Source organism: Pleurodeles waltl, chromosome 5, assembly GCF_031143425.1.
Source record: "Pleurodeles waltl isolate 20211129_DDA chromosome 5, aPleWal1.hap1.20221129, whole genome shotgun sequence".
Classification (NCBI taxonomy): Eukaryota; Metazoa; Chordata; class Amphibia; order Caudata; family Salamandridae; genus Pleurodeles; species Pleurodeles waltl.
Window position 1 is genome coordinate 1,058,204,161 of NC_090444.1, and position 72,089 is coordinate 1,058,276,249.

The window sequence follows — 72,089 nt, forward strand, 5'->3', positions numbered from 1 at the left end:
GCGACGCAAATGCGTCGTATTTATACTCCCGGGCAAAAATCAAGCCCGGGAGTGGTCGGGTCAAAAAACCCCGCATTTGCGCCACTTTTTAACGCCTGGGTCAGGGTAGGCGTTAAGGGGCCTGTGGGCTCAAAATGAGCCCACAGGTGCCCTCCCCTGCCCCCAGGGACCCCCACTGCCACCCTTGCCCACCCCAGGAGGACCCCCAAGGATGGAGGGACCCACCCCAGGGACATTCAGGTAAGTTCAGGTAAGTATAATAAAAAAAAAAAAAAAAAAAATTTGGGTGGCATAGGGGGGCCTTATTTGTGCCCCCCTACATGCCACTATGCCCAATGACCATGCCCAGGGGACATAAGTCCCCTGGGCATGGCCATTGGGCAAGGGGGCATGACTCCTGTCTTTACTAAGACAGGAGTCATTTAAATGGCGTCTGGGCGTCGAAAAAAATGGCGCAAATCGGGTTGAGGTGATTTTTTTGCCTCAACCTGACTTGCCCCATTTTAAGACGCCCTAACGCCATTTTTCCCCTACGCCGGCGCTGCCTGGTCTACGTGGTTTTTTTCCACGCACACCAGGCAGCGCCGGTCTGCTAGCGCCGGCTAACGCCATTCCATAAATACGGCGCCCGCATGGCGCTTCAGAATGGCGTTAGACGGCGCTAAATTTTTTGACGCTAAACTGCGTTAGCGCAGTTTAGCGTCAAAAAGTATAAATATGGGCCTTAGTGTGAATTGTGTGGGGTGGGTGTGTGGATGGTGGGAAAGGGGTGGTGTGGCATGCAGAGTAGGAAGGTGGGGTGATAGTGTGGGGGCGGTCTTGTGGTTTGTGATAGTATGGGGAGTGGTGGGTGCTTGGGAGGCATGCAGGACTGGAGAGGTTAGTGCTTGTGGGGGTGTTGCTTCCTTACCAGAGTCAATCCCTCCGATGAGTTCAGTCAGGCCCTCAGGATGCATGATGTCCAAGACCTTCTCCTCCCTAGATGTCAAGTCAAGAGGAGGAGGTAAGGGTGCACCACCAGTCTTGTTGAGGGCAATGTTGGACCCGCAACTCATTGTCAGTGAAGCGTGGGACTTGTGGCGTGACATGTTGTGGGAGTGTGTTCACCGTGTAAAATAAATGCTCAATGTACAGTGGTTCGTGGGTATTCTATCTCTGGGTCGCGGTAGTATTTGCAAGGGCTTAAGGGATTGTGAGGGTGTGTGTCTTATGGTGCAGTGAACAGGTGTGTGCAGTGTGCGTATGTGCTTCAGGTGTGGGGTATTCGACCGGTCCAATCTGGTGTTGCCTTGTATTGGCGGTGATTTTCTATACCACCGTGGTGTGCACCACCAATGGTTTCCCACTGTGCATTGTCCACTGTGCTGAAATGTGACTCATAATATGGCAGCCGGAATGGTGTCAACGTGGTGGCTCCAGCGGCGGACAGTCACTCTTTCGCCGTCAGTGGCACAGGCGGTGTTGGATTTCTGGCTGTGTTTTATCAGCTTGGTGATTGTGACTCGTAATACTGCGGCCACCGTACCGCCAACACTGGCAGGATGGTGGCGGCATTTTCCATGGCGGTTTTAACCAAAGACCGCCAAACTCGTAATGAGGGCCTCAGAGGCCACTCTCACATTCTGCAGGGGCTGGCATAATTTTATGTAACACCACTAGTCTGCAAGATATATTGTTACAAAATCTTTAAAATGCCATGCTATTAACTTTTTTATATGTATCCACCTTCCAAGGAATGTTTCCATTGGAATGCAGGAGGGACTATCTTACATCTAAAACAGTAAAATCAATCGTTACTCTGTTTGCCACATTCTACTTTTCATTTCCTGTATGTATTTTGTAAGCAACCCTATCCTTTTTCAACCTTTTTCATAAAAATGGGCAAAGCCAATAAGACAGATTCATGTAAACCACTTTTTTGAATGCCTTTGTTGTGCAATATCTATAGATTGTACCTAAGGGTTTCAAATACTGGTCTTTGGATATTAGACATAAAAAGATAGACTGCTCCAAAAGACAGAAAGGACCATACATCTTCCCGCACACTTTGAATCCATTGCAGGATCTCTGGCCAAGGAGACAGGATTAAGAACTATTTTTAAACAGGAAGCCAGTAATGCACACAGGATATAATTCACAACATCTCCTCCTTTTATGAGTCACTATTAGCAAAAGGTTTTAGGGAAACGGGCATTGAAAGGCCACTAATGAAATACATTTATTTTCAGACTTGAGCTGTGAATTTTGAGATGCCTTTTATACTTTGTGCAATATATTATCCGCGGTTTGGAAAACACACCTTCGTCATGCTTTCTACTCAGTTGTGTAATGCTAGCTTTACTCTGCCTTCAGATATTATTGTTCCACTTCGGTAATGCATTGTAAAACTAGTCTGCACATTTGCAAAAAGATATATACATATATACATATACCTTTAGGGTATATGAATGTAGAGTTCAGTAAAATGAATCTATACTCCACTATATATATATATATATATATATATATATATATATATATATATATATATATATATATGTAGTTATTTTCAAGATACAATGATGATCGATATTTCAGTTGTGATTTATTTACAGATTGACATTATTTTCAATAGTTCCCCATCCCCTCCAGTTTGCCATTCTGTGGAAATCTATCATGTCTAGTGCTCTCTCTACATGTTATATCACATGCACTTTGCCAACTGTTAAGCCAATGTTTCTATCAAGCCATAAAACTAGAAACATGGGGGTGGGGCAGGAGGTAGATCCACAAACTTTCTGCAGCAGTCTGCAACTGAATGGGTGGGTTTGGGCAGATTGGTGCCCAAACCTGGCCATGGAGAAGGCCTTACTTCCCCTCTGCGAAGTGTACCTGTTGTCTGCCGCCCTCTCCATCTTGCCTGTTGGGGGGTGGCACTCCCTAATCGGTGCACCTTATTGAAGAAAAATGCTTTTGTATGAACATGTTCTGCTTTATTCTATTTCTTTCCATGTTGAGTGATTTTTGGAGGCGAGTGGGATGGTTTTTTTTCCTGACTGACAACCTTCCAGTGACTATTACCGCCCCCACAACAATGCACACACCACTCGCATGGTGCAATGCTACAGATTGTCTCACTCAATGTGCAGGGTTTGAACTCCCTGATCAAACTAGGAGCTCTTAGGCATGCTCTGGGGAGCTGCACACCCAATGATATTTGCCTACAGAAACCTCACCTAATACATCCAGACTAGGGTAAACTGAAGCACAGTTCATACCCCACAAGCTACAATTCCTCAGCTGCCACCAAACAAAGGGGTGTAGTAATATACCTAAAACGCAACCTTCTCAGAGATGGAAGGTATGTCATCCTGGTTGCGATGTTAGTGAGACGACCTCTCAAGGTAGCCACTGTTTACGTACCTAGACTTATACCTTGTAAACATCTTGAAAACATTGGGGGGTAGTCCCGTGAGACATTATATTGACGGGAGATTTATGTGCGGTCTGGGATCCAGGCTAGGAGGGATGCCAAGCCACCCATTTAGACGCTTCCTCTAAGCGCCTCAAGGGGCTACTTGGAAAGCTGGGTATGCAAACCATACTGCGAGAGCTACACCCCCACCTTGACAGCTTTACGTTCTACTCGTATGTTCACCGTACACATTCATGGATTGATTATGTACTGTGAAGTAACGCCTTGGGAGGACTGACTGATGAGGCCGAAACAGGGCCAATATCTGTCTCAGACCATTGCCTAGTCACCACGCAACTCAATCTTGGTCAGCAAAAGCTGAGGCCACTGGGCCACTAGAGACTACACCCCTCTTTTTTTGAGAGACCGTGGCCCTCATTACAACATTGGCGGTAAAAGCCGCTTAACGCCGTGCAGAAGACCGCCAACACACCGCCGCGGCCGTGGAATTCCGCCACAGCTATTACGACCCACATCTCAAAATCCGACAAAATCCAGACACCCACACAAGTCAGCCACACCAAAGGTCAGTAATAAACTGGCGAAAACAAAACCGACACTGTCACGCCAACAGAAATACGCCCATGCTCTCACGACCCACTAATCCACGTGGCGGTCTTTCAACCGCGGTATTCCATTGGCGGTACACACCGCTGCGCTCAAAATACACACACATCTCCAAAACACCACCACATTGGACAATTTGAAGTACACACACCTGATACACATACACACACCACTCCCACACATCCAATACAATATAAAACACACTCCCACATCACCCACAAACCCCTACAACCAATATTACAGAGAGAAGGCCAGAGAGAGACACTAGCATCCACAAACTAGCATTCACAGGCACTCAACACCATCACCCACATAACATCCACGCACCTCACACAAGACACACCTAAATATCACCCCACACAGCACAACACACACCAACCCACAAATCACCCACACCACCTCATGGCACGGCAAAGACACACCAGGGTATCGGAGGAGGAGCTCAGGGTCATGGTGGAGGAAATCGTCCGGGTAGAACCACAGCTATTTGGAGCACAGGTGCAGCACACCTCCATAGCTAGGAAGATGGAGCTATGGCGAAGAATAGTCGACAGGGTCAACGCAGTGGGACAGCACCCAAGAAATCGGGACGACATCAGGAAGAGGTGGATGACCTATGGGGGAAGGTGCGTTCCGTGGTCTCAAGACACCACCTGACGGTATAGCGGACTGGCGGCGGACCCCCACCTCCTCACCCACAACTAACAACATGGGAGGAGCAGGTCTTGGCTATTCTGCATCCTGAGGGCCTCGCAGGAGTCGGTGGAGGAATGGACTCTGGCAAGTCAAACCTTTAACTACCATATCCCCCACCCTACCTGCATACTATCACAGACCCCCACCCTCACCCCCTCCCCTATCACTGCAACTCCTCACAAATGTACTAATAACACAAACCACACATCCCAACACCAAGCCCTGCATGACACAACAAAGCATGGACACCCATCACTAAAGCATGCCCACTGCACATACCCATAACACCCCGCTCAACCATCATCACACAAGCCCCCACACAGGAATGCTAGAACTGGGGTACACGGTCACCCACCCATTGCACATCATGACACACACAGATGCAATAATCATGCCATTACACCCCTGCAGGACCACTACCCAACGTCACCAGACAGTAGGGTCCAGACATCTCCACCCCACCAACAGAAGAGGCCCACAGAGATGACAGCAGCTCTGTCCAACTGGAACCTGATGACCAGCCCAGACCATTGTGGGCCTCGGGACAGTCGGTTCCCCTCACACAGGCACAGCCCACCACAGACCTTCCACCCTCTGGTAACACCAGCACAACACCCACCCAGCGGGCCCATACCTCCGTCCCCAGGACACGTCAATCAGCTGTGTGTCCACCACTACAGGGAACCCAGGATAACCCACCACCCCAACAACAACAGGGACCTGGGGGCAGTGGCAGTGGGCACACGGTCCAGGGGATGGAGGCACAGGAACACACAGGAACTGGGAGGGCTGCCGTGCGACAGGGGGCGGACAGGCCAAGGGAACCCACTCTCCACGAGGCCCTCTCCTCCATCACGGGAGCATACCACCACTCCCAGGAGACGATGGCAACGGTCCTGGCCAAGTTTCAGGAGACCCAGCGCATGCAGGAGGAACAGTATTTGGGGTTCAGGGAGGAACTCAGAACCATCAGCTCCGCCCTGGGCACCATCGTAGGGGTGCTGAAGGAAATACTTAACACCAGGAGGGACACTGTGGCACTCCAAGGGGCCCCTGACACTAGCATGGACGATGAACTGCTCACCACCTCCGCCGGCGCTAGTGGACAGGAGGCACCGCCAGAGGACCACCACACCAGCACCCCACCCCCTGCAGACGGAGAACCACCCTGCAAGCGGTCCCTGAGATCCAGGAACAAGACAGAGCACGATGCCAAGACCCCCGCCAAGAAATGAGACCACTCTGATTGTCATCCTACTGTCTCACTTTGTCACTCTGTCCATACTTAAACTGCCCCAGCTCCACTTCCTATGCCCATATGGGTAATGCACCTGTGAGACTAATAGACTGGACTCTGCCATGGACATTCCTCCACCATCACCCCTCACCATTTTTCAACCCCCCTCCAATATTGAGCACTTCAATAAACACCCTTGAAGCACAAAACAATCTGGAGTCAGTCTGTGATTTCGAAAATGTGTATTAGCAATGACAGTGACAAAATGTGTTTTCAAATGTAATGTCAACATACCTATGTCACACATCTCAAGTCCATGAGGAATCTAAGCAGATGACACACGTTGGAAACCACACCTGTGAAACCGTAAGGGAAATGTACAACTCAGTGACCATATACTGGTTCAAAATCGACAGACAGGATAGAGGTAGCAGTGATAAAGTACTTGTAGTAGGCAGGAATGTTTTCTCACCTGTGTGTCACTGGAAATATTGCTGGATGAATGAGTCCCTGTTGTCAATGTCTTCTTCCTCTGCTTCCTCCTCATCACTGTCCACAGGCTCCACAGCTACCACAACACCGTCATCTGGACCATCCTCCTCCAGAAAAGGCACCTGTCGTCGCAAAGCCAAGTTGTGAAGCATACAGCAGGCCTCAATGATCTGGCACACCTTCTTTGGGGAGTAGAATAGGGAACCACCTGTCATATGGAGGCACCTGAACCTGGCCTTCAGGAGCCCGAAGGTGCGTTCGATCACCCTCCTAGTCCGCCCATAGGCCTCATTGTAGCGTTCCTCTGCCCTGGTCCTGGGATTCCTCACTGGGGTCAGTAGCCATGAAAGGGTGGGGTAACCAGAGTCCCCTAATAGCCACACCCGGTGCCTCTGGAGTTGACCCATCACATAAGGGATGCTGCTATTCCGCAGGATGTAGGCGTCATGCATAGAGCCAGGGAACATAGCATTTACCTGGGAGATGTACTGGTCTGCCAAACATACCATCTGTACATTCATGGAATGATAACTCTTCCGGTTCCTGTACACCTGTTAACTCCTGGGGGGGGGGGACCAGAGCTACATGGGTCCCATCAATGGCACCTATGATGTTGGGGATATGTCCAAGGGCATAGAAGTCACCTTTCACTGTAGGCAAATCCTCACCTGAGGGAAAACGATATAGCTCCACATGTGTTTCAGCAGGGCAGACAACACTCTGGACAACACGTTGGAAAACATAGGCTGGAACATCCCTGATGTCATGGCCACTGTTGTTTGAAATGACCCACTTGCCAGGAAATGGAGCACTGATAGCACCTGCACTTGAGGGGGGATTCCTGTGGGATGGCTGATTGCTGACATCAGGTCAGGCTTCAACTGGGCACACAGTTCCTGGATTGTGGCACGGTCAAACCTGTAGGTGATGATCAAACTTCTTTCCTCCATTGTCGACAGGTCCACCAGCGGTCGGTACACCAGAGGATTCCGCCATCTCCTCACATGTCCCAGCGGACGGTGCCTAGGAAGGACAACAGCGACCACAGAGTCAAACTACTCAGAGGTATGTACCCACAGTCTACACAGAACATCATTCATACACAAAATGTGGCCTGTATTTGTGTTGTGAGACAAGGCCTAGGTATGTGTGACGCAGCTGGTAATTAGGCCATGTGGGCCCCTGAAATGCCTGACCTATAAACTGGGACAATGGGATGTGAGGTAACTCCGCTGGCGTTGTACACCGTCGTGGTAGGCGGTCGAAGACCGCGGCGCAATGCTGCATTGGTTAACATTGGCCCCTATGGGTCCCAGGAGCCAATGACGATGTACGCCGGCGGTGATGGTACGCACCGCCGCGGACATGACCACCGCGGACGTGACCGCCATTTTCTATCTGTTCAATCACTCGATACCTGATCTTCGACAGGAGAGGACCTACACTGCAAGTGCTGCTGTGACCTCAGTCTGGAAGAGACAATGGCTCGTGCGTCTGGGGAAAGGGCCCCTGCCTTCACTGCAGAGGAGTTGGAGAAGCTCGTCGACGGGGTCCTCCCCCAGTACACGCTACTCTACGGTCCTCCAGACCAACAGGTAAGTACACAGGGAGCACGTTGTATGGGCTATGCCTGTGTGGAGAGGGCTGGTTGTAAGAATGAAGGGGCACAGTTCTGCATGCATGAAGGACTGTGTATGCATGTGCCACATGGCAAGGGTAGAGATGTGGGCCACTCACTTAGACGGTGCAGTTGGTAATGACTTCTCTTCTTCCCCTGTACATGTCATGTAGGTCAGCGCCCACCAGAAGAAGGATATTTGGCAGACGGATCACCCACTGCCAGAAAAAATGGGAGGACATTCGCCGCTGGAGGAAGAAGACGGCGGAGGCTCAGCTGGGGATGGCCTCCCAACGTGGGAGGGGTGCCCGTCGAACCATGACCCCCCTGATGTTCCGGATCCTGGCGGTGGCCTACCCTGACTTGGATGGGCGCTTGAGGGAATCACACCAGACACCAGGGGGTGAGTACAACATCATTCAGCGGACTTAGCGCGCAGTGAAGGTGTCTGGGTGGGGGAGGAGGGCTGTGGGTTTCCCTAGGCCAGGGCGAGTTCCATAGGCTAGGCCCCTCCATAATGCATGCCATGTGGCACCCCACCCCAACTCTGTAGAGTGGCAAGTACAGGTATTAATGCCCTTGTGTCATCTATGTGTGCAGATGTTGTCCATAGCCATGTAGGCCATATCCCAGGAATTGCATCTGTAGAGCCCAACAGCGCGACGTAGTGCAGGGGGCTGCTGTGTCTGTATTGTCCGCCAACGGTAGCGGTAAGCCATGCACTCAACCTGTCTTTCTTCTGTCGTCCCCCCACTTTTTGTGGTCTCCCTGTTCTTGTGTGCATCAGCATCATCAGGCGGAGGTACAGTGGCACCGGAGCACGAGGGAGCTGCATCCCACATGGCCATGGAGGGCCACACCACGGACTCAGAATACATCAGTGGGACGGAGGGCGAGGGGAGCACCACGGCGGTCACAGGATCTGCAACCAGCGACACAGACTCGTCCTCCGATGGGAGCTCCCTTGTGGTGGTGGCAAAATCTGTGCCCCCCACTTCTACAGGTAGAGCCGCCACCCCCCATACCAGCACCACCCTCCCAGCAGCCCCTCAGCCTTCGCCCCGTGCCTGCTCACCCAGGAGGGTGGGCATCACCTTCGCCCCAGGCACCTCAGCCCCTGCCCCTGTAATCTCTGCTGCCACCAGTGAGGAGGCCATTGACCTCCTCAGGTCACTCACTGTTGGGCAGTCTACCATTTTGAATGCCATCCAGGGTGTAGAAAGGGAATTGCAACACACAAATGCATTCCTGGAGGGTATTCATTCTGGTCAGGCTGCCCTTCATCGAACCCTGCAAACTCTGGCCTCAGCACTGATGGCAGGCATTGTCCCTGTATCTAGCCTCCCCCCTCCAACTTCCACCACCCAGACCCAATCCCCTGTACCCCAGCCTATCCCAAGCACACCATCAGACCAGCCTGCACACACCTCACCACACAAGGGAAGCTCAGGCAAACATAAGCACCACACATCCCACAGGCACTCACGCAAGCATCACACACATACAGACACACCAACATCCTCTGCCTCCACAGTGTCCCCCTCCTCCTCATCTCCCTCCTCCCTCTCAGTCTCGTCTACACTCACACCTGCATGCACTACACTACGTCCCGCACCAGCACACCCACCACCACACCCCGCTCACGTGCAGTCACCACCCCCACTACCATTTCCACGTCCCCTGTGTCCTCTCCCAGTGTGTCTGTGACGCCCCCTCCGAAGATACACAAACGCAGGCACACACCCACCCAACAGCCATCCACCTCACGACAGCCTCCAGCCAAAGCACCTGCACCCAAATCCACAAAAGTTACACCTCCTACAACCACCACCTCTTCCTCCACTCCCAAACCCCCTCCAGCTACCCGTCCCAGTGTCTCCCAAAAACTTTTCCTGTCCACCTTTAACCTATTTCCCACCACCCCCCTTCCAACTCATAGGTCCCGTACTAGCACCTCAGCCAAAAAATCTCCGGGACCAGTGGTGCCTGTTGTTACAGGTATGTGGAGTGCACCGGCCACCAGGCCAGCCAGTGTGGCACAGAGCCACAGCACAGCCAGCCCCCCCATGTGAAGCACCAGAAGTTAGACAGTGCCCGGCGGGAGAGGGGGAAGACTCCAGCCAGCAAAGCTGCTCACAAGGGTCCTGGGGGGAGTGTCGACTCAGCTGTGACTCCTTTCAGGGTGGGGAAGGGGCAGAAGAAATCTCCAAAGTCTGGGAGGAGCAGCACGGCGGAGAAGACTGCCATCATCCCCGCTGCCCAGGAGGCCACCGCCAGCCCCATCGTCACTGCCCAGGAGGCCAGCTCCATTGTCACTGGCCAGGAGGCCAACACCAGAGTCACTGCCCAGGAGGCCAGCCCCATTGTCACTGGCCAGGAGGCCACCGCCAGAGTCACTGCCCAGGAGGCCAGCCCCATCGTCACTGGCCAGGAGGCCACCGCCAGCCACAGCCCAGCTGGCCAGGAGGGCCCCGCAAGCCACAGCCCAGCTGACCCATGAAGGACCACCAGCCACAGCCCTGCTGGGCAATGGAGGACCACCTTGGCAAGGACCGCTGAACAGGCCAGGGACCGCTGAACAAGGCAAAGATCGCCATGGAATGCACCGATGAACAGGTCTGACACTGGCTACTCAAGCATAGCTGAACGGGCCAGGGACCGCTGAACAGGGCAAAGACCGTCATGGAATGCACCGCTGAACAGGTCTGACACTGGCATCTCAAGCACCGCTGAACGGGCCAGGGACCGCTGAACAGGGTAAAGACCGCCATGGAATGCACCGCTGAACAGATCTGACACTTGCAACTCAAGCACCGCTGAACAGGCCAGGGACCGCTGAACAGGGCAAAGACCGCCATCGAATGCACAGCTGAACAGGTCTGACACTGGCAACTCAAGCACCGCTGAACAGTGTTACAGTTATGTGGAGTGCACCGGCCACCAGGCCAGCCAGTGTGGCACGGAGTCACAGCACAGCCAGCCCCCCGTGAAGCACCAGAAGTTGGACAGTGCTCGGCGGGAGAGGGGAAAGACTCCAGCCAGCAAAGCTGCTCACAAGGGTCCCGGGGGGAGTGTCGACTCAGCTGTGACTCCTCCCAGGGTGGGGAAGGGGCAGAAGAGATCTCCAAAGTCTGGGAGGAGCAGCACGACAGAGAAGACGCCATCATCCCGCTGCCCAGGAGCCCACTGCCAGCCCCATCGTCACTGCCCAGGAGGCCAGCCCCATCGTCACTGGCCAGGAGGCCAACGCCAGAGTCACTGCCCAGGAGGCCAGCCCCATCGTCACTGGCCATTTGGCCACCGCCAGAGTCACTGCCCAGGAGGCCAGCCCCATCGTCACTGGCCAGGAGGCCACCGCCAGCCACAGCCCAGCTGGCCAGGAGGGCCCCGAAAGCCACAGCCCAGCTGACCCATGAAGGACCGCCAGCCACAGCCCTGCTGGGCAATGAAGAACCGCCTTGGCAAGGACCGCTAAACAGGCCAGGGACCGCTGAACAGGGCAAAGACCGCCATGGAATGCACCTCTGAACAGGTCTGACACTGGCAACTCAAGCACCGCTGAACGGGCCAGGGACCACTGAACAGGGCAAAGACCGCCATGGAATGCACCGCTGAACAGGTCTGACACTGGCAACTCAAGCACCGCTGAACGGGCCAGGGACCGCTGAACAGGGCAAAGACCGCCATGGAATGCACCTCTGAACAGGTCTGACACTGGCAACTCAAGCACCGCTGAACTGGCCAGGGACCGCTGAACAGGGCAAAGACTGCCATGGAATGCACCGCTGAACTGGTCTGACATTGGCATCTCAAGCACCGCTGAACAGGCCATGGACCGCTGAACAGGACAAAGACCGCCATGGAATGCACCGCTGAACAGGTCTGACACTGGCAACTCAAGCACCGCTGAACAGGCCAGGGACCGCTGAACAGGGCAAAGACTGCCATGGAATGCACTGCTAGCCCATTTGCGGCAGGGGCAGTGACGCAACTGGGACCGTCACGAGGTGTGTGCTGAACTCTGGGCACCAGTCCCCCTCCAGAACCAGTGGAGACCTGCATCCACTCAGTCTGTCCTGCACAGGATGAAGCACTATGGGCACAAAGCCCCCTCCAGAACCAGTGGAGACATGCATCCACTCTGTCTGTCCTGCACAGGATGAAGCACTCTGGGCACAAAGCCCCCTCCAGAACCAGTGGAGACATGCATCCACTCCATCTGTCCTGCACAGGATGAAGCACTCTGGGCACAAAGCCCCCTCCAGAACCAGTGGAGACATGCATCCACTCCGTCTGTCCTGCACAGGATGAAGCCACCGCCAGAGTCACTGCCCAGGAGGCCAGCCCCATCGTCACTGGCCAGGAGGCCACCGCCAGAGTCACTGCCCAGGAGGCCAGCCCCATCGTCACTGGCCAGGAGGCCACCGCCAGCCAAAGCCCAGCTGGCCAGGAGGGCCCCGAAAGCCACAGCCCAGCTGACCCATGAAGGACCGCCAGCCACAGCCCTGCTGGGCAATGAAGAACCGCCTTGGCAAGGACCGTTAAACAGGCCAGGGACCGCTGAACAGGGCAAAGACCGCCATGGAATGCACCTCTGAACAGGTCTGACACTGGCAACTCAAGCACCGCTGAACGGGCCAGGGACCACTGAACAGGGCTAAGACCGCCATGGAATGCACCGCTGAACAGGTCTGACACTGGCAACTCAAGCACCGCTGAACGGGCCAGGGACCGCTGAACAGGGCAAAGACCGCCATGGAATGCACCTCTGAACAGGTCTGACACTGGCAACTCAAGCACCGCTGAACTGGCCAGGGACCGCTGAACAGGGCAAAGACTGCCATGGAATGCACCGCTGAACAGGTCTGACATTGGCATCTCAAGCACCGCTGAACAGGCCAGGGACCGCTGAACAGGACAAAGACCGCCATGGAATGCACCTCTGAACAGGTCTGACACTGGCAACTCAAGCACCGCTGAACAGTGTTACAGGTATGTGGAGTGCACCGGCCACCAGGCCAGCCAGTGTGGCACGGAGTCACAGCACAGCCAGCCCCCCGTGAAGCACCAGAAGTTGGACAGTGCTCGGCGGGAGAGGGGGAAGACTCCAGCCAGCAAAGCCGCTCACAAGGGTCCCGGGGGGAGTGTCGACTCAGCTGTGACTCCTCCCAGGGTGGGGAAGGGGCAGAAGAAATCTCCAAAGTCTGGGAGGAGCAGCACGGCAGAGAAGACCGCCATCATCCCGCTGCCCAGGAGGCCACTGCCAGCCCCATCGTCACTGCCCAGGAGGCCAGCCCCATCGTCACTGGCCAGGAGGCCAACGCCAGAGTCACTGCCCAGGAGGCCAGCCCCATCGTCACTGGCCATTTGGCCACCACCAGAGTCACTGCCCAGGAGGCCAGCCCCATCGTCACTGGCCAGGAGGCCACCGCCAGCCACAGCCCAGCTGGCCAGGAGGGCCCCGAAAGCCACAGCCCAGCTGACCCATGAAGGACCGCCAGCCACAGCCCTGCTGGGCAATGAAGAACCGCCTTGGCAAGGACCGCTAAACAGGCCAGGGACTGCTGAACAGGGCAAAGACCGCCATGGAATGCACCTCTGAACAGGTCTGACACTGGCAACTCAAGCACCGCTGAACGGGCCAGGGACCGCTGAACAGGGCTAAGACCGCCATGGAATGCACCGCTGAACAGGTCTGACACTGGCAACTCAAGCACCGCTGAACGGGCCAGGGACCGCTGAACAGGGCAAAGACCGCCATGGAATGCACCTCTGAACAGGTCTGACACTGGCAACTCAAGCACCGCTGAACTGGCCAGGGACCGCTGAACAGGGCAAAGACTGCCATGGAATGCACCGCTGAACAGGTCTGACATTGGCATCTCAAGCACCGCTGAACAGGCCAGGGACCGCTGAACAGGACAAAGACCGCCATGGAATGCACCACTGAACAGGTCTGACACTGGCAACTCAAGCACCGCTGAACAGGCCAGGGACCGCTGAACAGGGCAAAGACCGCCATGGAATGCACTGCTAGCCCATTTGCGGCAGGGGCAGTGACGCAACTGGGACCGTCACGAGGTGTGTGCTAAACTCTGGGCACCAGTCCCCCTCCAGAACCAGTGGATACCTGCATCCACTCCATCTGTCCTGCACAGGATGAAGCACTCTGGGCACAAAGCCCCCTCCAGAACCAGTGGAGACATGCATCCACTCCATCTGTCCTGCACAGGATGAAGCACTCTGGGCACAAAGCCCCCTCCAGAACCAGTGGAGACATGCATCCACTCTGTCTGTCCTGCACAGGATGAAGCACTCTGGGCACAAAGCCCCCTCCAGAACCAGTGGAGACATGCATCCACTCCGTCTGTCCTGCACAGGATGAAGCACTCTGGGCACAAAGCCCTCTCCAGAACCAGTGGAGACTGTTATCCACTTGAGAGACTGTAGCTTTGCACTCCCCAGGATGGTATAGTGGGCAAACCACTCCACTGTAGAGACTTGAGAGACTGTGGCTTTGCACTCCCCAGGATGGTACAGTGGGCAAATCACCCACTACAGAGACTTGAGAGACTGTGGCTTTGCACTCCCCAGGATGGTACAGTGGGCAAACCACCCACTGTAGAGACTTGAGAGACTGTGGCTTTGCACTCCCCCGGATACATCAAAGGGCATGGAGGCCCCTCATGGATCTGGCGTCGGGCACTCATCCGGCTGAGGTGCCCCTCTTCCCTTCCCCCTGAGGTGCCTGTTGTATTTCTATCTGATGCCCCTGCAGTGTTCTCTCCGTTTTGATCGGGTATCTTGTGTGGGCCTTGCCCATGCATTTTGGGCACAGTGGTCCAGGGACTATGAATGATGCAAAACCTGGACAAATAATCGTGGTGTATATTTTGATTATAGTGTGTATATATATATATGTATATTTTTGCTTACTGAATTTTGATATATTACAATAGTTACACTCATTTCCTTTTGTCTTTGCATTCTTCCGGGGGGGTTTGGGGGGTGTTACTGTAATGTATAGATATGCATTGGTGTGTGTGTTATAGTGCGTGAGGGTAGGGTGGGGTTTGGGATGTTGGTTGTGTGTGTCCCTGTGTTTTTGCCTCCCCCGTCTCCTGTGTCGTAGGTGCAGTACTCACTGTGGTCTTCGCCGCCGGCGTTGATGATCTTCGTATAGGAGCAGGAAGACTATCGCAGGGAGAATATGGAGTTCTGGCTCCATGGTGCCCTCCTTTCTTGTGGAGTGTGTAGATATGAGCGTTTTCCCTTTGAAATGGCTGTTTCCGCCGTGTTTTTATCCGCTGTGAATCCGCCCCGGAAAAGGTGGCGGATTGGTACGTTGTGATACTGTGGGCGGTACATTGTCCTCCGGCTGTCTGTTGGCGGTGACCGCCGCGCTGTTTGTCTGTACTGCCGTGGCGGTCGGAGTGTTAAAGTGGCTGTCTTTGTTGGCGGTTTCCGCCACGGTCATAATTCCAGATTTTTTACCGCCGGCCTGTTGGCGGTCTTACCGCCGCTTTAACACCGTCCGCCAGGGTTGTAATGACCACCCATGTCATTAAAACAGAAATTGGAGAACACATTGATGAATACTTTGAATATAATGATGGGGGAGGTCTCAACTCCCAGGGTCTGTTTCATTGGGGGTCACCTTATAGCAGCAGCATCATAGGACAGGCGCCTAAGGACCTTGGAGGTCTAGAAACTGGAGAGCGACATCTGAGATTTGAAGGGCAAGTATCATCGGTGCCTGTTGCGCTGCCTCACCTGGGCACTCACAACGGCAGTGGACAACTTTACATGCACTACATCAGCAAAGCATAACACTCTTTACTCTACTTTGAAAATCACTCTTATATTTTGTGTGACAAAGTAGAAACACCTCAAGCCTGGCTTCTTCGAGAACGGGAATGCGTTAGAGAAAATCTAGACTCTACCAGTGCCCCTTTCCAAGAAAATATGGCTAAGACTGGCAAGTTCAGCTCCTTCTCTGAGCACCTCTAGATTCAGGAGGCTCATTCGAAGGACAATGAGGATTCTTTCTTGGATAGCATACGCCACTCCACTCACAGATGCTCAGCATAAATCTCTGGCGGTCCTGATCCTTCTTGAAGGAGTCAAGGTGGGATTAAAACCCTGAAACCAAACAAAACTCTGGGGCCAGACAGGCTCACTCTGCAATTCTATAAAACCTTGCCCCTCAGTTGATTCTTAAACTTATGCATTTTTTCAATAACTCTGCTGTCAGAGGAGCAATCCCTCTAATAATGGGAAAGGCTGTGATTGTGGTGACCTCCAAACCCCCTTCGGGCCACAGTAGTTGTGTATCTTCTGAACGTGGATGCCTAGCTCTACCCAAGATATTAGTGACTCATTTAAATGAGGTCCTCCCCATGCTAATAAATCTGGATTAGAGTGCTTTCATTCCTAAGCAGGTAGGCTCCTGGTAGTGTACATATGGATATCCACCTGGTGGAGAAGGCTACCCTTAAACAGATCTCAGCAACATTTTTATTCCTCAATGCTGGGAAGCCTTTCATTTTGGTGGACTGGACTTTCCGGCATCTTATGCTTCAAAAAGTGGGCATGAGTCCGCTTTTCCTTTGTTTGATATCCTCTAAATGCTGCCACCCCACCACGCGCATCACTCTCAGTAGACATTTCTCATTCCCACTTCACCTCTCCAGAGGCACCAGACAAGGGTGCCCCTTGTCATCTCTTCTCTTTTCTCTCTTTATAGAACAGCCGACATGAGCAGTCCGACATGCGGGTGAGGTGACAGGGATTCATTTTGGACTGAGAGAATTTGAGATCACCCTCTATGCAGATGACATGCTATTAACACTGGGTGTCCTGATTGCCTCACTTTTGCGGTGATAACATTACCTCAGACCTCCCGAAAAGTCTTGGATTATAAGATCAACCTTAACGAATCAGTTTCTTACTCTGACGCTGGATGCTGGTGAGGTGCTGACCTATCTTCCCTTCACGGTAGGTCAGCGTGCCGCTCTGATACATCAGAGTCTATCTCACTCCTCTGACAATTTCAGGCTAACTACTATCCTCTCCTTACAGTTATCACTAAAGGCCTCCAGCTATGAGGCCGGCTCATGCTCTTGTGGTTTGACAGAATCAATGCTCTTGAAATGAACATACTTAGGGGCATTTTCTGCTTATTTCAGGCTCTCCTGATCTGGGTGGATCTCCTGCACCTTCAGCATATCCAACACAAACCTATGTTATTTATATAAAAAAGGAGGGACCTGCAACTGTTTCACACACTTATGACTCAACCTAGACAGGCAGGCCAGCTGGCAGCCCCCAGTCTCCCTCACTATTACGCAGCTGCGCAACTGGGGCCGCTGGTGGAGTGGACCACCATGTTCTCTGAGAAGCCATGGCAGCAAATGAATTACGCTATTGTCTGCAGACCGCTATGGGATTTGGTCCGGCCAGACTAGTGACATAGACCTGCTAGTGCCTGCCTTACCCCCCCGGTAACTACCACTCTGAGGACATGGGGTAGGTTCAAGGGTGCTATGGGAGTGCTATCCTACCCCTCACTATACACTCCAATCCAATTTAAACTGGCGTCTCCTCCTCACTAGACAAGTAGGCATTCCTCCACTGTTGGAAGGGAGGGTGCAAAATCACAGCTGACTTCTATGAGGCAACTATCCCCACAACCTTCTCTCACTGCCAGCACCCTAATGACCTCCTGGACATGGAGCAGCTTTACTATATGCAACTTATTTGGAGTCTCATCCCTTTTGACACATACTCCCTGCTTGGATATAAATGACAAAACGTGTTAGTGAAGGTCCATTACAGAGTGGTTTACTGCTGCTCATTTTTTTCAGTTTAAAACAAAGCCCTGTTATCAGCATAATACTTCTCTTGGCCAGAGCCTGGCACCACCCCAGGATCATTTGAGGGCCCCCCTAATGGGGCAGCCCCCCAGTTTGAAGACCTCTGATCCAAACTCCTACTGACACATGAAGCTCATAGACATGACAGCGCAGAGATGGAAGGAGTTGTCATTGCTCTTATTGACTCTAAGAGGTGGGATAGACTGTGCAGAAACATACAATCCTTTACTTATCTACCTGTAGTCAGGAGATTCATTAAAAGGTATGGGTTGGTTGGCATTACACTCCTCATTGTTTACACCACTTATATCGTAATGCATGACCTCAATTGTGGAGAGGATGTGGCTCGATAGGCGAAGCATTACACCTATGGTGGGACTTACCAAAGATAGAGCCTTTCTTGGGGGAGATGGCCCTGCAGCTCCAATGGATTCTGACCTTCCCTGTCAACCAAGAACCGATTCTTATAGGACTGAAACCCCCACACCAGGTGCACCTCATGAAGTTAGAGTGGAATATGTGTTTACAGTGTTTAGGGGCAGCAAAACTTACAATTGCACATAATTAGAAAAAACTGACACTCCTCCCTCCCACTTATTCCGTGGCGCTGACAACTATGAACAATGCTAGACATGGAGAGCTTGATGAGCAACGTACAGGGTTCTCACATGACATTCAAGCATAGATGAAAACCCCTGGTCACATATTTGAGTGAATGCAAATCCGGGCTGTTGCTCCCACCATGATGGGAGGTGCTTGACCTTTTCAACTGACAGGCTGACAGGGTGTGGTAGTGCCCATCCTGGCGCTGCATGGTTGTAACTATTTTCCCCACTGCAGTGTGATGGCAAACACTACTTCAAGCCTACATTGCCTTGTGGGATGGGGACTGGAGGACTCGATACCCTTCTATAGTTGGGACAGACAGAAGGGAGGGGAGGGGGAGAAGGAGTAGGGATTTAACCACGTGGCTTCTCTTAGCAATGTGGCCTTTATTATGGAATTTGCTAGACTCTCCTTACATCCTGACTTTTTGCGCCTGCTGGGACTCACTCTAGGTCATGGCGCTGCCTATGTTAATTGCATTACACTAGCTGGGCCACAGCCACGGTGTTGTACTTGTTTTTCTTGAAGAATGTCAATAAACATATTTTAAAATGACAGAACCATAAAAAACATGGCTGTAAGTCACTATATTGAGGTTAACAATAACAACCTACGAAAATATTGTGTCAAGCTCCCCACACCTCACTTATACCAATACTCATCAAGACAACAGTCAGCTTGCAGAATGTTTATGTGTGGGTGGTAAAATACTGCCACTGAATAACCTCAATTACTGAGGGGCAGTTGTATTATTTTTTCCATGCAACGCAGCAAGTAAAGTTGATGTGCTGCGTTGCAAGAAAGGGAGATGGCACAAATGTGCCATATCAACTTAGGAATAGCACATTTCTTCTCTCTCCTTGCACTAGCACACTGTATGCTGCCAATTACCAATGCAAACACCTTTCCACCAATGTGCAAGGGTGCCTCCATTGCAGGAAGCATTGTTTTGTGCAGGAAGGGCCGCCTTCCTGTACAAAAACAATCCTTAAAGGCATCTTCCACTTTCTACATGTGCTGCAAAATGTAAAGAAATTAAGATATTTTTTCTTGTGGTGCTTTACCAGGGAAGGCGTAGCATTTTGAAGCATTCCTAGGTTTACAAGTCTTTGTAAATCTGGGAATGCGCCAAAATCCATGGATGGATGCATGGGAATGCCCATGTTCCAGCCATCGAATGCCTTCCCAATGCAAGGTAACACAATGCAGAGCTATGCACTGCCTGTCCTTACTTTGTATTTACTAAACCATGCAAAGCTACACAAAGTGGATTAGTAATTAACCAAAATGATTTTGCTTTGGGGCTGCGCCTCAAAAGTGACATAGCCAGGGCGCAAAATCTTGGTAAATCTGCCCCTGAACTTGCAAACTTAAAATAAAGCTCCACATCAAGGACTACAGCCCCCATGTTGCGTGACCACCTCTACCTTAGTATCAAGCACAGGACCCCTAGTCATCTTTAACTTACAAACCACATTCCACAATAAACATTGATTCACCAAAACGCACGTGTTGGCAGAAGTGCTATCATATTCGGTTCGCCATGTTGCACTACAGCAGTGGTTCCCAACCTGTGGTCCGGGGACCCCTGGGGTTCCGCTAAATCTCCTCAGGGGTTGCGCGACTGCTTAGAAAGTTAAATGATATTAATAGATTAGGTCCCCAGCTTTCACCAATGACTCAGTAGGGAGCCCCCCGATTCCAATAATGATTCAGTGGGGGTCCCTGGGTTCCAGTGATGATAAAGTGGGGGTCCACAGATGTCAAAAGGTTGGGAGCTAGTGCACTACAGGGTTGGCACTGTCTCCATCCCTTCGCCCTGCAAGAGTGCCTATTTTCTACTAGGGGTCTAGCGGAATGACAATGAGTAGAAACTACCAAAACAGAAACAGGGTCTTTTGGACATTCTGTTCTTGACACACACTTCATGACCCCTGATGCGAGGTTAGCAAGTCTATTTCCAGTTGTAGCAAAGGACAGGCATGGGGTAGCAACAGAAACCCGAACAACTATTTTGTTTGAAGCGGTAATGAAGGCTACTGTGGTAAAGACGATGAAGAGGACGATACATCAGGCTCCCGTCTTGGTCAGTTCACTCGGTCATTAACCTCTCATTCACTGTATTTTCAAACATTTTGATAATATCATAGACTTATAAGAAAAGTTTGAAAACCTATGGCAGCCTCTTCCGTGATCTATTGGCCATATGGATTAAACGCTGAAAGCATGCGACCTATACAACGTAATCTAGACTACATTCACTGCCACAATTCCATAGGGGCAAAATCAAAAGAAAAATATCAGTGTTACCTCTTGTGTTTCATGTTCGATGCAGACGGTACAGGACACAGATGTTTTGTTTGTGGCCTGAACACAATACCAATCTCTGAAATATGAGCCCCTGTCTGTTTGTTTGGTGGGAAGTCTAATGGATTTAATGGGTATTGTTGCTAACCCCGATTCTAAACCCATCCCCCACCACAGTCCTGTGTATTCCCTAACAGTTTGTGGGTAGCTCGTTTCAGGCATTGTCTCAGAGCGTGTCTGAATTTTCTTTCTGACAGACCAGACATCATAAACCACCACACAAATGAAGGCGAGAATCGATGCAGGTAAAGGGACAGTAAGTAATTGAGTAAAACATAATTGAATATTAATGGCAACAAGTTCCAGAGTCCGACAATTTTAATTAAAGTAATACAGCTTCACAATGGCTGAGAACTGGATAAAACGTATACGAGGATTAATAAATAACACAACTATTGTAGGGGAAGCCTGAGGCGGTTCTTCTTTAAGGAGGCCTGTGTATTAGTGGGACTGATGAAGCAGAAAATGAAGGTTTTGATTTATTAACGCTTAAACGTAGTGCTGAAATAATCAAGTGTGACATTAACCGAATTAATAAAGATTGTACGGGGACAAAATGTGACATTAACCGAATTAATAAAGATTGTACGGGGACAAAATGTGCCCTCAGAGTAGTTTGCCATCATTTATACGCGTGCTTTATATAACGTGGTGAATTAGAATTGCACTAATCTGACATAATCATAAACGTGTGCTACGATTTGCTTGTTTGAAATGTTTTAGCTTAGCATTACTTTAGCAGAGGCTTTGGCCTAGTTGCCTGGTCTCACGGTTTAGATGCTCGTATTTTTCCACCGTGCTAATAAACGTGTATTCTTGCTTGAAGCTGTACTTTTCCACAGAAACCGTTCACATGCTTATCTTAAAGTTAGTGCCAGCCTGGCATATTTTCTCTTTAATTCAAGGTCGACTTGCAGGTGCGGACAATGGAGGCTCTGAGAGTAAGCTAATTGGGAAACAATGTTGCGGGTTGCGTACCCATCTCCAAGGATAATGTATGCTTAAGTAAAAGCTTGAGAACTGTCGTTTTTGATTGGTCAATTTGAAGCTAACCTATGAACCCTCCAATGGAGACCCTACTGGACTTGAACTGTTGTCTATAAAACCCAGGTGCACGAGAGGACTCTCTCTCTATCATCGGACACTACGCCATTTTGACTTCGTAGCTATTATGGCCCACTTTGCTGCGACGCCATTTTGAGAGACTTTGATGCTTTCTCTAATCGAGAGAAAGAGACTTTAAACGATTCTTGCCCTAGAGACTATAACTTTGATTTGATCCCTTTGCATGAAGAAATAGTTTTACCTTGCCGCCGTGAGGCAATTGCCCCATCCACCCCTGCCCCTTTTGTCCCGTCCTATGCTGATCGAAACGGTACCCATGCTGACCGAAGAACGGTACCTGTGAGACGAAGACTTCCTTGTATGCTGATCGTAATTGGTAAATATGAAAGGAAATTGTAAAATTGCATTGTGTTCCTTTTAGGTAACCAACTGCTTTGGTAAGAGCCCTAGTTAGGAGTTTTTCTAAATTAATGTTGCTAAATTGTTTTTGCATGAAGACCCACATGCCGATGCTAATCTGAGGTTAGACGAGGATTCCACATGTCGCACGATGCAATTTGAGATCTTGTTATGCTGACTAAATGTACGCAATTAGTTCATTACAGATTATCGTCTTAGTGCTTTGCATTGCCATTATCGAATGCCTTGTGATTCAAATGCTTCATAGATTGCACTTGTTTCGACGTTATGGACAGCTATTAATGTTCATATATGTTTATCATTTGGTGTTGAGACACATTTATATTGTGCTAGCTTTGTTAATATAGGGAAATAAATTCACTAACTTTGCATTAAACTGGTGTGGTTATTCCTGGCTGAAAGGTCAGGGTTCGCCGAAATGTATTCTGGATTAATTGTAAAGTGTTATGTTGTTCAAGGTGTTGTTTATGTCCGTTATTGATTATTGATTTGATGCGACTGATCGATATGAGAGTACAGAGAGTTCCCACTAAGTCAAAAGATTCATCGGCCTAAAGAGCGTCCGAACGCAGGTAAATTTGTTACCCCGTTCCGCTCTATCAGTAGATGGTAGCAGAGGATGGTTTCGTCTTTTGGGACCCTGTACCATTGAAGTACATGGTGTTGGATTAACGGTTACGCATTTTTGAGACCCCACTTGGGAAGTTGAATTAGATTTTCTTGGATAGAACGGATTGACAAGATGACGATGGGCTAGGTCCACCGCGACTTTCCCGGGATCTCGGAGCTTGCGAATGGAGAGAACGGAGGTGTGGAATCAGCGCTGGCGGTACTAGTGATGGTATGAGTGAAGTTAGGGTTTTGCGCTTGCACAGCTTATTGCCGCAGGGTGTGTGAAAAGGTTGCGAGGGTTTTCTTTTTAAGGATAGCGGAGGTGCGACTCCGAGTGTAGAAGTAGAGAAGTCGTCGAACTTCATAGAGTTAGCGGAGGTGCGGCTCCGAGTGTGAGAGTAGGGAAGTCGTCGAACTTCATGTGCGTGTGGCGCTTTGTGTATAAAAAGGTCCACGTGGTTGTTGTTGTTGAGACGGGCCCTGCGAGGTCAAGAGACTCCGGAGTATGTTGATCCATGTTGTGGTCTGGGCGGTTTAGTAGGTTGATCGGGCGTGGTCAACAAGTCGGGTACGTGTGTTAGGGAGTGAAAGAAACTTCGACTTCGGGCTTTGACAATATTCTAAGTGCACTAGAACAGATCATTGACAAGTTGAGAGTAGGTCTGCGGGTCAGATTTGCTTGCGAATGTGGGGACTGAGAAAGACCGAATAGCGGCCGAGGCTGGTGAAAGAGATCGAATAGTGGCCAAGGTTGGTGAAAAGTCCCTAAGGTCCTGAAGCGATTGTGTTACCCTTCCTGTAGTAAACCGACAGATCTGTTTTATTTTTGGTAGCTCGTAATATGTGCAGAAGTTGTTACGAAAAGAGGTGAGTGAAGGAGGACTAGCCGCGAGGCTTTGTCAGCCGCAGTGTGTGTGAGTGTGACGTCACTAAGAGCCGCGCTGGGATAGGTTGTTTGCAGAGAAGGGTCGCGCACGGATTGGACGCAGTCCGTGGGACTCGATTGGAAGGGGAAAGGCAGGTGAAGAGTATTCCGGGAATTAAAGTCACCTATTGATTACAAATTTTGTGGAATTAAAGTTAATTATTGATTAAAGTTTGTGGAATTGAAGTCAAATATTGGTTATAAACTTGGTTAAATAAAAAGACGAGAAAATGAAATTCCTTAAAGCATTTAGGAGCGCAATGAAGGGGGAGTCTTACATTAAAGCGAGCGTAGGAGAAGAGACGCCGCCTGAGGGTACACCAGCTTACATTGTAATGGAAGAAAAGGGGGTAGCTCCGTGCCTTTGGCTAAAGCAATGGCACAAGTTGACAGAGAAACATGGGAGCGTAGCGTTCCCGATATATGGGACATTCAATATAAAGATTTTAGAAAATTTGAGATTCACGATGTACGACATGAAGGTGCCTCCAAGGCCAGCACAGTTTGAGGCTCTAGCAATTTGGGAACTGATGGCCAGACAGCAACAGCAAAAGAAGTTCGAGACCAGAATGAGGAAGGTAGAAAAGACACTAGCGGATGCTAGGTGGGATAATGCACAGAAGGTGTGGAGATCAGATGTATTGCAGGGGATAAAATTGTTCCCCGCAATTACTAAGGAAGGAGAAGAGACAGGGAAGAAAGCCACATGTAAGACAGACAGAAAGTGTTCCAAGGATAGAGAGGACGAGGAAAAGTTGAGAAGAGAAGAGGAGTTAGAGGATGAGGAGTTGATAATGCAATTGCTGAACGACCGTCCACCGCCTTATGCAGAGAATGGACAAGGTCCAAGTACCAGTTCTGCCCCTCCAGCACCGATACAGAGCAACGAAACACAGAGTCCGGGAACGTCATCGGGATCTAAGGACCCGAGTTTATTGCTCACCCCGCAGATACCGCAGGTTAGGAGAATATATCCAGATGTGCCCGTGTTGAAACCAGCAGAAAATTATCAGCCGCAGATGCCAGGGTATTACAGTAGTGATAACGGTGCAGGAATGATTTTAGATCCAACCGTAAGGGGAGTACAGAATGGTTACAACCAAGCGATGACACAAGCTGAATCAACTCAGTTTATGATGCCTCAAAAGCAGATTCAGGGAGGAAACGCACCTGTTCAAATGACGGGGAGCCAGATGGCCATGCCGGCGATGATGACCCATGGTGTGGGAATGAACATGCCTCAGAACATGGGGAATGGACAGAACCCAGACGCGATATCCTTACCCATTACTGTAGGTCCAGCGGTACCTCTGTATAGTCAGCCTAATTTGGGTCTGAACAGTCAGGGATCAATGCTGCAGAATGGGACAGAAAGAAGGTGCATAGAAAACATTCCAGGGATAACTCCGATAGCGGCTCAGCCAATTGGATCTGGGTCCTTGATGGAGTTTAGCCCCATGTGTGCGCAGTCAACACTGGTGAGGTCAAGCCCCCCACTGATAATACCCCTGACATCGAATACTGAAAAGCTGCCACAGCCATCGATGGCAGTCGATGTAAACGCTACCCTGATGGGGGTGAATGCGCAACAGTTGACACAGTGGTTCAACAGTCTGAATTCCACACAAAGTCCAGCTAGTGGGAAAAGAGAAGACTACATGAATAGGGTCAGGTTAAACATGGAAGCACAAGAATTGGTGGAAGGGACTATGGGTGTGAACAGGTTGGAGTCCTACACAGAAGAAGAGCTGAGGTATCTATGTCCCAGGATCACGAGGGAAGTGAACAAGATACATAAGAGCTTGCAGGAAGCAGCTGACAGAAACGGGGTTGACATAGACAAGACGAAACACTTGAGCAGGAGCTACAGGCTAGATTTTGGGACAACAGATTTTGAACACATGAGGTCAGCAGGCATGAAGACACACCTTAGAGAATTGCTGCAGAGTGCACAAGTGTGGAGGTGCTTAGACAAATGGGAAAGCAGGTGGGTAAAGAGGAAGGACAAGAGGAGGGACAGTGCTACAGAGCACAATGAGAAAAGACCGCAGAGTGGTGATACTGTAACAATGTTACCAATGAGGGAGACAGCAGGGGGAAAATTAGTACATGTACCATGGCACAGAAGCGACATTCAGTCCTTTACGGATGATTTTCCCAAACTAAGAGAGAAACCGATTGAATGGTATCAGCAGACTGACAGGTTTGTGAAGCTTGCAAAATGTCTCTGGGAAGACCTGAACACTCTGTTTGAGATTGTGGTTCCGGCAGATTTGTGGGAGGATTGCAAAAGAGCTGTAGGTTGGCCGACAAGTGAACCGGAGAGACACAGGGAAACGGGCGCACCATCGCCTATGGTGATGAGCTTGTACTATAAGGTGATTGAGCATTTGAAGACTAAGGTACCCGCGAAAAACGTGGATAGGCAGAAGATTGATCGAACTGCCCAAGAGACTAAGGAATCGATTCATAGTTACTATGAGAGGTTGTTGAAGGCGTTCAAGAATTACAGTGGCACGGAAACAATTGAGGCGAAGGACATGCTTCATTTTGTGTTCAGATTTGTGGAAGGGCTGAGGCCAGAGATAAGTCAGATGATAAAGTCGCATTTGATTTGTTGGCAGTCTAAACCGATCGATGAGGTCTTGACTTATGCGAAATACTGTAGCGACGAGATTGAAGTGAAACAGAAAAAGCTGAAAGAGAAGGTGATGATGATGCAGCTTAAGGCAGCCCAAACAGGTTTGCAAGGTCTGCAAGGCTTGCAAGGGATGCAAGGGTTCCAACAGCAAGTACCGCAACAGCACTTGCAGTTGCAGGGAAACATGGCGTTTCAGCCACAGGCCAGAGGCAGAGGTCGAGGAGGTTTTGTGAATAATGGTCCGGATTTGAACACTGTTGTGACGGGTGTACAGGCAATGAAGAAGGTGATGCCGTGTCACGTGTGCGGAATCGTCGGTCATTGGAAACGCGAGTGCCCGATGGTGGTGCAGGAAGGTGTAGGTGCAGGTGCAGGTGCAGGTGTAGGTGTTGGTCAGCAAAACAATGATGTCAATGCATTTCAGACAATGAGAGGACCGAAAATGAGAGGTCCAAACGCAAATTTTCAGACTGTAAATCAATTGCAGGGATTGCAACCTATGCAGCCGCAGCAGATGCAGATGCCTCGTATGCAGATGACGCAAATGCAGCCGATGCAACAGCAGTTACCTATGGTACCTAATCAGCAAATGCAAATACCCTTGGCACCAATGAGTCAGCAGCAAGTGATGGTTCCTCCACAGGTAACGGGTCAGGTAATGAGTACAAATGGCACCGTACAACAGTTCCCCTTACACAGTGAGAGTGGAATAAACAACGTATGGGAGAGTGAAAGTTCAGGAGAAGAAGGAGATTGTGTGCTTGCGGCATCCTTGGAAGTTGATCAAAGGGGTCCGTACGTAGAGGGAAGAGTAATGGGTCATCGTGTCTCATTCTTGGTTGACACGGGAGCCACCCGTTCAACAGTTAAGAGTAGTGAAGTTCCAAATTTGCCACTCTCAGGGAGGACAGTTCAAGTGGTGGGAGTAGCAAACAGACATTTGACGAACCCGATAACAGATCCGGTACCAGTCAGCATCGGTAACTATCAAGGGGTACACCAGTTTGTGGTGTGTGACTCAAGCCCGATAGCACTGTTAGGAAGAGACCTATTGTGTAAATTGGGTTGTTCGATAATGTGTTCAAACGAAGGAATAACAATAGAAACGAGCAATGATGGGGAAGAAGAGGACAGTGTAGAGGGGGATGAAATGGAAACAGTCGACGAAGAGTATCCTCTGATTTGTCTCTTCCCGATGATAACGGAAGAAGACATCCCAGCTGAATTACGAGAAACAGTCGGAAAGGAAGTGTGGGACATGACAGGGAAAGAGGTGGGATTGATGAAAGGAGTGGAACCAGTAAAAGTGATGGTAAAACCCAATGCGATCTTTCCCCAGACCCCACAATACCACATGCCACAAGACACCCTCATGAAAGTTGCCCAACTCATTGACGAATTTGTAAAGCAGGGGGTACTGAAAGAAGTGCTAAGTAGTCCATGTAATTCACCGATAATGGGACTAATAAAGCCAAGTGGGAAAGTCCGACTCGTGCAGGATTTGAGGAAAATAAATGACATCATAATAAAGTGCTGCCCTGTCGTACCGAATCCAGCTGTGATAATGTTTCAAGTCCCTTGCGATGCTGAGTGGTTCTCAGTCATCGATTTGTCACAAGCATTCTTTTCTGTGCCTCTCCATGAGGACAGCCAATTCCTCTTTTGTTTCAAATTCCTAGACAGAGTGTACAGTTGGTGTCGAATTCCTCAAGGGTTTTCTGAGTCACCGTCAATCTTCAATCAGATTCTAAAGAAAGATCTGGAAGCACTAGAACTGCCATTCGAGTCAACCCTAGTACAGTACATTGATGACTTACTGGTTGCATCAAAGACAGAAAACGGCTGCACAGCCGATACCATTGCTCTGTTGAACCATTTGGGAAGGAATGGACATAAGGTGTCTCCTTCCAAATTACAGTTCTGTCAGAAGAAAGTGAAATACTTGGGTCACCAAATAGAGAAAGGGTCACGGAGAATAATGAAGGAAAGAGTTACAAGCATACTTCAGATGAGTCCACCAAAGACAAGGAAGGAGGTGAGGAAGTTTTTGGGAATGGTGGGATATTGTCGCCAGTGGATTCCCAACTTCTCGTCTCTACCAAAGCCCCTACTGAAATTGACCCAAAAGGATGCCTTGGATGAAATTGAACTGAAAGGAGATGAGATGGATGCTTTTGTTGAACTGAAAGAATGCATGTGCAGGGCTCCAGCTTTAGGTATGCCTGATTACACAAAGCCTTTCACATTGTTTTGCCATGAACGTGATGCATGTTCTTTGTCTGTCTTGACTCAAGCCCATGGTGGCGTAAACAGACCAGTAGCGTATTTTTCAGCTACTTTGGATCCGGTTGCAGCAGCACTCCCAGGGTGTTTGCGCGCCGTAGCAGCAGTTGGTATCAGCCTCACTCAGAGTGAAGGGATAGTGATGGGACATCCAGTAACAGTCATGGTCCCTCACTCAGTTGAGATACTTTTGACCCGCTCCCGAACACAACACATGACTGGAGCGAGACTCACAAGGTATGAAACGATAATTCTGGGCTCACCGAATGTGCAGCTGAAAAGGTGCACTACGTTGAATCCAGCAACCTTGCTTCCTGGAGAAAATGCTGAAATTGAGAACGCTGAAGACGTCGAGCATGACTGCCTTCAGGTGACTGAATTTTGCACAAAACCTCGACCGGACATCAAGGATACTAAGCTTGATGTAAATGACCAAATTCTTTTTGTTGATGGTTCATGTCTAAGAGATGGGATGGGGATTTTGAAAGCAGGATATGCTGTATGTACTGTAACAGGTGTCTTGGAAGCGGGATGGCTTCAAGGAGTCTATTCTGCACAAGTAGCAGAACTTGTTGCCCTTACAAGAGCATGTCAACTGTCTGCATTGATGAAAGTCACCATTTACACTGATAGTCAATACGGGTTTGGGATTGTGCATGACTTTGGACAACTATGGTCACAGAGAGGTTTCCTGACTTCTTCAGGATCCCCAGTAAAGAACGGGGAGAGAATAAGGGAATTGTTACATGCCATTCAAGTGCCAGCTGAAGTTGCAGTGGTAAAGTGCAGTGCTCACACGAAAGGACAGGACTATGTGTCCCTGGGAAATGCATATGCAGATCAAGTCGCAAGATTTTGTGCTTTGAACTGTATATTGCTAAGAGATGATTGGAATACGATAAATGAACCAGAACTCGAACCAGCTGAAGCATTTGCCTTGAAGGTTGTAGATACAATAGAAGAATTGAAAGCACTACAGAATAATGTCAGGGAGGATGAAAGAGATTCATGGGTCAAATCACAATGTATAAAGACACAAGATGAGTTATGGGTTTCACATGAGGGAAAATTTGTTTTGCCAAATAGTCTCTTATCACAGCTTGCGCGGTTCTATCATGGGCAAGCTCACCTAGGGAGAGATGCCATGATAAGATTGTTCAAAACTGATTGGTTTAACCCCAGATTTCGCCAACCTGCAGAAGCAGTTTGCCATCGATGTGTCACTTGCCAGCAGATGAACCCAGGAAAGGGAACAGTTGTGAGCGCGAGTCACATTGGTAGGGCAAGCGGTCTTTTTAGTCGCATGCAGATGGACTTCATTGAGATGCCTGTGCATGGGGGTCTGAAATACGTGTTGGTGATTGTGTGCATTTTTAGTCACTGGATTGAGGCATACCCTACACGTAGAAATGACAGCCTTACAGTTGCCAAGCTATTGTTGAGGGAGTTGATACCACGTTTCGGATTCCCGATCTCTTTGGAATCAGATAGGGGAAGTCACTTCAATAATGAGGTAATGAAGTTACTTTGTGAAGCACTGAACATTGAGCAAAAGCTGCACTGTAGCTATCGCCCTGAAGCCTCAGGACTGGTGGAGCAGATGAATGGTACGCTGAAATCGAGAATGGCAAAAATATGTGCATCGACAAATTTGAAATGGCCTGACGCATTGCCCTTAGTGCTAATTTCAATGAGAAACACTCCTGATAGAAAAACTGGCTTGTCTCCGCATGAAAGTCTCATGGGCAGGGCTATGAGACTTCCTGCAGTTCCCACAAACATGCTTTTGAATATTACAGATGATATGGTGTTAGACTACTGCAAAGGACTGGCTGACGTGGTTCGCTCTTTCTCTCACCAGGTGGAAGCGACCACCTTGCCACCGATCCAAGGTCCAGGACACGCACTGAAAGCAGGTGACTGGGTCGTGGTAAAGAAGCACGTGAGAAAATCGTGTCTGGAACCCCGTTGGAAAGGCCCTTTTCAAGTGATCTTGACGACAACTACCGCTGTGAAGTGTGCGGGGGTTCCCAACTGGATTCACGCCAGTCACACAAAGAAGGTGTTGTGTCCCACAGATGAGGAAGTTGAAGCGCTGAAAGTACCAGTGCCTGATAAAGCAGTGCCGAGTGCGGAGACAGAACAAAAACGAACTGAAAGCGAACAGACAGAAGCAGGAGAAAAAGAGATATTCTCCGACAACGAAGACACCAACTCGCTTGGGGGAGACCAAGGAGAAAGTTCAGATAGCGACGAAGAAGCTCCAGGTGACAAAGAACCTGAAGCAGGTGAGGGTAGCAAAAAGCCTGAAGCAGCTGAAGGTGACAAGGAGCCTGAAGCAGCTGAAAGTGATAAAGAGCCTGAAGAAAGTAACGGTGACGAAGGGCTCGAGAAAAGTGAAAAAGTAGGAGAGCCTGATCAGAGGAGGGCTTTCCAAGAAGCAGACGATACAGAGAAAGAAAAGGAGAACGCGATCGAGTCCCCGGAAGGAGGGAACGAAGCAGAACAGAACGAAAAAGTTCAAGATTCTACAGAAAAGGTTGCAGGTCCATCAAATGGACATGGTGCAAAGAGAAGACTGAGCATCTCACCAATAAAAGAAAAGGGTAAAGAAAGTTTGAACGAAGGAGGAAGGCCAAAAGTGAAAGAGAAAAGAAAAGAAGTGACTGTTGTGGATCAATCGTCAAGTGAAGAAAAAGATGTGACAAAAGAGGAAAGTACCAGCGAAGCAGAGTCGAAAAGAGAAGCAAAATTGAAAAGGAAAAGAATACCAAACAGGAGGTATTCCGGTCCTGAATGGGCATATGCAGTCAATGATGATTGGACTGACGAGCTTGTATCTCTAAGCATCGAGAACGAAGAAGAAGAAGAGATACCAATAGAAAAGAAAAGTTTCATAGACTCTGTCGATTGAAAGAGTAAATGACATTGCTTGCTACAATATAACGTGAAAGAAACAACCAGCTGAGACATTGTTAAACCGGATGAGACATTTGCTAAACTAATAAAGACTGAGTTATTGCCGAATTGAGACAAATGCTGCTAACCGATAAATGACTGGCCTTTTGAAGAAGACGGTGTGAACATTGTGCTCGTTCAGCTTTGCAACTGATTTGCTAAATAGTTTCATTTATAAGTGCTTCTAGCTCTCTGATTCTATACAGATCATGGCACTAAACAATAGAAAGAAATATTGTAAATATGTGTGTATAGGTTTGGTAATTACATGTGTAATAATAATAATGGCAATTGTGTTTGGAATGCATGGAAAGGGTGAGAATGAGACTATTACTGCTTCTACTATTGCTCCTGTTGCTGTCACTGAACTAACCCCATTGAAAAGACTAGCAATGGATGAGAGGCTCTTGCACGATAAGAAAGAGCTTTCGTATAACGTTTTCTATCGCTTACTAACAGAGTATGTTGAGACTATGGATGCGAAGGATTGTTATGTGTGTACACAGATACCGACATCAGTAAAGGAAGGGGTGACTTATCACCACATGCCTCTTACATATGGGATTACATGTAGTATAGTAATGTCTAGGTTTTATGGTCAAACTAACATACAGTATTTTTACTCGAATTATGATGTTACCTTTGCTTATGTTCCTATAATAGCGCAGCTAAGCGAAACTGCAAGATATTGGGATTACAAAATTATGAGGGACTTTTTCGAGCCAATGCAACCTTTTGAGACGGCTCATGCTCATAGGGAAAACCTTACTTGCTCAGTCTCTGCTGTAGAAATAAGCTTTTTAGATCGCACAGATGATAGAAGGGCTCAAATGAAAGCGAAATTAGAAAAGGAGTTACATAAGAGGACTTCAGTAGATAATTATGATTTTGCTGCTATAAAGACACAAGGGAAAATAGCTTTAGATGCTTGGCATGTAGGGAAGTTTTGTATATATCGAGGTGAATCATATTATGACAATATTTTTGTAGGAGCGAGTGAGAGCAAACATACGTTTATTTTTAAGGCCAAATGGACATTCATGATGGACGGACTTGACCCTGTCATTCCAGGTGTATATTACATTTGTGGGCATAATGCTTATTATCGTCTTCCCAAGGGATGGTGGGGGAGATGTTATTTGGGTATAGTGTTCCCAAAGGTTTATCAACTGGATGACGTATCGATGATTCAAAAGACATCTGGATCTCATAGTATCCAGAAAAGAGAGACCGCAGCTGCTGTGGTAGGTGATATATTTGGAGCCATGATTCCTTCATTGGGAGTTGTGTTGAATTCCATCAAGATACGAAAGTTGTCTACTATAGTGGATAACATGCTGACAAAGTTTTCAGGTGCTATAATCCTGATAGATGCTGAGCTTGCAGCGGAAAGAGCTATGACTCTTCAAAATAGGCTTGCTTTAGACATTCTTTTAGCAAAGGATGGAGGCGTTTGCAAAATGATTGGTGCACGTCACTGCTGCACCTATATACCGGATAATAGTGTGAAGATTAAAACTATGCTTGCTAATCTAACAAAAGAAAGTGCAGATTTGAAAGAACTGAAAGAACCAGGAGTGTGGGAGAAGGTTGGAAAGGGAATAGCTTCAGTGGGACATTGGATTGGGGGAATTTGGAATGGAATATTATTGAAAATAATAGAAGGAATATTAATAGTAATAATTTGTGTATTTGGAATTTGGGGAATAAAAAGGGGAATAATAATGATAATGGAAAGAATTAAAAGAAGAAAAGAAGAGAAAATTATGAAAAGAATGGCAGAAGAATACAAAGCGCAAACTAGGGGTACTAAAAGGAAAAGGGAACTGACAGAAATTTAATGGAATAAAATTTGTGGGCGTGGTTTGGTGTGATGACTAGTAGTCATCAGAGGAGGGATTGATGAAGCAGAAAATGAAGGTTTTGATTTATTAACGCTTAAACGTAGTGCTGAAATAATCAAGTGTGACATTAACCGAATTAATAAAGATTGTACGGGGACAAAATGTGCCCTCAGAGTAGTTTGCCATCATTTATACGCGTGCTTTATATAACGTGGTGAATTAGAATTGCACTAATCTGACATAATCATAAACGTGTGCTACGATTTGCTTGTTTGAAATGTTTTAGCTTAGCATTACTTTAGCAGAGGCTTTGGCCTAGTTGCCTGGTCTCACGGTTTAGATGCTCGTATTTTTCCACTGTGCTAATAAACGTGTATTCTTGCTTGAAGCTGTACTTTTCCACAGAAACCGTTCACATGCTTATCTTAAAGTTAGTGCCAGCCTGGCATATTTTCTCTTTAATTCAAGGTCGACTTGCAGGTGCGGACAATGGAGGCTCTGAGAGTAAGCTAATTGGGAAACAATGTTGCGGGTTGCGTACCCATCTCCAAGGATAATGTATGCTTAAGTAAAAGCTTGAGAACTGTCGTTTTTGATTGGTCAATTTGAAGCTAACCTATGAACCCTCCAATGGAGACCCTACTGGACTTGAACTGTTGTCTATAAAACCCAGGTGCACGAGAGGAATCTCTCTCTATCATCGGACACTACGCCATTTTGACTTCGTAGCTATTATGGCCCACTTTGCTGCGACGCCATTTTGAGAGACTTTGATGCTTTCTCTAATCGAGAGAAAGAGACTTTAAACGATTCTTGCCCTAGAGACTATAACTTTGATTTGATCCCTTTGCATGAAGAAATAGTTTTACCTTGCCGCCGTGAGGCAATTGCCCCATCCACCCCTGCCCCTTTTGTCCCGTCCTATGCTGATCGAAACGGTACCCATGCTGACCGAAGAACGGTACCTGTGAGACGAAGACTTCCTTGTATGCTGATCGTAATTGGTAAATATGAAAGGAAATTGTAAAATTGCATTGTGTTCCTTTTAGGTAACCAACTGCTGATTTTGGTAAGAGCCCTAGTTAGGAGTTTTTCTAAATTAATGTTGCTAAATTGTTTTTGCATGAAGACCCACATGCCGATGCTAATCTGAGGTTAGACGAGGATTCCACATGTCGCACGATGCAATTTGAGATCTTGTTATGCTGACTAAATGTACGCAATTAGTTCATTACAGATTATCGTCTTAGTGCTTTGCATTGCCATTATCGAATGCCTTGTGATTCAAATGCTTCATAGATTGCACTTGCTTCGACGTTATGGACAGCTATTAATGTTCATATATGTTTATCATTTGGTGTTGAGACACATTTATATTGTGCTAGCTTTGTTAATATAGGGAAATAAATTCACTAACTTTGCATTAAACTGGTGTGGTTATTCCTGGCTGAAAGGTCAGGGTTCGCCGAAATGTATTCTGGATTAATTGTAAAGTGTTATGTTGTTCAAGGTGTTGCTTATGTCCGTTATTGATTATTGATTTGATGCGACTGATCGATATGAGAGTACAGAGAGTTCCCACTAAGTCAAAAGATTCATCGGCCTAAAGAGCGTCCGAACGCAGGTAAATTTGTTACCCCGTTCCGCTCTATCAGGACGTAGTAGTAGTAATAACTTTATTTCGGCCAAAAGCCACAAAAGTGTACAATCAGTCCATAAAGCAGATTAAGACATATACATATGATCATCAAGTAAAAATCTAGTTAAAAAAAGAAACATATACATAAAAGGATTAAACAATATATAATAAAACGCAGGATTCCAACCTTAGTACAAGTGTTGTTGCACAAACTTCAGGTTACAGCTCCTAGGACCGATTAGAATAGTAACAAGGCAACTTCAAACATGTCCTAGTAAGGTGCAGGATTATGAAACCTCTCACCCATGTTTAACAGGGGTTACACAACAGCCTAATAAAGCCTGTGTCCCCCCTAGTGAATCATATTAAGAACAGGCCTAGTTCTCGAAGTACAGTTGCCCATCCGTATTTAATTAATATTCATGTCCATAAGGTGTAGGGCTTTCGCTTGAAGGTTTCATGCCCAGTGTAGAAAATGAGAAATGGCAAACACTATTTGCTCTTTTGAGCCACTTTTAAGAATCCTTAATGCCGCCCAATAATGTCTTGCACCAATAAATTTGCCCTCAGCAATAATCCATTTCTTAAGGACGGGTAGATAATGAGGGCAGAAAAATAAAAAATGTACCTCAGCCTCTTCCTTCTGTGGGCGATGTGGGCAGCGGTTCGTAAGGCAGCAGTTTTTACCCACTTTGAAGTATGAGTTCTTTGGGGGAGAGCACCACATCTGAATTGAACATATAAACATTTTGCTTGAAAGGGAAGTGTTCTATCCATCTTTGGTTCAAAACAGTGTACGCAACTGTGGTTCAAAAACTGCCCTGTTATACTCCCTTCACTTCAGGGTGGTCTTTCCAAATCTGTTGCATAACACTTTCCCAATACAGTTTTTCACTGTCTGGGCATCAGCTTTAACTATTTCATCTGGGGCACTACATAATTCACCCAGACGCAAACTGTTGGACAGTTTCTTAATGTGCTTCAAACAGGGAAGGCATATGTCTTTGTCACAGGCAAATAACTCCACTAACGATTCCCAATATGGTGCCAGCTCCCCAGTTGACCATAATCAGACCCAACATGGTAAGTACCTGAGCAAAATGACCAGATGAATGGGGTTTAATGCTAGGTCAAATCTCAGGGGTATTAGAAGTGTACTCATAGGTAGATAAAAAATGGCTTTAACAAATGTGTTCTCAGTTTTTGTGAGAGTTGCTGCATCTACATAGCCCCATATTGCAGCTTGGTAGATAGATACTGCCACCGCCGAAGCTCTAGATACAGTGAGAGCAGGTGACACTGATCCCCCAGAGGTGGCTTTTTATTTCCTCCCAACTGCAGATGCCTTCTGGTACAAAATGGAAGTACTTTTTTCCAGCTGAGCCCCGCATGCCAGGTTAGCAGCCAATCTAACTACTAGGTAATCAAAGTTTGTAACCTATTCTAGAGGAGCCCTGTCTATTGTCATCTTTCCTCTAAAAGACGGATGAGGGTTCAGTGACATGACCTTTGATTTGAATAGATTAATATAGTCCCCTATTAACACAAAAAGCTGCAAAAACATTAATTTCTGACTGTAAGCCTGAGGGGGTTCTAACATTACATAACTATTATTATTATTATATTGCATTATTATTATTATTATTATTACTAATAATAATAATAATAATAATATCATTAACGAGACAGGGACACCTGCAGACTTGGGGGCATCATGTCTACATTGACATAGCCATTTAACTGCTTCATTGATATAGAGACTAAAGAGACTAGGTGTAAGGACACACCCCTGCTTCACCCCCAGTTTAATACTAATCCGGTCCGTGAGTTCCCTCCGCCCCCACATTCCATCTCACCTTCGCATATGATTCAGCATGAAGTACCCTCAAAATCCAGAGTAAGTCCCTCGGGATTCCATACTCTTCCTGGACCCTCGATAGGTTAGCTCTCAGGAGCAGGTCGAAAGTTACTCTTAATTCAATAAAAGCAACATAAGATGATCCTGCTTCAAGGTGAAATACTTCCAGCATATTACCTTGGTGCAAAGGACCTAGTTGAGTGTACTAACCTTACTCCTGAAACCCGCCTGTGTAGCTTCAAGAATGTGATTCGCAATTGCCCATGTGTGAAGAGATTTTTGGCTGTTGTTTAGTAGACTTACAGGTCTGTACTTTAATGGAACGTCCCTGTTCCCTTTTTTATAAATGGGGATGATACCAGCTCCATGTTATGATGGAGGGATGGCTTCACCCTTTAAGATAGCATTGCTCAGAGCATTAGGATATGGGACCCATATTTCTAGCTGTGAAAAGTACATGTTTACAGAGATGCCATCTAACCATGGAGCCTTCCCCCTCTTCATCTGCTTTAAGGCATGGGCCGTTTCGGCTAAGGTAAAGGATGTGATATCTTCGCCTCCAATGGGTGCCGCCTTTTCCCCAGGGGATGTGTTACTGTGGGTACCTACCATATCCTTTAGCGGGGACACAATGTGGTTGTTTTCACAGACCCACTCTCTGTAGAGACCCTCAAAGTGTTGAACCCACCTCTCTGGTGGAATTGTCGCTTCTAGATGGTTATCAATTACGCTGGATTTAGCTGAAGTCAGCTTCCAAAAAGCCTTTTGGTGGAATGCTTTTCTTTGGGGAGGGGAGCAGACAACACAACTACCACCCATCCAGTCATTCACCAAACCTAATCCATGCAGCCTATTAGATGCACATCATCAGGAACACCTCATACTTGCCTACCCTTGCTGCATTGTATAATTTGCCTCAAAGAATGAACTCCCGATAGCAGCAGTAGGGATAATGACCTGAAAACAACATTGAAAGTGCACATCAGCCACCTCTATTTGTCCTCACCACCACTATACTGACACTCCAGACTCTGACAAATCTTCAGAATCCTTTGCTACTCGTCTGAATCAGACTTTCTTCTTTATCAAGTCATAACAATGGCCAAGACCCAATGCATGTGAAGAAGAATTAATTACAGATCACCCTTTCTGAAATATTATTAAACAGTCAGTGTCTACTTGGTAGTTCTCAAGTGACTAATTCCATATACAGTTGATGTCCTAGTGATCTGGGTACCATTACACTGCTCAAAAAGTGCCAAGGGTGTCCATTTGCATTGTTCCTCATTGAAATAATGAAGTTGAGTCATTAAGGTGACATCTAGGGGCAGAATTTAATTTAGATCAGTACGAACCACTCAAACGACATTCAATGAGTATGAATGTTCACCAGGGCAAACAGTACTGTTCAAATGATTATCATCAAAATCAACCAAAAGTCCTAGAGGAGCACGTGATATTGCCTCTATGTACTATCTATGTGCTATCTGCATCCTACTGACACTCTAACATTGCACTCTATAGCCAAAGCCACCTTACATCATGACACATTTGTGCACACACATTGAGAAATATGCTTGATGAAGTGCACAGCAAACGTGTGTTGTGACATCCATGTCGTGAGGCATTTGCACGCATACGTCATGATCGAGCTGAAATTATGTTTTCTGTTAATTTAGTGTTCCGAACCTTTGGGTCCAAACTTCAAGTGATAAATTAAGACGACATTTAAAAAAAATTAAAGGTAACCAAAATCATATTTAACATAGGTTCAGCCCGACAGCATACAGCAGCTGCCAGGCCATCAAAGAAAAAAAAAAGTATAAAACAGATGTAATGAGGAAGGGTGGGAGAGCAACGATAAAGTGAACTGAGGGTTCCCATACAACAAGATCAAGGGGGCAGGTATAACAGAGGAGTTAGGGATCTATTTAAAAAACAAAAGAAAGGAAATAAAAGCTTGGAGGGGGACACAACAGACACGCAAAATGGAGGAGTGTGGATGCAGGAAGAAGAGCAAAAGGGGAAGCAGCACATGAGGGAGAGAGCAAGAAAATACATCCATTTCCCTGGACTGCATAAAAAATATAAAAATGTAGTTCTTCTGATTCAAGCAATGTCAGCAATGGAAAGTCAACCAATCATCACACCGTGAGACTGAAGTGCTCTTGGGTGAAACAAACTCAAGAACAGGGAGGAAAGCCTTTAAATCAGGAAAACACAACTGGGATAGATAACAAAGCCCTGCCATCATGCTCAAGGGGCTGACCCAAAGCCTTTTCTGTTTATATTGGAAACAGGAGGACTGTCCAACACACAACTAAAGCTGCCTATAGCTGAGACCTCTTAATGGCTAGTTATGTTTAAGATATTCAGGCCCACTGGCAGTGATTGGGTCAGACTTGTATTGAGAAGTAGGCTAAAACTTTTAGTCAAATGTTTAGTAGTGAGTGCCCTTTAGGTAGCCCTCAATTTAGCATAGAACTCTGATGTAATGAAAAATTACAGAAAACATGTAGAAGCCCTCCCTTTGAGCCAGAGATTAAATCCCACTGGGTAAGAAACAACACCAGATCAGAGAGAACACACACAGCAACGAACAAGTTATAATGCGATGGGGGCCTCTCAGTCCACTGTCTCCATCTTAAATCATGTATGCTTCAAGTGTCAATGTAGTTGGTAATTCCATCTCTCTCTCTCTCTCTCCACCTCTCTCTCTTTCCGTCTGTGTTTCTCTCTGTGTTTCTCTTTTGTTCTCATACACACACACGCACACCCAAACATAAACACACACACACACACACACACACACACACACACACAATTTAAAACATTTAATAAACATTTGTGCCAAACCCACAATTATGACATACACTGATGAAAAAAAAAGTAAAACTTTGAAGTGATCATCTGCAACATCAAAGGAGTTCTTTCACTGACCACAGAAGACTAAGCATCACTTTCCCCTCAACTAATACTGGGCACTGGTACCTTAACAGAAGCACCAGCTCAATCCTCAATGGCCCACCTGTACGAGCTAGAACCACCACCCATTACCAACAACCTTCAGGTCCATCCATACATGCAAGTAGCCAGACGCAACTTCAGATGCTTTCTCCCACCACAGAATCCACAGGGCCAGACTGTTGTGTTATTCACCTGGATAATGCCTGATATAGCATCACAGCCCTCCCTAGCCTGAGGACCTACACATGGGAGCATATTTGACCAACACCACCACAATGTTGCAAACTGACAGACCTTTTAGCAGTTCTTTTCCTTGGTGTGACATCCAGCAACAGGTCATTTTCACCTTCCTGTTGTGATGGCCTAATCCTCAGCTGAGGCAAAGCAAGACAAACCCGTAAATCGTCACCTGCCTTTAAAGCTTTTGCTCTCTTCTAGTTAACACACATTCAGCCCTCAAACACAAAACATATGCCCTAAACCTCGTATATAACAATGCTTGCTCACCATCCGAGAAATATGGTTTGGACATGGGTAAATTGCAAGTTTCAATGAGCTAACCTATAGGGCATCAAAATAAAAACAAACAGGAGTTATAAAATGGGTCTTGTCGACACTGATTCATAGAGGAGATCTTCATTGCACCTTGTTGTTCCTGCAATTGCATGACTGCATGTTTTTCAATGAACCCAAACAGCTCCTTGAATGTTACACTCTCCTATAGACCACAAACAAGTGAACACACATTATTTTACAAAATTGCATAACTTTCATTCTGTCTGCAGAAATAAGCGTAAAATATATTTGCAGTTGCTGATTTTACCAGAAAATAACTAAAATCTTCAGCCACATGTTTGAAACCATGATTGCACTGGGATTCAACGTTCCACTGCATACAACAAACTGTAATCTCAGCTTGTTCAAACACAATATTTTCATATGCAAACTTTTGTACAACCTCAAATGTTGTCTCGCCACTTACCCATCACATTTCACTTGACACAGTTGTATGGATTTCTTAGCATCTCACTGCTAGAATGTATAATGCAGGAGATGCATTTAGGCTGGAAAAGTTAAAAAGCATAGTAGAAAAGCAAAAAAGGAAAGCTGACCAAACCAAATGGCGAAGTGCTGAAATGGATTTGGGTGAGGGTGGAAAAAGTTATAAAAACAATCAAGTGACAGGGGATCTGAGGCAGAGACAATCTGCAACATGGAGGCAGATTGTGCCAACCCATCAGGGTAGGGATTCATTTAAAGTTCAACATCTAACCTGATACCTGAGTGACCTGGCCCAATTCACCTTGTTCACCGACGTAAAGCGCAGTTGTGTACTTTCAGTGGTGAAAAGTCCTGGAGCCCTTCTCAAATATTCACTGCTTCCCCATACCCTCTTTAGGGCCCAGCCACAGCAAATCCAAGATAGACACCAGAACAACTCAAGCACACAGAACTAAATGCAGTTGAGAAGGCAGCAAGCAAATTCTTGGCAGCCAGTGACGATGCAGCAACTACCACAGGAAAAATCTAACATAATATCTTCTTTTCTTTGGACAAGTTGGCCACCATCACAATGAGAAAATCAATGTAAGCTCCTAAAATTAGTAACAAAAAGGTCAACAATAAGCTTGCATAGTCTAAAACACCATGGGGCCAATTTTCAAAGGCCCTCCATACTCGTGGTGGAGGCCCTGCAGTCGCGGCAGGGGCCCCACACGTATGGCAGGACCTTCACAATGGGTATCTATGGTATGGAGGTTCTGCTATGAGTGTGGGCCCCCCATCACGACTGTGGGGCCTCTGCCACAAGTGCAAAGGCCCCTTGTGAATCGGGCCTCTGTTGAAAGTAGGAATACTAAAGTCTGATAACGCCAGGTGTAAGAGACACTGTAGGTTTGTGGAGGCGGAGTGTCACCTGAATGGTATATGGGCATGTTCCACTGTCCTAAGGGCCTGTCTATGTGTTTATCTGGTATTCCAACCATTATTTTGGCCCTGGAGTAACTCCAATCTAGGGTGTATGCATAAATCTAGGTCTATCATTGAGTGTCCGAGGTCCAGGACTTGTGCTGTGGCATGGAGGAGGGCACCAAGAAGACCCTCAGAGTGGGCAGAGGACTACTATCCCTGTCCTGGTATAGCACATAAAACAGTGCCGGAAGCATACCAAGAAAGCATGGAAAGAAACAGCACATTGCCTTTGCCGTGTCAGAAAAATCGACACATTACTTTAATTTTTTACGCATCTCCTGTGTGGCCCCTCTGCGTCTTTATTTTTGACACATCAGAGGTACTGTGTGTTAAAAGGATACAACCACTGACTCTTAAGAGCTGAGACTCATTTAAACCTTTAAAAAGTGATAGCTTGACTTGTACATATTGGATATTTGTCGTTTTGGTCTTATTTTATTCAGATAAATATTTTCTATTTTCCTAACCTGGTGTGGAGTACTTTTCGTGGTGTTTTCACTGTGTTACTGTATGAGTTATTGCACAAATACTTTACACATTGCCTTCTAAGTTAAGCCTGACTGCTCTGTGCCTAGCTACAGGTTGGTGAACAGAGGATAGTTTAGGTTGTGTAGGATTATGGTCCCTACTTGGACAGGGTGCATACCTCCGCCAAGTAGAGACCCGATTTCTAAGACTCATCAAAATGGGCCATTTTACCTAATGGAAAGTGTTTGATCTGAAACAGAATTGGCTAAGATTTTCTGACACTGTATTTGCATACATTGTCTGCTTAAAACTGCATTTTCCAACCAAAGCCCACTATTTACCTCCTGTTTTCAGGTAGCATTGTGTTCAGCCTTAGGCAAAATAAGGTCACTGTTCACTCATTTCTATCGACAAAATGATGGGCAATATGAAAGCGTTAAGCAAACTCTCAAACAGTATTTACATCGTCACAGTAATCAGAAGGCACAGGATAGGACATTCCACGAAACACAACAGGAAAGATAGAAAAGAACTGCATGAGAGAACAGATACACCTGATCATCTACTAAATTATTAACAACAGGTATCAGGCAGTAGTGTTACTGGGAGGATGGTACACTCAGATTAGTCACACAAAACATCCAAGGCAGCAAAAGCAGGGGCATTTTCAGTACCCTATACACTCTAAGCACAGCTTGTGGTAATGTGTACACACTGCTAGTTCAGACCCATATTCCAAGTCTACTCTCTTTCCTATTTTTTATTTTTTCTGCATTCCCAGGAGAGAGTTTTGTGGTGCCTGTTCATATATCTGTAAACTCACACCAGAAGAGTGGGCCTTAGTTCGTAGTTTATGTTTAATCTGCTTTCTGGAATGAATCGTGGTATTCCTGGAGACTAGCTGCAGCTGCAACTGGAAAGCTACTATTAAGTCGTATTCCAGTTGCTTTGATGTGTATGGGGCTCCTTGTTCAACGTCTCTCATACTGTGACTATACATTTTCCAGACAGTGTTACCCTTGCTGACATTACCTGCCCTGACATTGTCTCAATCAGCTAGCTGTATTGCACTGAGTGTCTAGAGCCCAAACTGAGCAAACCTAGCACCAATGTCAGTTTGTCTGTCTATCTCACTCGCTCTCTTTGTCTCTCTCCCTACCTCCTGCTCTCTCTCTTGACCTTTCTCTTTGTCCATGGATCCTACCTTTAACCAAAAGTCTTCTCTTTGGCCTAATACATTGCTACAGGGAGAACTAAGTTTTACTTTGGGCCCTTCTGCTTCCTCCAGTCACAAATCTAAAGTCCACCATGTACCTCTGGGTTTTGGGTGATTTACAGTGGCTCAGAGAATATGTGAAGAACAATGTTCTTCACAGTTGCATTAAATAGCCTCCCTCCTTCAACACATATGGGTATCACCCAACTCTTCTGGGAGATATACTTTACAATGCTGTGTACACAAGATAACAACTTTACCACACATATTTTACCACTCAATGCCTTTACCATGCAATGCCTTTATCACACATCTTTTACCACAAATATCTATGTGTCATGCATGCCTATGAAAACTAAGTATATATAGGGTAAATTGCATGTGTCTTTTTACATGTATTTATATCCATACATATATATATTTATACACACACACACACACACATCTATATATATATATATATATATATATATATATATATATATATATATATATATACGTATACATTCATATTCAAGAAATTATTAAAGAAAACAAAGGTTGAGGATAACTTTGGAAAATTATTTTAATTATTTGTGTACAAAACCAACTTAAGCTACACAAACCTTGAAATTCTAAAGCTATAGTTATAACTTAAAGTTATAATTTGCACCCACCCCAAACTTACAATAACTTTTGCACCTCCGTACAAAAGATTGTTAGACACACTACAGTAACTATAAGTCGCTCCATCCCCATTCACAGCTTATACCCTTTCATATTATGTCACTTATAGCATGTTAAATGATGGCATTCATACCAAGACTCATGACATGTCAAATTAACTAATGTATAAGAGCACTGTGCATTGTAGCAGGCTAAGTTATAGTTAATGTATTGTAGCTAGCGAGTTTTGACAACACAGAGTATAGAGATGTGTGAGTTATAGTAGGCTTTGGCTGGGGCACAAATTATAACTTTAAGATATCACTAGAACTTTAGAATGTCTAAGATTTGTGTAGTTTTAAGTTGTTTTTGTATACTAATAATACATAAAGGTTTCCTTATTATAACCTATCTTCAACCTTTTGTTTTTCATTTAATTTCATTATTTTAAATAAAATGTATTTCAAATCATAGAGTAAGAGTGTCACTGAGTGGAGTGTCATAGAGTACAGTTTAGGAGAGTTTTATAGAGTGTAGTGGCATAGAGTGGACATCATAGAGTAGAGTGTTGTAGAGGAGAGTGTCATAGAATGGAAAGGAGTGGAGTGGCATAGAGTGTTGTGGAGTGAAATGTCATAGAGTGGGGTAGAGTGTTGTAGAGTGTGCTACAATGGAGTGGAATAGAATGTCATAGACAGGAGTGGCATAGAGCAGTGTAGAGTGGAGTAGTGGTGTAGAATGGAGTAGAGTGGAGTAGTGTGTCATAGAGTAGAGTGGAACAAAGTGACATAGAATGGAATAGAGGGAGTCGCATAGAGTGGAGTATAGTCTTGTAAAGTGAAGTACAGTGTTGTAGAGTGGAGTGGCATAGAGTGGAGTAAATTGTTGTAGAGTGGAGGGCATAAAATGGAATAGAGTGTTGTAAAGTAGAGTAGAGTGGCATACTGGGAAGGCATACAGTGGAGTGGAGTGGAGTGGTGTATAGTGGAGTAGTGTGTCACACAGTAGAATGGAGTGACATGTCATAGGGTATTTTAGAGTGGAGTAACATGTCATAGAGTGAAGTGGCATGACATGGATAGGAGTGACATCATGGATTGCTGTGAGGTGGAGGGTAATAGAGACAAGTGCAGTCTTATAGAGTGGAGTGATGCCATAGAGTGGAGTGGAATGTCATAGAGCAGAGTGGGACATTGTGTCATACAGTGGAATGTCACAGAGTGTCTTAGAGGAGAAGTGCATAAAGTGGAGTGAGATAGAGGTGAGTGGCATGTCATAGAGTGGAGTGTTGTTGAGTAGAGTCTCTTCGTGTCGATGTCATAGAGTGGCATAGAGCATTGTAGAGTGAAGTTGTATAGAGTGGAGTAGGGTGTCATAGAGGGAAGTATCATCAAGTGGAGTGTCCTAGAGGAGTGCCATAGAGAGGACTAGAGTGGAATGACATAGAGTGGAGTAGAGTGTTGTAGATTGTAGTGCCATGGAGTAGAGCAGTAGTTCCTAACCTTTTGACATCCTGTGGACCCCCACTTTATAATTTCTGGAACCCAGGGACCTCCACTGTATCATTATTGGAATCGGGGGACTACCCACTGAGTCATTAGTGAAAGCTAGGGACCTAATCTATTAATATAATTTAACTTTCTAAGCAGTCGTGGACCCCCTGAGGAGGTTTCGTGGTCCCACAGGGGTCCCCTGACCACAAGTCGGGAACCACTGGAGTAGAGTGTCGTAGAGCGTGGTAGAGAGAAGTGGCGTGGCATGGAGTGGAGTGGTGTAGATTAGAGTAGTGGAGTAGAGTGGGTTAGAATGGAGTTGGGAGTGATTGAGTAGAGTGGAGGAAAGTGACATAGATTGGCATAGAGTGAGTTGAGTAGAGTGTCTTAGACTGAAGCACAGTGTCATAGGGTGGTGTAGTGGAGTAAAGTGTTATAGAGTGGCATAGATCGGAGTAGAGTGTTGCAGAGTGGAGAGTCATAGGGTTGAGTTTAGGAGAGTGTAGTGCCTTAGAGTGGAGAGTCATCAAGTGGTGCTTCTTAGAGTGGAGTGTCATAGGGTGGAGAAGAGTGGAGTGGCATAGAGTGGTCTAGAGTGGAGTGGCATAAAGTAAAGTAGAGTGTGGAAGAAAGTAGAAGAGTGCAGGGGCATAGAATGTCATAGAGTGGCATTGATTGGCTTAGAGTGGAGTAGTAGTGCAGAGTGGAGTAGAGTGGAATGTCATAGAGTAGAGAGGAGCAAAGTGCCATGCAGTGGCATAGAGAGAGTTCAGGATAGTATCATACAGTACAGTTCAGTCTCATAGAGTGGCATAGAGTGAAGTAGTGTGTCATAGAGTGGTACAGAGTGGAGAAGAGTGTTGTAGAGTGGAGTGGCAAAGAGTGGAGCAGAGTGTCGTAGAGTAAAGGGGCGTAGAGTGGAGTGGAGTGTTGTATAGCGCTGTAGACTGGGCAGGCATACAGTGGAGTAGAGTGTTCTAGAATGAAGTGCCACTGTTGTACATTAGAGTGGTGTGGAGTGTCCTTGAGTGTTTCGAAGTGGAGGGATGTACAGTGGATTGTTCTAGAGTGGAGTGGAGTGTCATAAATGGGAGTGGGAAGTCAGAAAGTAGAGTGGAGCAGTGAATCATACAGTAGTGTGCTGCAGAGTGTCTTTGAGTACAGGTGCATAGAGTGGAGTGGCATTAATTGTTGAGTGGAGTGCCTTCAATTGGAGTGTTGTCAAGTGGAGTGTTGTCGAGTGGAATGTTGTTGAGCAGAGTGTTGCAAAGTGATATACAGTGGAGCAGAGCAAAGTAGAGTGGAGTGGCATAGAGTCAGGTAGGGTGGAGTGGGGTGTTGTAGAATAGAGTGGCCATGTGTGGACTGGCATAGAGAGGAAGAGAGCATCATAGAGCGTAGTGTCATAGAGTGGAATGTTGTGAAGTGGTGTGCCATAGAGTAGAGTAGAGTGGAGTGGTGTGTTGTAGAGTGTCTATTGTCATAATTTAATAAGTATCACTGTACTTTCTAGATAATTTTGCAGTACATTGTAAATGTTTTACAAAATATAAATAAATTAATTAAAAAAACATTTCCCTAGCTCTACAGAGTTTGGTAAACTCATTCATGCCTTTTCATACATTACAAGAAATTTAATAAGCTATATTTCACATAAAAACACAGAACAAAGGTAAAGTGTGGTCTAAACTATATGGCTGTCTCTTCACTTTGCAATGGATTTGATTCATCAATCATAATGTGTTTCATCATCGCCATGTACTGTGGTATGCCATGAAGGTACCATGGTATACTGGGGCCCAATATATCACTAACATTTTGTCCCTTATTTCTTAATACCTATAGAACCAAAAAAAGGATTCTTTCAACACCATAGTCTATATTCCTGCAAAATATCATGTAAATCCGTTCAGCTATTTTCTCACTATGTTTAATTAGTCAATGGAAAATGCAATGATGGAAAAATGTGTTTTGAGACCCCTTTTTTTTCTTTCCAGCCCCTTAACCAATCACCACGAAGCTTTGCATCATCACCCAATGTGGGTCTGCAATGTTTCATGAAGATTGATCAAATGGTGACAAAGTTATTACCAAGCAAAAATCTGAAGAATTCCTATCTCTCAGAATCCTAACTATAACTACAGAGTGGCTACCACCACTCTGTAAAATATATATAGTCACTGAAAAAATCAAAGGTTAAAGTGACATTTCAGTTAGGTGAATATATCAGTCAGAACATTAACGTATTGAACTCAAACAACCACAGACATTCTGCAGTTGTAGTTAGCACATTTAACTATTACATGCGCCCCCACCATGCACTGCTGATGACTTCACACATTATATCACTCATGGCATGTTTTATGACATCATTTATTACATCACTGATAACATCTCAAATGACATTATTGATGACATTACTGCAGACATCATCCAATGAGTGTGTTTACACAGTGGGGGGTAACTACCATGTAAGTGTTCTACCTAATTTTGTACAGCCTGTGTCCAGTTAATAGGTGTGTTTACAAAACGCATGTGCTCCTGGTGAACCATGGGTGTGTTGAGGTACTGAACTCAGTATAAATCTTTGATTTGAAGAGTAACTCTGTGTGCAGATTAGAGTTGACGACTTGTATCCAGTATGTTCCATTCACGTTTTTTTGGTTCTGCAGAAAAAAGTTTCCAACAGGTCAAAGAGTCCACATAGTAGATACTGTAAGGGCCAGATTACGAGCTTGGTGGCCGGACCACCAGACTGCCAAGGCAGCAGTCCCAAAAAGACCAATGTACAGGTGGTCGTCAGAACGCAGTATTCCGATATATGTAGGCTGAACTGCCAACCGCCAAAAGAAATGACTGCCCCCAGCTGCGCAGCAGCCTCCAATCTTGGTGGTGCGCACTATATCGCGGTCATGACTTGGTGGAACTGCTGAGCCTATTACAAAAATACAGTCAGCGTGGCGATCCCCTTGCGGCAATCAGCTGACGGTGGTTGGCCACCACTGTATGCATTAAGTAAAGCAACAGACAACTGCCCATTGTATGGATTTAGAAACAACACAGCTGACATATATTGGCCCAGTGGACACACCTGCAAAACACACTACAAAATACATATCCAGCCAGGCCATGATCCTTTCCCAATCCATGGCTAGAATGAGACCAGAGACCACCATTTTTCACATCATTGACAGATAAGGCTACGCTTTTCACAATCCCATACAACAACCTTTCACACACTTTTGTCCATTTACTCCCTATATCACTTTTTTGAGGTAAGTCCCTGCCATCCACTTCATGTTACACTTATGTCACGTTCCAACATTTCCCAGGTTTCCATAGATTAGTTGAGAGCCATGGTGGATGAAATCATAAGAGTAGAGTCACAATTATTTGGAGCCCAAGTCCAGCATACTTCTCTCAGTAGGAAAATGGAAATGTGGCAAAGGATGGTTGTCAGAATGAATGCTGTAGGCACCATCTTGCGCACAAAGGAGGACCTTATGATGAGGTGGAATGACTTGTGTGGGAAGATGCATTCCCTGGTCTCCAGGCAACACATGAAGGCCAGTAAGACTGATGGCAGGCCTCCCAGTGCCCCATTACAGCTCTATCCTCTACATCCTGAGGGCTTAACAGGAATAGCTGGGGGAGTGGAGTCTGGTAAGTTACAACACAAAAACTGTAACAAATCTTCAATGTCCTACATGCTCATATCTGACCTTTTTCCGGTGTGTTCTTCTACTTTCCCAACATGCAATACCCAGAGTTACAGAAATGTAAGCTTGTCAATGTGCATTGTCATACATAACATCACTTGTATCAACCCCCATTGCTTGCCATATGTTGGAATGGGGTATGTAAGTGTTTCAACATCAAAAGATCATTCCAGGACCCATGGTATGTGCCAACATGTTAATGTATGGGTCAACCTAACTGCAGTGTGGCAACAGATATGTAAGACCATACATTTGTCAAGTGTTGGGAAGTTCAGAGAGTGACATACCTAAAACTACCAGGAGGCCCTGTTTCTGAAACTCTAACCAACAGGCCTTCCTGCACTTGTCCAAATACACCTGTGTGCCATTTCTCAAATGATGTACCCTTCTGGGAGTTTAGCACTTGTGTAGTATGGGGAAGAAGCAAGTGACATGACTGCAACTACCAGGAGGCCCTGTTTCTGTACCTCTAACCTGCAGGTCTTCCTGCACTTGTCCAAATACACCAGTCTGCCATCTCTAAAATGATGTATCCTCACCCAGGAGTTTAGCATTTGTGTACTGTGAGGAGGCAGCAAGTGACATGACTACAACTATCAGGAGGCACTGTTTCTGTATGTCTAACCAACAGGCCTTCCGGCACATCCCCAAATACACATGTGTCCCATCTCTGAATTGATGTACCCTCCCCTGGGAGTTTAGCATTTGTGCAGTATGGGGACTCAGCAAGAGACATGGCTACAACTACCAGGAGGCCGTGTTGCTGTATCTCTAACCAACAGGCCTTCCTGCACTTGTCCAAATACACCTGTATACCATCTCTCAAACGATGTTCACTCACATGGGAGTTAACAATCTACATAACATGCTCAAATTAGGGATATGTCTGCCTACCTAGTTTGCTCTTGTCCTGGTATCACAAAATGAACCTATTGAGGACAGGAATGACACCTTACCAAGTGTGTACATCAAGTATTCCTAAGGCATTAAGCTACTTCATCAGATTTGCAGTGACAATTAACACAGTGACTCAGCACTGCTTATATGATGGCTACAACTACTTATACCACTAAGTTGTCTGTTTGCCTGTATCTCACTCAACTAGGCCTTGGAATGGTCAAATATGCAGGTCTCCTCTCCACTGTGTAGGCCTAACTGTTTCTAAGATGACATGTTCATTCCCTCATCTAAAGTGCAACTAACCACCACTTATAAAGAGCTGCTTGAGTCTAATAGTTTCTGCAAAGTTCACACGTCATGTCAACAACTTCAATACCACGGTAACATAGCACAATCAGCAAACCTACCACTTAAGAATGCCCAAGTTCTCTACTTACAGTCACACAAAACCTTTGGATGTAGGTTCCACAACCAATAACATTGTACTCTATTTCTCAACAGGTCAACCTGGCACAACACCTGAACAGACATCGTCCACCAACCAGACTCCCAACCCGCCTCTGGATGAAGCACTCAGTGATTATGGCACTCCTGGACATGTGGACGTGGATGACAGACCTGGCTTAGCTGGGCAACCTAGTCAGATGGCAACAGTGAGTCTCAATTTGCCCACAACAACGCCTCCCTTCCAAAGACGCCTTCAACACCACAGACTACAACATGCCCCCTAACCTGTGTACCTATCACAGTTGCTACCACCTTGTGCCCCTCCATTCCTGGATCCCGAGGTGCAAATCAACAATCATGACACTGAGGGTCCACAACTAGGTTGGAGAGGGCATTCTGTGCCAAGGGCACAGGCTTGTTGGGGTAGGGTCAGTGGGAAAGAGGATGTGGGCCACCAGAGTGAGACCACTGGGCCCACGCATGACCAGGATACCATCAGCCAAGTCTTGGGGGTCTATCATGAGTCCCAAGGCATGACGGGCAAGGTGCTAACTGAACTCAGAGAAATCAAGCAGTTGCAGAGGGACATGAACCAACATACTGAGGCCAATTCCTCAAACATAAGCATCTTCACAGGGGTGCTGAGGGACATCCATACAACCCTGAGAAGGACTTTTCCCCTTAACATCTACCCCTTTCTGTGGGCCAACTTCATCAAGCCCAAGTCCATCTGCTGCAGACACAGAAAGGGAGGCCCTGCCAGAGGACCAACCACCCTCAGACACCCCTGCCTCTGCAGCAGCTGAATGCCCCTCCCAACCTTGAAAGCGGGGACGTCCTGTAAAAATCCAGGAAATGTGGATGGCTAGACACCCACTACTGTCAGCAAGAAACCCCATCCCTAATGTCCTCCTTTGTGTGTCACACATTCACTCTATGGACTGATCCTGAACCCCATTTCATTTCTGATTAGAGGAGCAGTCTGGACTTCTCATGGTGTGGTATCTACTCCTATGATTTAATTCACCATGACTGACCCCTTCACTTTTCATTTATGTTACTTTTTGCCACACATTTGTTTTCACCCTTAGCACTGTACTAAATTCACAAGTCACAAACTCATTGTCTGCGGTCTCAAATTTCACATTTAGCAATGTAGATATGTAGGAACATGTGAACCATACAATGAAAAAACAAGCTACTTGTGATAGCAGAGATATGTTGCTTGTACACAGTGTGTAGCTCAGGATTATACCCATTCACACAAACACATACATAAAAGTGTCTTGTCGAAGAAGAAAATGTATTACATTGTTCAACTCACAGACTGTCAATATATCTGTAACATAGCAAATCATACATGATTGAATCATACTAGGTAAATGATCAAATGTACAAGTACAGACCTCCAGATCATGGAAGGAAGGGATATGTCAGACATTGTCCTGTAGAATAGGAAAACATGAAATTGCTTCATGCCATTTGCTGGAGCCACATCGCCTATCTCACAAAAGGAGTCCAACATCATATAATGCACGTCTCAGACAGATGACAGTACAACAGTTTCTAATCACACAGCCATTACAATTCAGTGCTTCTGCATCTGGTGGTATGACACAAAAAAATGCCAGTGATGTGCAGTTTGGCCTACAATGATGAAACACATCAATGGCTATGTACAGATCATACAAAAATTGTAATTAGCCAATGTGAAGGGAAACTAACATGAATTTTGCCTATGACTGCCTATTTTCTAACCACATCATGACACACAGGATGCATGAGGGCCACCACATGACAAGAAACAAGTCCAATGGAGTCTTACAAACTTCCATCCTATCACAGTGCAAGCTGTCTTGGCACAGGTCTTGTACACCCAAAGTCTGTGACCTACGTTCCCAGGAACAATCCACGTCCACTTCATATGTCCAAACAGCATCATATACCTGCCAATGTCACAACTCAGAAATGTCCCAATGAAGATGTCATGGTGAAGGTACCTGAATGAACGCAACAACAAGCAGTATAGTTATGAAACCATACGTATGCCACAATTCGCATAGCAAATGTCTGAAGAACGTAGTCCATGTTATACATTTATACAGACAAAGCAACATCTCCTAAATGTTACTGTGTCAAAAGCATCCTCATCAGACACAAATTGCCAGTATTTGCCAGAGCTACAGAAATATACTCCTTATATCATCACAACAAGAGTTTGTTGTACAGTCAAAGTCACGCCATCTGTAGACATACTTGCATTCATGAGAAGAAGCTGTTGGTGAGATCTTGTCGCAATTCAGCTCCTTCCTCTTCACCACTATCATATTGATTTGGCATTCCTGGATTCTCACCTGGTGGCACTGCAGGCTCCCCTTCCTCTGGGATGTAAGGGATGTTCCTTCGCAGGGCAATGTTACGGAGCATGCAGCATGCCACAGTGATTTGACACTTGGTGAATAGACAAGGGCTCCCCCAGTCTTGTCCACACAGCAAAATCTGGCCATCAGGAGCCCAGAAGCCTGTGCAACTGGCTGCATGTTCTTCCATGGGCCTCATTGATGCGGACTTCCCCTGGCGTAGTTGGAGTGCTTGTGGTGTTGACAACCAAAGAGGGTTGGGACATGCTAAGTCTCCTGTTTTGTGATAAAACATAAGTCCAACAATGAGTCACACACTTTCTGATTGTAGCACCAGACATTGCACACACAAGATCACAACAGATGTAACTTACCAACAAGTCAGGCCCTCTCCAGTTGCAGTTGTGACATTAGCTGGGATATGGTGCTGTTGCACATTAAAAAGAAATTGTGGGCTGAACTTGGGAACCGGGCACCAGATATAGCCACTGTATATTGAAATTACCCTGTGGCCAGGAAGTGTAATACTGCCATGAGTCTCGCAATGGGTGGTATACATGTTGGATTAGGCCAGGCATGAGATCTGGCTCCAACTGACGACATACATCTTGGATTGTTTGCCTATTCAGACAGAACTACTTTATTTTGTTATGTTCTTCCATGGTCTGGAGGTCTGGAAATGGATGGTAGACTGGAGGTTATCGCATCCTCCCTCTCCCAGAGTAGCTATTTGTGAAATTAATTGAGTTGGGGCATTAGTCACTGTGTCCAGACCAACCTATCTGATGATTAAGACCAAAGTCATGTGACAAAGCATTAGTGACTGGAAATACATTACATCCATTACACATCAAAACTCTCTATGACAAGGACCAGCTATGATCCCCATGCTTGCCTAGATATGTGTCTACTATATATATGTGCACATAACACACCTATCTGCTCCTCTTGTTCCCCTTGATATTGTGAAGTATGGTCTGTCGACCAAAAATACAGTCACCGTCAGGGTACAGTATACAGCGGTTCTTCAGCATCGATGACCAGCAACACACTACACTGATGACTGTGTGGGAGAATCTACATACCAAGGGAGTTTTACATCTGCTGAGATGTTACTACACATTAATAAATGTTGTGATGCATTTAAAAGTCAACAAAACTGTAGTTTCAACTGCCAAAACTGCAGATGCCTGACCTTGTTTGTTGGACTTTAGGAACCTCCTGACTCTGGCAGAAGTCGACCGCGTGGTGGGTGGTTCCAACCGCGGCAGACACAGCCATTGGCTAATGTTGTTGACTGTGACGGTTGTAGCCCAATAGCTGTGCCCATCGACGGTGATGACTGCTTATGTGGCGTACATGTATGCCGCACTTTGGAAAATAACTGACTTGTCTCCTGACACTGCTGCCATCATCACCTGCACCACTTCAGCTGCTGTGTGCTGTTAGAGCCAGTTGAGGATGTTGTTAGCAAAGTGTAAAGTTCCACAAATCACTCAGCTCAGATCAGGCCTTGGAAAACTGTGGTATGAGACCCAGGCTTCAGAGTGCCATACAACCCTGAACTTACATATAGGATGGCCACAGGATGTACTGTCATCCATGCAAGTGATGGAAATGTTCTGTTCATGTAGGTTCTGTATGCTCAGGCTGCAGACAGCAAGGCTGGTCAAAGCCTTTTCACAGTTTCCCTGGAGGGGCTACCATAGTGTTACAGGGGACCTCGGGTTTGAGCAACTGTTTACAGTGTGACATGGGTGTATCCATGTCACCTTCTTCAGGCTACTATACTTCTTCCTGCAACATGGCTGGATCACTTGCCCATCATTTCATCGTGATGTGGTATTATGTATATGAAAATTTGCTGATTGCAGGACCTTGTGTGGAATCTGTAGGAATGTCTTTGCCATTGTCATTATGTTTGATGCCAACAGGTTAGTGAGGGGTGCTATAAGAGCCAAACCATTCAAGGTGACAAGGTCTCCTACTTGATCCATGTGCATTGTGATTGGAAAACTTCACTCAGACAACTGAAGTTGTCTGTGATTCAGATTTTCCCGTGTGCAAATGTTAACAGTTCATGTAGCATGCATGCATATATGAGGTGTTGCAAACATTGGAGGCACTTTGGAGGACCTTTTGGCCATAGGCTACTGTAATGTTTTATCATCAAAGCTGTTGTTCAAGTGTGTTCCGGCACATGGACTAACCCTATTTATCTTTGTCATCTCAGCATCATCACAGGCGGAGGAGACAGGGCCAACTTCAGTGGAGAAACAGCTGGCCACGGTACCTCCGGTCACAAGACATCAGACACAAAGGGACCAGAGTCCCAAAGGGTGAGGGGAGTGCCATGAGGAGACCAGCTCTACATCATCTTCTTCTGAGTTGACCTCCAGTGGACATTCCCTACTGGTGGCAGAACACTCAGGACCTGCACTTTCTCTGTCTTTGTCCGCCACCCCCAGATCCATCTCCACCCTCCCTGTTGCTCCCCACCCAGATGGCCAGGCCTGCCACCCCATGAGGGTAGCCGTCTCCTTTTCCCCAGGCACCATTCCCCCTGCCACTGTTTGCCCTGCTGCCGTGAGTGAGGAGGGTATTGACCTCCTGAGGAGCATCTCTGTGGGTCAGACCCCCAGTCCGAATGCCATCAAGGTACAGGGCACCCAGCTCCAAAATATAGTTGCATACCTGGAAGGCATTCACAGTGCTATGTGTGGCCTGTGGAGATCTTTTCAGGCTCTGGTCTCCTCTCTCACCCCCCATAATCCTCACCCACCACCTTCCTCTTTCCCAACTAATTTCCTTATTCCCAAACCTGTCCAAAGCACACTCATACATACTCATTCACACACCTCAATAGCCACAAGTAGCACACATAAACACAACCACAAGACGCACGAGCATGCAAGCACTCAACAGTCACTCATCCCACTCACAACCACCACCACACCCACCATACGCCCATACACCACTTCAAACTCACAGACACAATTACCATATCCACCATACCCCCAGACACCACCTCAACACTCACAGACATAGGCACAACATCCATCATACCCCCATACACCACCCATACACCCACAAACACAACCACCACATTCACCATACCCCCAGACATAATCCCAACACTGACAAACACAGCCACCAAATCCACCATACTTTCAGACACCATCCATGCATGCAACAGACACCAACTAAACACAAACATACTTCAGACACACACACACACACACACACCAGCACAAACTCCACCCACAACCACACCTGACACTTCCACTTCCTCAACCTCCCAACCCCTAATCCCTCCTGTACACCCTCCCCATTATCCCAAAGAATTTTGTGCTTGCCCTTACCCCTGTGGAACCCACTAACCCGCTCAAAGCAACAAGGACCCTGACCACACCCCAACCCATCCCTTCTATGTCCAAGTCCTCCCCTGTGCCACCTGCCCAACCCCCATTGGACCTGACCATACCCCAACCAAACCCAAGAAGAAGACAACCCCTCCCAAGACCAAACCCACGCATCAGAAACCAGACACCACCCCACCCCACCTAAGGGTGATCACTGAGGTACCCGTAATGCCAACTAAATGCCCCTCCTTGTAGAGGTTTCTGTGGCAGTGATCTGTGAGGCAAGTTGTGGGGCACAGCAGTGTGCACAGCACACCTTTTACCAATGACTTAGCATTGGCCTCTTCTCCATTTTTGAAGGCTTGTAAATAAAGATCAGTTGTTTGCTTTGCTATACATTGGTTCTGCAATTACTTTTCTACCTGTTTGATGTTCATGAATAACATGAAGTATGACTAAAGTTGTGTTTGTTTCACCCTGATTGATGATCCATTTTCTGAGGTTGGTTATATATGGCTTTGGAACCAGTAGTAGAGTCACACAGGACAAAAATAAATGTTCTATGGATGGATGTGTGGGATGTGATCAAATTGGGGTGGCATTGCACTGGGTGTTCTTTCATTTGGTAAGTATTTCTTATTGGCTTGGCCACCGACAACATCTATTGAGTTACATTTCTCACCCTGGTGTAGACTGGGCATTTGTTTAAGGTGTGCAAGCCAGAGGTTTGTTTGTGCACACATGAGGGTGTTCAATTATGCTATCTTCCTATACAATTGAATGGACATGTGTCCATTTTAATGTGTGTACCTTACACCAACTTTTCCTAAATGCGTAAGCCAAGCTGTTACTGGTGTTTTTGCATTCTAGACTTACGCTACATGTGCATGGCACTCGATTATGCTGCTGACTGTCCCTGATGTTCATCAGGCCACAGTTTCTGTTCAAATAGTGTTTCTTTCGGCATGTGCAAAGTTAAATGTGTCCCAGGGCAGCAGCCTTCCTGAGGTCCCCCTGATGCTGCCATACCTATTCTGCATGGATTGTTTATATTGTGTGCTTAGGATGTTTGTCACAAAAAATATTCTACATCCCATTTACCTTACATTTTCTTGAATTGTAGGTGATATATGTGAGTGATATGTGTGAGTGCACAACAAGGATTTTTCAGGGAAGGTGTGTTTGGGTTTAATAACACATCCATGCAGATGTATGTGTTCTGTCACGAAAGGGCATGGCATGTGTACAATGCCACTTCAATTTGCAGGTGCAATATTGATGTGGAATTTGGTGTTGTGTGACACAATGTTATGAACACATCAGTTTTCCTGAAACTGGGATGTGCACAAACATCAAGTTGAGTGTGGCGGTGAAGTGTCAGTGATCTGGGCAAAGGGGGAGAGGCATGCGGTTCTGCTGGGTCATACGTTGTGTACAACTCTGAACCAGGGCACATAAAATATATTTGGGGTACGGAGCACAGCCCACATACCACATCCATGGCGGCCCATTGAATTTGCTGTGGAGTTCGAGGAAACGGGTAGGTGTTTGACTTACCGTCGTTCACATCCACTACAATGTCATTTTGTGCACCATCGTGCAGCACAAGCAGTGGAAGGACATGTAGGATCAACTCCATTGCGGCACTGGATGTGTGAGGCTGCCTATCTCGCCAACACTGCGACCTACATTTGTTGGGGTTATGGGCAGGATCATGGCAGTCTTTCGTCTATGTGACCGCATGTATCGTTATATGGCGGTCAGACCGCCAACACTGCGGTACCTAAGTATTGTAAGCAGCCTTGCATTATTAGACAGAATTGCAAGACAATTTCTACATAACTTAAAATACTGTCTGCACCTGGTACTAACCTATGTACATGTGTTTCTTTTGCTTCAGAAGATGAGCTATCTGTGGTTATTTTAAACAAATAGTGTCTATTTTTACAAGTGCTGCATAGAGTGTACACTGTTCTTAATAGATCTTTTTTTTACTGTGGTGTGTTTCTCTCGATAGTTTCACTGTCTGGAAACAGTGTGGTGCAGATTAAACTCTCTCCTAAGAGTAAATAAAGCTTGAAGTACCCATTTTTCTACTCGTATCAATTTCATTTCTCAATGTAGGTTCAGTGACTGTTAGGGGTTTGATACAGATAAAAGCTGTCTGTAGTAGGGAACTAATTGTGGAACAGATGAGTATCATGAGGACATTGGCTTTCACTGAACAATTGTATACATATTAAACAGTGTATGCTATGAGGATTTCCCATATATCTGTGGTTGATTGTTGACGTAAACTAGGCTACCCTTGAAGTATATGGTATAAGGTCAATGTTGCATATAACACATGCTTGCTAGATCTAAAGGAGTTGTATCTGTGATGGCATCATTGATGTTTCGTATTATTCTGAACTAATTTAAACTTATTTTCAGGCCTCTAATGCCATACAAGTTTATAGAGTAATATGTGCAAAGGAAGCTTGGATGCTGTCATCAGTGATGTCATAAAACATGCCATGAGTGATGTAATATGTGAGGTCATAAGCAGTACGTGGCGGGGGGCAAGTTATAGTTAGCAATACTTTCAGCAAATAGCCAGTAGCAGAGGGGAACCAGTTTGTAGATTCGGCAGGGGTGTATATGGGAGGCATGAGGGTTGGGAGGGGTCCAGTGCATAGAGGACTTTGCCTCGCTTTGTAATTGCTCATGTTCCAATTGTCATTCCGTCATAAAGAGCTTATGCAAGTAAAAACTGTGAGTGGACCCTGGCTAAGAAGGCAGAGGAGCGTCAATGTGTGCCTATATTGTGGCTATACAGGACACATGTTAACAGCCTGCCTGATAACACATTTAAAGAAGCAAAGGGACCTAAAATCATCAATAGAAAAGAACATAGGCGTACATTTGCTCCCTTATATTGGGATTTTTAACATTTATGATATTCCCCGTCCCATTTACCATTTGTTATAAGGATGTAAGAAAGGAAGATTGTGTTATGATCTCTGCTTCGCTCAAAAGTGGGGCTTGTGGAATGTTTATTGGTCCGGATTGGTCCCAAAAGAACAATATTTAAAGTGAGGCAAAGAAAGCTACAGGGATTTTTAGAACATTTCATGGATCACCCTTGAATTCTGGTCTGATTTATGAAATGCCTTTTCCACTGCATTACTTTTTGGTGTTCATATGGAGATGCTATATTTTAACCTGATCACACCTAATTGTAATGTAACTTTTTGAATACCTTGGCTAAAGAGGTATAATCCTAGTTTGAATTGGTCAACTTGTATCATATCTTTCTCTTCAGAGTTTTGTCATGACCACTGCCAAGCCTCACAAAGTTACTGGTCACACTTTGACAAAATGTAACCTGTCACTTCTAAGATTGCAGTGGCCGGTTTGTTGTCTGTCCCATTGCAGTGCCATGCTTACTCCCCAGACTTCTAAGCCTGAAGCCAGTACTTTTCTACCCCAAAGGGATTAGGAACTCTATTCTATTTCAAACTGAGGCTATTGTCCCTTTTGGGTTCTCTAACTGAGAAGGAAAAAGAACGCTATAAAAAATACTTAAAGGAGAATCCAAAAAAATGGTTTGATTGTTCTACCTTCATCACCTACTGGGGCACCTTTATTTTTGTACTAGGGAAAGATCAAATTATAAACCTTCATGTGGACAATGGACGATTGAATGTGTACACTGTCAAAGATAGACATCCTTTATGCCTTATCAAACACATTTTAGTGTCAGTTCATGGTGCAAAGGTCTTTACTACGCTGGATTTGCAAGGAATATATCATCTGGTGCAATCTGTAAAGGTGATTAGTGAAAGGTGGCTTTCTTCACCCCTTTCAGGTATTATGGATATTGTGGTGGTCATTATGACATTGGTGGTCTATTCCGAAGTCCCCTGTGGAGGCGGTAATGTCCCGCCAGATTATGACACACAAACACAAAACCGACAGAAACCAGCCACAACCACAAGTCCGCCAGACCCAACGAAGGCAAAAAACTGTCGGACCCACCACCCTCATCGCTACGCCAGCAATACACCACCCTCCAAATTATGACCAACAAATCACCACAGCGGGCATTCAACGGCGGTCAACCACTGGCAGTGCACACTGCCACAACGGAATTGGGCACCCAAAACCACTTCAAGCCAACATTGGCCAGAACAAAAAACCCACACCTGACACAATTACACACACCCTACACACTCACCAACAGCGCTATAAAACACCCCCCCACATAACCCACAATCCTTTGCAAACACAAAAAGATTGCTACACCTTGCCAGGCCAATCCCATAGACAACTGCACACACACACCACAACTACCTACTCATCCATCACGCACCATACACCACACACCCCACCACAATACTGAACACCCTCTGCACAACACACACAACACACAACAGGCATGTCCCCACAAAAGCAGCCCTGTTTCAGAGAAGGGAAGTTGTGGGTGATGGTGGAGGAAATCGTCAGGGTAGAGACACAGTTGTTCAGTGCATAGGTGCAGCAGATTTCATTGCCAGGAAGATGGAGCTCTGGTGGAGGATCGTGTACAGGGTAAACTCCATGGGACAAGACCCATGCACAAGGGACGACATTTGAAAGAGGTTAAATGACCTACAGGGGAAGGTGTGTTCCATTGCATCAAAGCACCAGGTCACCATCATGAGGACTGATGGTGGACCCCCAGCTCCTCCCCCACAGTTGAAAGCATGAGAAGAACAAGTCTTGGCAATCCTGCACCCTGAGGGTCTAACTGGAGTCACTGGAGGGCTGGACACTATTAAGTCACCATTACTACTTTACCTGCATGGCATGTCACCCCCTCATCCCGACTTCCTACACCCCACTCCATCCCACACAGTGCACCACCCCAATTACCACACATATATGTGTACCCCTGTATGCCCTACCCACTGCAAGCATGTCCCTTCCACCTCTACATGCACACCCACCAGCAAAGCATGAACAGCATGTAGAACTACAAATCCCACAATCCATCACCATTCACTACCAAAGGAGGGAGGATAACACCAAACCCATAGGGAAGGGTAGAAATGCGTAATATGTGACAGACAATGGCCCTGAGAAAACACTTACATCCCCACAAGTGCCCCATCCAATGTCAGCGGCAAGCAGGAGCCATGGCACCAGAAGATGCCCTTAGTAATGATAGCAACTCTGGATGTCCTAAACTGGATGAACTCACTGGCCCATCTGGGACCACTGGTCAGTCAGCCACTACAACCCACAGCCAGTCTACCACAAGCCACCCCCCTCCGACTCCAACACCACAGCAGCCACTCTATGTCCCCAGACCCCTGTCCCCAGGACACGTCAATCAATAGTGTTCCCACCTGTAGAGGGACCTGAGTTGACACCACACAGGCAAGATGATCAAGGGCTGGGTGTAAGTGGAGTGAGCACACCGTTCAGGGGACACAGGCATAGCGGGCCAGGGACAGTGGGAGGTCAGCTGTGCACCAGGGGGAGGCCAGGCCCAGGAGCCCACTGCCCAGGAGGCACTTACACATGTCCTGGGGGCATATCAAAAACCCCAGGCCAGGTGATCAGCATCATGCTGGAGAACCAGCAGCTGCAAGGGGTACACCACCAGGAGATAATGCAGAAGCTGCAGGGCCTAAATGCCAACATAAATGCCATTGTAGGGGTGCTGGGTGACATGGCCAACACCATGCGGGAGAACATAGCACACCTGCAGCCCACTTCCACTAGCCACTCCACTCAACAGCCATCAACATCTGCTGCAGCTAGTGGACAGGAGGACATTCAACAAGACCCACAGCCCACCAGCACCCCTCCACCTGCAGAAGGTGAACCACCCCACAAACGTTCCCCCGCGACCCAGACAGACACCAGAGACTGTTGCCAAGACCACTGCCAGGAAATGAGCCTCTCCAGAATGTCCCCCTTGTGTGCCACTGAGTAACCTTGCTCACTTTGGACTGCCATTGCTCCTCTTCCTATGGCCCCATGGACACTGGATCTGTGCTACAAACAAACCGGGCCAGTACTCTGAACTTTTCTTCAACCATCACCCCACTCCTTTGACCCATCCCTTCATTAATGTCACCTCAATAAACACCCTTGAACACAACTGAAGTATTAGTGCTTCATCAGACAGAAATGTGCAATGTATTGAACTGTATTATCCTGGCGGAATGTCCTGTAATGTGTGAATCCCTCCAACACATGTGTTTCAGCAGTCTGTAGTCATCACATCAGTACACAGTTGTAATCACTCCAACATCTGCAAAAAGTGAAGGCATAAGTGACAGTAAATTGTAATGCAAAGGTAGTGATTGGCACAGCACAGCTGGCACACAGCACTTAACTTAAATAGAGACATGAACAGATCAACGGTCTTACCTGAGTGTCATTGGAAGTACTGCTGTATGATATGTGTCCTGTTGTCCACATACTCCTCCTCTTCCTCCACCTCACTGTCCTCAGTGCCCACTGCTGCCACAGGTGCATTGTCACCCCTCCTCCTGCAGGCAGGGCACATGGCGTCTGAGGGCCAAGTTGTGCAGCATGCAGCAGACCACCATAATCTGGCATCCCTTCTTAGGGCTGTAGCATAGGGATCCACTTGTTAAAAGGAGGCACCTGTACCTGGCTTTCAGCAGACCAAATGTGTGTTCTACAACCCTCCTGGTACGGCCATGTGCTTTATTGTACTGATTTGCAGCCCCTCGGATTCCTAACAGGGGTCAACAGCCAGGACAGGTTTGGGCAGATGAAGTAATCCGGAAGAAGTGAGGGACGCACATTTGCCATGTACAATGGCATGGAGTGCAACTCCAATAGGCATACACTGACATACATTGTATGAGACTCAAGCTCACCTATGAGCCATACTCTGTGCCTCTGTAGTCGTGCCATCACCTGTGGGACGCTGCTATTCCTCAAAACATAGGCATCATGCACAGATCCAGGAAACTTGGCAGTGACGTGGGAGGTGTATTGATCTGCAAGGCACACCATCTGGACATTTAGAGAGTGGTAACTCTTCCTACGCATGTAGACCTGCCCATTTGCCCTGTGAGGGACCAAGGCAATATGGGTCCTGTCAATGGCCCCAATCACATTTAGTATGTGTCCCATGGCATAGAATCCAGCCTTCAAAGTGGGCAAATCTTCACTCTGGGGGAATGAGATGTAGCTGCTCACGTGTTTCAGCAAGGCAGCCAAAAACCTTCCAAGCACAATTAAGAACATTGGCTGTGACATTCTGCAGCCAAGCCCACTGTCACCTGGAAAGAACCACTTGCCAGGCATGGAGCACTGAGAGTACCTGCACAACAGGGAAAATTGCTGCAGTGCCTCGGATAGCAGGAAATAGATCAGGCTCCAATTGTGCACACAGCTCAGTGATTTTGGCCTAGTTCAGATGATAGGTGAGTATGATGTGTCGGTCACCCAGTGTAGCCAAGTCCACAAGGGGGCTATACAAGGGTGCTTGCATCCTCAGCCTCATCCTCTCCAGTGGTTTGTATCTAAGTGAGCCAAAATTAAAATGTGTTTGACTACAGGAAGTATGGACACACAACATCACAGTACACAGTGCATGTATAAATTTAGGAGACAGGAATTGTATAGGTATGTACAATCTATACCATTGACGCACATATATTGGTCCCACATGAGTACTAGCATTAGTAAACGGCAACTGCCTGTCCTGTATGCAGGGACAGGACAGGTGGAAGTGACCTTACTCCGCCGGCCATGGTGGAAGGCGGTCTGCAACGCCGTGGAACTCCATACTGGCTACCATGGTGCTCTATTGAGTACAGGAACCAATGATGATCAACCCTGGTAGTGATGGTGTTCACCGCCGTGGACGTGACCGCCATTTTCTATGAACTACTTCACTTGATTCCTGACTCTTTCCGGATCAACATCTCCACTGCGTGTGCTGCTGTGACCTGTGTCTGGAACCTGCGATGGCCCGTGCTACAGGGGAAAGGGCCCCAGCCTTCACATCGGAGGAGCTTGAGAAGCTTGTGGATGGGGTGCTAGCCCTGTATGGGCAGTTGTATGGGCCTCCAGACCAACAGGTGAGTACAACATGGATACGTTGGATGCAGCATGGCTGCATGTAGTTGTATGTCTGTGCTGGCAACGTGTCATTTGGGGGTTTGGTAGCATTCAATGTGTATGCAGAGGTAGGGGTCATGTGTGTGCTTCATGTATGTCATATGCAGAATGTATGCCGTTTGTGTGACAGAATGGATTGTTGAGGTCATGGCGTCCTTCTGTCTGTGTCTACTCTGCAGGTCAGTGCTCAGAAAAAGAAAGGCTTGTGGCCTGCCATCGCCAAGGATGTGTGGACCCTGGGGGTCCATAGCCGGTGGAGCACCCACTGCAGGAAACGGTGGGAGGAACGGTGGGAGGACCTGAGAGGCTGGGCCTGGAAGACTGCAGTAGCCCAGCTGGGAACGGCCTCCCAACGAGGGAGGGGTGCCCGTTGGATCCTGGCACCCCTAATGGGCCGCATGCTGGCGGTGGCCAATTATGAGTTGGATGGGTGCTTGAGGGCAGCACAGCAGCCACAGGGGGGTGAGGCCCTAGGGCATGTGTGTGCTTTACATGTCCACAAATATTTTTTTGGGGTGCATCAGATGGGGCCTTAGGCCCCCAGTACCCTGGGGTTTGCATTATCTAATTTGCAAATTCCTAACTGGAATTCACAAATTGGGAAATGCAACACCATTCGCACCTATGGGCCTACAGGCCCATAGGGATGAATGGAGTCACATTCCCTAATTGCGGTTCGGTTATAGCGATTACTAATTTTAAGAAATCGCTACTACCGACTTACAAATTTCATACATCCCATTTTGCATTTCTTAAATAGCGATTTCTTAAAATTTGCTATTTAAGAAATGCAAACCGGGAGCTTGATACATCTAGCCCATAATGTGTAATACTCATCTCTGGCTTTTTTGCAACAAAGCACTTCAGCATGCTACTCTCTAGGTTCAACAACAGCATTTATATTGATAACCAGAGATATGAGCTGGAAAAGAAAGCAGTCAAGTGCCTGGGGTTTAGATTAAATGCCGTGGCTTGTTTGTGGATTCTAAGACAGTATATGTTATTTTGGATTGGCAATTTTCTACAAACATTACGAAACCCACTTTTTATTTGGATTCAAAATCCTATTACTGGAATCTTTAAAAAGGAGAACTAAAAGAAGTGGTTTTGTTGGGATAATCTGACTGAAAGAGCCATCAATGAATTAAAAAATGTAACAGATGTTGGTACAGGCTTCAGGCTTGCATCGTCTAGACAAAACAAAGATGTTCATTGTGAAGATAGGTGTTTCAAAGAGAGCTATATGTGCAAATTACTTGAGAAACAAGAAGATGATGAGAAGTAACATCCAGTATTCTCTATCTTATGTCTTGTCAGAATCTGAACAAAGTTATTTATTACTTGAATGGATGAGCCCTTGGCTCATAAGCTTGCTTGGAGTGAGTGTAGACATTGTCTGATGGGTTCTAAAGAATGTTTTAGGATTTTTACTGACAATCAGAATTTGCAATGCCTGAGAAACTTCCAATGCAGGAATTGTCATCTAGCACGATTGGTATTCTTTTTTGCACAGCATGACTTTGTTCAGAATATTTGTTGGTAGATGCTTTGCCCCTCTGATACCCTGAATCTGAGCTCATATAGGAACAGTCTATGATTCCTCCACACCACTTCTTTGAACAATTCAGTCTGTCTTGGGGAGAGTAAAGGTGACACAAGAACAGTCAACTCAAGGAGACCTGGAAGATCTTCATTTGAACATTAATTTAATTCAGGGAAATGACTATATCGGGCAACAAGCTATTTTATTCCTGCTAAGTAATTACATATTGAAGTAATGACAAAATGTTATGACACTGCTATTTCTGGTTATTTGGAGCTAGGACCACTTTCAATTTGGTTTTATTATCCATTTTGTGGCCAAATGTTCATTCCTATGTCCAAAAATATGTTTGTGCTTGCATCATCTGTGGTCAACATAAATGCATGGATTCTAAGTGTTTTGGTGATCTGCAACATTTACCACTGGACCTTAAATCATTGCATAGGATCTCAACAGATTTTATTACTGATCTTCCACCTCCTGAAGAATTTTGTGGAAATGGTAACAGTAAACACTCTTTTCAAATATAGCTTGTTTCCTCCATTTCAAATGTTTCCCATAGCTAAAGAAATAACCAAGTGCTCTTAGGCAAATACATTTCATCCCAATGGATTACATCATACAATTATGTCAGACAGAGTTGTCAGTACCTGTCAAGTTTCTGTCAAACAATATGTCAGGAGTTAGAAAATAATCAAGCTCAATCTTCTGGTTATTATCCTCAATTCAATGGGCATATAGAGCGAACTAATCAAAGTCTTGAGCAGTATTTGCAATGTTACTGGGATGCTACCAGAATTATTGGTTCTCTTAGCATTTCCATGACAGCGCTACTCATAGTGCTACTAAGGAATCACCATTGTTTTGCATGCAAGGTTTCCTTCCAAGAGGTTTTTCATCTCCTTCTTGAATATATACTTTACTTTCCACAGCAACTTATTCATTCAAATATCTGATGAGACATAAAGCACTCATTTCAGAAAGTTTACATCATTCAATAATCATGATTACGAAGCATGCTGACAATTCAGGATCAAGTTCAGCTTGATGGTAACATGTTTTTGTGGCACTGTTCATACATAGTGTAAAGTTGGCAGGAACGGAGTGCTGTAATGTATTTTGAGAGGTTTTGGGTGTTTTATTGAACATCATAAGGATTCCACTGTATTTGAAAGACCGTGTTTTTATTTCAGAGATTTAGCACGTCATAAATAGTATTTGCCATATTTTGAACTTTGGTTTCACTTCACACTTGTTGATTGGTCCTTGATTCACATAGACATGGATGGTCGGTTGATTGAGTGTGGTGTTAGCAATATTTCTGTTTAAATACTTAGTGTTTCTGCTGCTAATTGTATTGCCATCCTAGGCTAGTAGAGGTGCAATTGGTATACTTGGGTGAGGCTGTGGTCCTGTCCTAAAAGATAAATTATCTAGTAGACTTTGATGATTATTATATGATTATATGTAGGGTTTGCTTCCATAGCAAAAGCTTTCCTCTATTTAAAAATTGTAATTGACCCACAATAGTTAAATTAAAGGCCTCCACCCTACCATGAGACTAAGGTGAGCAAACAGGGATCTACACTGTTACATAAACACAGAGAGAAATGTTCCTACAAACCAAAGCTTGCATTCACATACATAACCTCCATAAGTAGTGATTTTAAATAATATAGTGATAGGTGGTGTTTACTCTTGCACTTTACACTACAACAGAAGGGAAAATGAACTTCACTAAGTTTGTATGATGTAATAATAATAGGAATTATCTCCTATGTAGGATGCTAATGTTTCTGCCCCTGGATTTTTGCTTTTTTTGGACCTAGATTGCTGGAATTCTTTTATCTCTGAACAGTGAGAATCTGACAATCTGATCTTGCTGTGTGGGTCTTTGCTTAAACTTTTACTGAGAATTATGCTATTTTCATTTACTTGGTTGACTTTTCTCTAATTCGGCCATACGTGCACACCAAACATGGCGGTGTCCTAAAAGTCATATACAATGAGGTTATCATTACAAACTTATGGGACTGATCATATGAGCTGCAAATGAGCCACACCACACTGTATGTAAGCCTCAGATTTAAAATGCTGAGTGAGCCCATTTTGTGTCATATACATTCAATCTAATATCCGCATTTCAGTTGTTTCTATTCCTTGTTAATGCAAAATCCAGCTGCAAAATGTTCGGATTTTAAAACTTGTAATCTGGACCCATAATGAATGTTTGTAGGGGTAGCATCATCTGAATTCCACACTATGGTTTCAAATTGCTGAGGCATGACACATTGGTAAATCCTCCAATATTAAAAAGTCCACTTTTTCTAGCTGTACCTTAAAAGAGACCACAGATTCATTGGTAAATATACATTGTATGTTATATGTTACTAAAATGAAGTTTAAGGTTGATACATAACTATCTTTCAGAAATCAGTTTAAAACCTGTTTTCTGACTTCTGCTGCCTGGCTGCTCCCCTGCAGCTAATTTATAATTGCATGCCTCATACTTCCCTTGAGTCCAGGAAAGGTGTGCAGCAGTTCAAAAGATGGAAGAGGGGAGCATCACACATAACAAAGAACCTTCTGGACCTCTGTCACCTTTTCTGTAACCTCTACCAGTCCAGATAGTATGTCACTAATGAAAAGCTTGAGCACATGGAGAACTGAAAAATTATCCCTGCCTTCTCTTTTGGAAACCACCTGCCAAGGAAAGGGTGGCACATATCAAATGCCAGCTCACAAAAAGAGGCACCCTGCTTTTTGTGCTGGTGACTATATAGCAAAAAAGGAACAGACCAATGAGGTTCTCTTGAAGTAAGAGTGTAACCTAAATAGCTAGGGACCTAAGTTCATGTGAGAGATAACCTTGGTGTGTCTAGAAGTGGTAAGCTTACCTTTAAACATGGTGAGGCAAGATGGGCAGTTTATAGGTGAAGTTGGAAGAGTAAATTTCAGGCAAGGAGTTAGAAATTGGGCCTTAAGTTGACAGTGGTATGAACCCTGTCCAACTAGGGACCACAATCCTCATCAGGGTAAGTCAGATATAAACTCTAAATTAATTTGCGCTCACCCTTGGTAGCTGGGCACAGAACAGTCAGGCCTAATGTAAGAGGCAATGTGTAAAGTATTTGTGCAACACTTAAATCACAGTAACACAGTGAAAGCACCACAAAAAGACTCCACACCAGTTTAAGAAAATAGAGACTATTTATCTGAGTGAACCAGTATAACTCAAGATATTATTTTTAAAAGAATAAACTGCAATACAGTGCTTAAATATCAATAATGCTAAAAGGTTACTTGAGGTTGTGCTAGACTGGGGTAAATCCAAAGTTCAGGCTGACTACAATGTAAGGCAGGCCGGCTACAAGACCAATGCAGGGCCTGCTGAAAAATACCTTGGATGGAAGGTTGCGTCAACGTTGAGGAGGTGATGAAAAGGCAAGGCGTCTGTTCTGATATGTGCAGACCGGGGGATACATCATCATTGAGCAGCACAGTTGACAAAGCAGTGTCCTCGAAGAGCAGTGTTGAACTTTTACTGATGGAGTCGATGAGTTGTCGTCAAGCCCCGCAGCAAAGGCGATGCACCGGAGCTGATGGAGATACGTCCATCCTGAGCCGTGCTGTCGGCAATGCAGAGTACTCAACTTCAGCGCCAGCGGCAATTCGCTGGTGTCAAGGGAGGATGCGGCAGTCCAATTGGCACGATGGGGTTTATGAGTTGCTTTTTTACAGGAAAGCAGCTACAGAGTTACCTTTGGAGGCCCAAGACTGGATTGGCACCTCTTGGCAGGACATGCCTTACAGTTTGCAGAGTTCAGTAGTTACAGCACAGTAGGAGGAAGTCTTTGATGGCCTTAAGACTTCAGAATAGGAGGCAAATCAGCGAACCCTTGGAGTCCCTTGGGTCTTGTGAGGTTATAGAGAGTTACATGCTGTCCTTTCTTTCTCACTCCTAGGCAAGAGGCAGCAGGCCAACACAGCAAAGCAGTTCAGCAAAGTGGCAGTTCCTCCTGGAAGCACAGCAGTCCTTCTTCCTGGTAGAATATCTTCAGAACCAGAAGTGCACTGATTTGATGGAGTTTGGGTTGAAGTGGGGGAGACTTCAAGAGAAGCCTTTGATGTGCGTAGGGTCCCTGTCTTTCCTTCCCTGGCTCCAGACACTCTACAAGGGGTTAGACAGCTCTTTGTATGGGGACAAGCACAGCCCTATTCAGGTGTGTCAGCTCCTCCCTCCCATCCAGCCCAGGAAGGACCATCAGCCTGGTGATGGGCCATCAGGATGTGATTGTCACACCCCAGTTTCCTTTTTGTGTGACTGTCTAGAGGGAATGCACAAAGTCCAGCTGTCACCCACCCCAGACATGTATTCAGGAGGCAGAGGCACAGAATGGTTAATAAGTAAAAGTGCCATTTTCAGACATACAATTTAAAATCTGACTTCACAATAAGTTGTGATTTTAAATTGTGAGTCCAGAGACACCAAACTCCAAATTTCTATTGTTTCCCAAATGGAAATTAAACTTAAACGCTGCTTCGAGGTAACCCCAATGTTAACCTATGGAAGAGATAGGCCTTGCATCAGGGCATGTTAACCTTTTAAAGTACATGTCCAACTTTTTACATACACTGCACCCTGCCCTCTGAGCTAACTAGGGCCTACCTTAGGGGTGACTTATACGTAATAAAAATGATGGTTTCGGCCAGGCAAGCGGGGGCACTTCCTTGGTTGAAATTGCAGTTTTATGCCGCACACACAGGCTCTGCAGTGGCAGGCCTGAGACATATATAAAGGGCTACTGTAGTGGGTGGCACAATTAGTACTGAAGGACCTCTAGTAGCATTTAATTCACAGGCCTAGGCACATGTAGCACACTCTACTAGGGACTTACAAGTAAATTAAATATGCTGCTTGTGGATAAGCCAATATCACCTGCACTTTAACACTGGTTAGCAGTGGTAAAGTGTAAAGAATCCTAAAGCCAGAAAAAAATAAGTTAGAAAAACAGGAAGTCAGAAGGCAAAAAGTCAGGGGACACCACGCCAAGGAGTCCAAGACTAACACAAGAAGCTCACACTAATCAATAAACGGGAAGAGATACCTTGTGGAATGATTTTGGATAATTTATTGAATATGTTAAGAAATGATACGAGGGGATTGTGCTGAAATTCTTATATGATCAACCCTTTGGCATGTTGCTGCTACTACCCTCACATCTAAGTGCAGACAGAATCTAATAGGATAAGAAGGTGAATACAGGTATTGGATAAATCCAGTCTGCCTGCAAATGGACTCATAACTGTTTGTACTTTCCTTTGATTCAAAGAGTCACTTCCTCAGACTGTTTTAAAGATATGACACATACAAATTCGTCATTTTATATGCCATGAACAATCTCAGAGATTTGCTTCATTTCTATGCTTTGTTGTTTTAATCATTTGAGTCTGAGAATATACTTTGAACTAAATTGTTTTATGAACTTTAACCTATTTCTTTCTTATCTGTAATCAGTGCCAGATTAAACCATGTAAAGGCTCCTAGACAGTGGAAATGTTGGCGCTCCCCTCACAAATTATCTCCTAATGCATTTTTTATTTTACCAACCAACACTTTTAATAAAGCAATTTTATTACACAAAACTAAACATCACACTTACGTAGTTTGAACCAAAGTTTTTTTTACAAACTGACAGCTGACA